The following is a 72,089-nucleotide window of genomic DNA, read 5'->3' as shown; positions in this document are numbered from 1 at the left end:
TCCCTACTGCTCTTTGGTCTTGCATCTGCCCTTAAGAATACAAGATATCAAGGTTTACAAATTATTTTATGAACATAGAATTATTTTACTCTCAACTTCTATTTCAGGTTACTTCAAATGTATCCACCTAAATGATCTAATCTCTTACTGAACCTGTATGCTGTAGTATATTCAAACAGAAGAAGTCAGTACTTTTAGCACACCAGTTTATGTCTATTAAAGTGGCTATAAAAGCTTCAACTGTACAAAACCACAAATTCAAATAACTAATTAAAAAAACTAAATCTGTAATTACCTTTAAAAGTTTTATTGGTCAAAACATTAAAAAGTCTCTTAATCCTGAATAAATGTGCATAGAGAAATAAAAATTGTAAAATGAATTCTTATTGATAACATTATTATTTTAACCTAAACTTTTGAGAATGTACATGTCATATTTAAAAAAAAAAAAACATCATTTATTGGCCCTACCAGCAGCTGACTAAGACAGATGCAGATACTTATATCCAGCCATTAGACTGAAGTTTAGAACCCCTATGGAAGAATTATGAGAAAGAATGAAGGAGCTGAAGGGGATAACAAACCCATAGGAAGACCAAGATTTTCAACTAACTAGGAACCCTAGAAACTAAGCCATCAATTGAAATGCAGACAAGGCCTAGTCAGAGGCCTCCAGTATATACATAACAGAGGACTACCTTGTCCATCATCAGTAGGAAAGGATGTGCCTAATCCTGTAGAAACTTGAGTCATCAGAGAAAGGGGATGCCTGAGGGGATTGGTAGCACCTCCTCAGAGGCAAAGGTGAGGAAAAAATGTGAGAAAATATGGGAGAGGGATTCAAGAGGCCAGGCAGTGTCTGAAATGTAAATAAATAAAATAATTAAAAATTAAAATAAATAAATAAATAGAAATCATTCTCTTCTTGCGTAAATCACGATGTGGATTTGGAATCTTTTGTAATTTAATCACTTGTGCAATCTTTTTTGGATAGTTGTTGATATTCATCATTTAACCCTTTGTATACTCAGTCTTGTAGAGAACCTGGGAGTTTTTATGTTGAAGCCTTTAGTCAATGCTGCTTCCTCTGGGGTCTCTCGACCCTCTTCTTCCACACCATTTCTCATGTCAAATGAACATTCACTAATTTTCTGTGGCCAATTTGTTTAAGTGTCAAGCTCTCCATTCCAACACTCAGCTTCTTAATCATGTCCATGCAGGATCCTTCTGAATTTCACTCTGAGTGTGACTTTTCATGTAGTTGTTGCATTTCAACCTGTGCAAGCCAGTCTCATTTTATGATTCCTTATTTTTACACAATGCAATGAGAATTCATCATTTGGAGACAAGTAATCAGTGCAGCTCCAGAGTCCAGTAAATAATAAGACAATATGCACTGAGCAGTAAGTGATAGACTTTGAAACAAGTAATGTGGATACTTACAAGATACGATTATGTGTCTGCTATTTATAAGATAGAGATGCTGAATGGAATATAGTTAGTTGCAATTAATGTAATTAGCAATAGCTAATATGTAGTGGGAACAAAATATTGGATTTGATAATGAAATTTAATATGATTTCACTATACCATAATTGTGGAAATTCATATACTTAGAAATATGCAAAGTAAGAGATATGCCTATTTATATATTCAAAAAGGTATTGCATACATTTTAAACATGTCAAACCCTGTGATGTTGATTGTACTTGTACTCTAAGCGTTGAGAAGTATTACAAGGTTGAAGCTGTCTAGGCTATATAATAGGCTCGTGGCCAGTATGGGATATATTGTGTAACCCTCTCTTAAAAAACAAACAAATAGCAAGAAAGATACATTTTTTTTCAAAAACAATTGTGTACAAATTATCTCCAAAGTTAGTTTTGGTATTTGAGAAACAAAATCCCAAGATCTCATTGTATAATCCAAGCCTAGTTTTTATGTATTTCTTTGAAAATTATCATAGCATGTATGGGTAAACAGCAATCTTGAAACTTAAAGTATGTGACCAGAGCTACTATTACAGACAAACTTACCAATATCAAATAAAGATATTTTATGTAACCTAGAGCTAAGGAGTCTCTTCTTATTTAAAAAGATAGTAACAACCTTAAAACTTCAAAATCCCACTGGAAATATGATAAAATTTACTTCAGTAATAAAATGGAATTAGTGACCATTCATGCAAAGCCAACATATAATTCCCATTAAAATAATGAAATGCTACTTGTTAACATTAAAGTTTATCTCTCTCATATAGCTAAAGACACAGAAATAACAATTGCTTGATTTTCAGTAACACATTCCCAGCTCTTTCTAATGAATCAAGGAAACTAGAGAGTATTGATGAAAAGTCTGATAGGCTGCCAAAGAGGTCAGAGGACTAACAGTACATAAGTCTGTGATTTTCAACTGCACAGACAGCTCTGCTGTTAGTTCATTTCATTCTTCTATTCTCCTTCACTTCTAGCTCTTAAATATGTCTGGCTTATGGAGAAGTTACATGCCAACTGAGCGTGAGAAATACATACTAATAAAATTATAATATCTGAGCTATATAGTGATGAGATACCATGGGACATGCACATCTGAAATTTTGGAATTTGGAAAATATTGAACTTAGGAAGCAAATCTAATATTTATGGACTTGGCTAAGGGAATTGGGTGAATGGATTATTGATAGTATAATACTGTTGCTCTATGTTTATTCATACAAAGATGAAAACTAACAATAATAATTAAATATTATACCTGTAATGTCAATGAAAGTAGTCTATTGAATAATGTACTTGATAATGAGTAAGATAGATTATTAATAATGGGACACTACCAACAACACATTCAAAATAATATGATTTTAGTACTGATAGTATCCTTTAGTTAAATTCAGGGACAATCATTAAAAAAATAGATGTTATTTTGAAAACTACCAGCTCTGTAGCTCCCTCTAGAAACAATAAGATTTCAGATACTGCTTCCAGTGTCCCTTCCTCTGGAGAATAGATCGGAAGTACTATGAAAATGGCCATGGAGAAAGAGAGACGCTAAATAGACTTTTCACAAGAAAAGCTGATGTGCCCTGGTTCTTTCCCCCTAAAGCTGTGGTCAGTCATAGACTTGAAGGTAGAGAAACTACTAAAGAAAGCAGCAGCTGTCTAGGAGTGGGTGATGGCAACAGTTGCCATCTTCTTGGTGCTGTGAAAGGTGTAAGGCTGAACTAACTTTCGTACAAAATTGATCTGTGAACAATTCAGAAGAATGGTATATTTTGGACTGATTTGGAATACCCACAAGTATGTCAGGGGAGGACCACACATGTACAGTATTTTCCAGTATGGTGGACCTCTGTGGGTAACTTAAACATAAGGTTGAACTCACACACTCACATGGTAGTATTTCACCATTAATCTTATTCATTTTTATTCTTCCTTCTCTGCTTCCACAGAGTATCATGTACACCTTAACAACTGTGGAGCACAAAAAAAATGACTGTGCTTGTCTCTGCTCTTGATTACTGTGTAAGTGTTCTTGTTGCTATTTGGTTTTTATAAGCATTTCATTTTGCCTATTTGTATTGCTTAACTGCTAAAATAATTTTTTCAGACATTGTGACAGACATAACCCCACAATCATGTTTCTGGGATATTACCCATATGAGTTGAAACCTCATGTCCATTCTAATATGTTAGCCCAGATATTTATAGCTTTTTTTATTACATAATTGTCAAAACTGTGAAACAAGAAAACTGTCTGCTATGACCTAAATTTATTTGGTCCTTCCAAAATTTATAATGAAATGTAAGAAAGCAAATAAATGCACAAGTATATTATGAAGCAGAACCCTCATAAATGCTTCTGAAAGGAGTCAAATGACCAGATCTAAAATAAAATAAATAGCATTATACAAACTCAGTAAGTTATATTTAGAAATATATAGTATGTGCATATACGTTTATTCATGTAATAACAAGTAGAAAGCAAAAGAAGCCATGAATTTAAAGGAGAATGATCAGGGGTTTATTTGAAGGTTTGGAAGGAAGAGAGGAGAGGGAGAAATGTAATTGAATTATAATCTCAAAAGCAGAAAAAATTATAAGACCCAAGTAGGACCTAAATGCCTGAAAAGTCATAGCATTCTTCAGTGAGATATATATGAGCTATTACCAATTGCTGGAAAGAGAAGGATCTCTATTGCTCTATTGTAATGGGGCTGCAGTGATGTGGCATTTTGGAGCTACAACTTATATTCCTGTCAGTAACACCAATGGGTAAACTCATTGTGTTTAAATGTAAATATATATATATATATATATATATATATATATATATATATATATATATATATATATATGTGTGTGTGTGTGTGTGTGTGTGTGTGTGTGTGTGTGTGTGTGTGCTTATGTGTGTATGTATATATTGATATAGATATAGATAGAGAGATAATGGACAGAAATAGAGATAGATAGAGATAGATGTGGAGAATATTTTACCCTACAGGATTATATATATATATATATATATATATATATACATGTATATATATATATATATATATGTATATATATATATATATCTTCAGTTCAGTGTTCTTATGAGATTCATGAGAATGTGAATGAGATGTTTCTTTTTCCATGTTTCTCTTTTTTCTTTTCTTTTGCCCTCTCTGTACTTCTGTTTTATGTTTACTTTGTCCAGCACGATGTGTTTTCTTGTTATATTTCATTTTATTCATTTTACTATCATTCTTAAAAAGAAAAATAAAATAATTTCATCTTTATAATGAGAAACTTGCCATCACCAGACACTGACTTGGCCAATAATTTGATGTTTAACTTATTCTCCAAAAGCAAAACACAGCATGCATTCTAGTATACACATTTCAGGATATCATATTTTGAAACAGGAGCTCAAATAAGCCAAGACAATGAGCATTAGTAGGTAACTGAAGTAATTCATACATCATGTGTAGTAAGAAAGTATTCATTGCTACAAAGAAATAAACAAAAGGTATGAAAGGACATGGAGAAAGCAAGTGGGTGTGGCAGAGGGGATGAAGTTTGCTGAATGTGAACCATTAGAGCTTGTCCAAGAATTCGGCTCTAGGACAAGAGCACTGCAATATAAGACAAAAGCATCTTAAAAGGGTTTTATAATACATTTTCTCCTGCAGACATTGTTGTGATCATAAAAAGAGGAATAGGTATAAGAATCTGTTCTATGGCAGTGTGTTTAGGTGTGAGGGAAGAAGGTGCCTCAGTGGGCCTATGGTGAGGCATCCCTTCCCCTCGAGGGACCACAAACACACCCCACACAATGGTACAGTATAGCATAGAGTTTATTCAGGGCATGGAGAGAAGAGTTAAGAGGGTAGTAGAGGCAGAGAAAGGCAGAGAGAGGGAGAGAGTAGAGAAATAGAGACTGGCCATGACCACGAGGAGGAGAGAGGGGGTAGGGAAGGAGGAAGGGAAGAACCCAAGAGGGTAAGAAAGAACAAGAGAACAAGAGGATAAAAGAGAGAAAGAGAGGAGGGGCAAGAATCCCCTTTTATAGTGGGCCAGACCTACCTGGTTGTTGCCAGGGGGAGGGGTATACCTGGCTTAAACAAAATCCTAAGAAACATCAGATGAGGTTGTGATTATTCAACTGTTTATTGGTTATAAAGTTGGCTTCAGGTACTTCCACTTTCCTATGTCTCCTCAACTCCCTAATCTGACTTAATTATTTTATATTATTTTTTAAATTATAATATAATTGCATTATTTCCCTGACCCTTTTCTTCTTCCAACTCTTCTATGTACTCCCCATTCTTTCTCTTGAATTCATGGCTTCTGTTTTCATTAGTTATTATTATATAAAAAAACATACATACATGTTCTTCAAAATACATAAATATGCTTAGTTCACATAATGCAACCTGAATGTACATGATTTCAAGAGGATCACTTCATATTGGATAACCAATTGGGGAGTGATTCACTAGGAAAGACCTTTTCTCATGATCTCAGTCCTCCACGGTAGAGTTGAAGGATAGTATGATTTCTTCTTTCCATGTTAGCATGTCTATCACTATTGTCATTGTTCAGGTCTTTTTTTTTTTTTTAATTTTTTTTATTCGATATAATTTATTTACATTTCAAATGATTTCCCCTTTTCTAGCCCCCCCCACTCCCCGAAAGTCCCGTAAGCCCCCTTCTCTTCCCCTGTCCTCCCACCCACCCCTTCCCACTTCCCCGTTCTGGTTTTGCTGAATACTGTTTCACTGAGTCTTTCCAGAACCAGGAGCCACTCCTCCTTTCTTCTTGTGCCTCATTTGATGTGTGGATTATGTTTTGGGTATTCCAGTTTTCTAGATTAATATCCACTTATTAGTGAGTGCATACCATGATTCACCTTTTGAGTCTGGGTTACCTCACTGAGTATGATATTCTCTAGCTCCATCCATTTGCCTAAGAATTTCATGAATTCGTTGTTTCTAATGGCTGAATAGTACTCCATTGTGTAGATATACCACATTTTTTGCATCCTCTCTTCTGTTGAGGGATACCTGGGTTCTTTCCAACATCTGGCAATTATAAATAGGGCTGCTATGAACATAGTAGAACATGTATCCTTATTACATGGTGGGGAGTCTTCTGGGTATATGCCCAGGAGTGGTATAGCAGGATCTTCTGGAAGTGAGGTGCCCAGTTTTCGGAGGAACCGCCAGACTGATTTCCAGAGTGGTTGTACCAATTTGCAACCCCACCAGCAGTGGAGGAGTGTTCCTCTTTCTCCACACCCTCTCCAACACCTGCTGTCTCCTGAATTTTTAATCTTAGCCATTCTGACTGGTGTAAGATGAAATCTTAGTGTTGTTTTGATTTGCATTTCCCTAATGACTAATGAAGTTGAGCATTTTTTAAGATGCTTCTCCGCCATCCGAAGTTCTTCAGGTGAGAATTCTTTGTTTAACTCTATACCCCATTTTTTAATAGGGTTGTTTGGTTTTCTGGAGTCTAACTTCTTGAGTTCTTTATATATATTGGATATTAGCCCTCTATCTGATGTAGGATTGGTGAAGATCTTTTCCCAATTTGTTGGTTGCCGATCTGTCCTCTTGATGGTGTCCTTTGCCTTACAGAAACTCTGTAACCTTATGAGGTCCCATTTGTCAATTCTTGCTCTTAGAGCATACGCTATTGGTGTTCTGTTCAGAAACTTTCTCCCTGTACCGATGTCCTCAAGGGTCTTCCCCAGTTTCTTTTCTATTAGCTTCAGAGTGTCTGGCTTTATGTGGAGGTCCTTGATCCATTTGGAGTTGAGCTTAGTACAAGGAGACAAGGATGGATCAATTCGCATTCTTCTGCATGCTGACCTCCAGTTGAACCAGCACCATTTGTTGAAAAGGCTATCTTTTTTCCATTGGATGTTTTCAGCCTCTTTGTCGAGGATCAAGTGGCCATAGGTGTGTGGGTTCATTTCTGGATCTTCAATCCTGTTCCATTGATCCTCCTGTCTGTCACTGTACCAATACCATGCAGTTTTTAACACTATTGCTCTGTAGTATTGCTTGAGGTCAGGGATACTGATTCCCCCAGATTTCCTTTTGTTGCTGAGAATAGTTTTAGCTATCCTGGGTTTTTTGTTGTTCCAGATGAATTTGATAATTGCTCTTTCTAACTCTGTGAAGAATTGAGTTGGGATTTTGATGGGTATTGCATTGAATCTGTATAGTGCTTTAGGCAAAATGGCCATTTTAACTATATTGATTCTACCGATCCATGAGCATGGGAGGTTTTCCCATTTTTTGAGGTCTTCTTCCATTTCCTTCTTCATAGTCTTGAAGTTCTTGTCATACAGATCTTTCACATGTTTGGTAAGAGTCACCCCAAGATACTTTATACTGTTTGAGGCTATTGTGAAGGGGGTCATTTCCCTAATTTCTTTCTCAGCCTGCTTATCCTTTGAGTATAGGAAGGCCACTGATTTGCTTGAGTTGATTTTATAACCTGCCACTTTGCTGAAGTTGTTTATCAGCTGTAGGAGCTCTCTAGTGGAGTTCTTTGAGTCACTTAGGTAAACTTTATTAAAACTAAAAGCACACATTGCACCTAACACAATAATTGTGGGTGACTTCAACACTGCACTTTCCTCAATGGACCGATCAGGAAAACAGAAACTAAACAGGGACACAATGAAACTAATTGAAGCTTTGGACCAATTAGATTTAACAGATATATATAGAACATTCTATCCTAAAACAAAAGAATATACCTTTTTCTCAGCACCTCATGGTACCTTCTCCAAAATCGACCATATAATTGGTCACAAGACAGACCTCAACAAATATAAGAAGATAGAACTAATCCCATGCCTCCTATCTGATCACTATGGAGTAAAAGTGGTCTTCAATAGCAACAGAAACAACAGAAAACCCACATACACGTGGAAACTTAACAATACTCTACTCAATGATACCTTGGTCAAGGAAGAAATAAAGAAAGAAATTAAAGACTTTTTAGAACACAATGAAAATGAAAACACAACATACCCAAATCTATGGGAGACAATGAAAGCAGTGCTAAGAGGAAAACTCATAGCCCTGAGTGCCTCCAAAAAGAAAATGGAGAGAGCATACATTACCAGCTTAATGACACACCTGAAAGCCCTAGAACAAAAAGAAGCTACTTCGCCCAGGAGGAGTAGAAGGCAGGAAATCATCAAACTCATGGCCGAAATCAATCAAGTAGAAACAAAGAGAACCATACAAAAAATCAACAAAACCAGGAGCTGGTTCTTTGAGAAAATCAACAAGATAGATAAACCCTTAGCCAGACTGACCAAAGGGCACAGAGAAAGTATCCAAATTAACAAACTTAGAAATGAAAAGGGAGATATAACAACAGAAACTGAGGAAATCCAAAAAATCATCAGATCCTACTACAAGAGCCTGTACTCAACACAACTGGAGTATCTGGAGGAAATGGACAATTTCCTTGACAGATACCAAATACCAAAATTAAATCAGGACCAACTAGACCATCTAAACAGTCCCATAATGCCTAAAGAAATAGAAGGAGTCATAGAAAGTCTTCCAACCAAAAAAAGCACAGGACCAGATGGCTTCAGTGCAGAATTCTACCAGACCTTCAAAGAAGAGTTAACACCAATACTCTTCAAACTATTCCACAAAATAGAAACAGAAGGAACACTACCCAATTCCTTCTATGAAGCCACAATTACGCTGATACCAAAGCCACACAAAGATCCAACAAAGAAAGAGAACTTCAGACCAATTTCCCTTATGAACATCAATGCAAAAATACTCAATAAAATTCTTGCCAACCGAATCCAAGAACACATCAAAACGATCATCCACCATGATCAAGTAGGCTTTATCCCGGGAATGCAGGGTTGGTTCAATATACGGAAATCCATCAATACAATCCACTACATAAACAATCTCAAAGAACAAAACCACATGGTCATTTCATTGGATGCTGAAAAAGCATTTGACAAAATTCAGCATCCCTTCATGCTTAAAGTCTTGGAGAGAACAGGAATTCAAGGCCCATACCTAAACATAGTAAAAGCAATATACAGCAAACCGGTAGCCAGCATCAAACTAAATGGAGAGAAACTTGAAGTAATCCCACTGAAATCAGGGACCAGACAAGGCTGCCCCCTTTCTCCTTATCTTTTCAATATTGTACTTGAGGTACTAGCTCGGGCAATTCGACAACATAAGGAGGTCAAAGGGATACAAATTGGAAAGGAAGAAGTCAAACTATCATTATTTGCAGACGACATGATCGTCTACCTAAGTGACCCATTTTTCAGGTCTTATTTAATAATCAATCCTTATTAGATTCCATGAGCATAACTTCTCTAAAATTTCTAGGAGACACAATCTTACCTCATTCTTCTGGTTCTTCTGGTTTGTTTAGTATTTTCACTTCCTCTTTTACAATGACCTCTGAACATCAGTTATAGGATTCTGTTTTTTTATATATATATAAGTGTATATATATAGTGTATATACATACTTTGCAAGTATCTATATGTATATATATGTGTGTATATGTGTGTGAAAGTGTATGTATGTGATGTATAAGTATATGATGCACATGTATATGATGTGTATGTATATGTATGTTTATCTATGTTACATACATTTACATGTGCACATAAGTACACACATATGCATATATATATATATATATATATATATATATATATATATATATATATAAATTTGGGACTGGAACCCACACAGTTCCTTGTATGTTTACCAGTTGTGACATTGTGATATTTCTTTAATGAGGGAAGATAACTATTCTTATTCATGTATAATACAAAAGTATAAGTGAGAGAGATAGAGGGGGATGGGGAGGGAAAGGAAGAGGGAGCAAGACAGGGAGGGGGAGGAGGGAGGTGGTGGGGAGAGAGGCAAATGGAGAGGGGAGAGGGAGAAAGGGAGTGGGCAGAAGGGGAGAGGGAATGATATAAAATTGTAAAAACTATTAAAGGAAGTCCTTGGACATTTAGGGGAAAAACTTGAGACACACTCACAGCAACCTTGATTTTCAATGTTATTTGCTTTAATTAGACCACATAAAGAATGTGATGAAAGTTTAAATAACACTAAAAACATACTTTTTATGTTTTGTTAAAGGACATACAAATTAAAGCAGCTGAGACATAGTATTCAATCCAAAATTTACCTCTTTTTTCTAAACTCAAAACCAATTTTCTCTATGTTTAGATAGATTTCTTAATTACATTTTTCTCTCTTTTAATCTCAGCAATTTGTAGTCTTTATTTTAAGAGATAAAGGCAGAGATAAAAAAGAAATACGAATGATAGAATAAAAACAAAATTGTAAAGTAAATATGGGATATTTGGCCAGAGGCAAATTTGAGAAAGTTTTAACAGTTACTGGAATATTGAAGGGAACTGGGCAACCCAGAGACAGAAGGAAGACCTACAGAGGGGGTGCTGCTTTCATTTAATGCAGCATAGAAAGTGTACTCTCCAAAGGATTCCATTCACTCCCTTCCCTGCCTTCTCCCCAAACCCTCCCATAGATCATCTCCTGATCTTCAAATTCCACACTTATGTTTGCACTAATTATTATTGCATTTATCTACATACTGTTTTAGACATATGTGTTTCTGAATGTAGCTGACTCAGTCAGTATAATACTCGATGTCTAGAAGATAGAAATTGAAAATTTCCCCCATTCATGGAGGCAAAATTTTGTTTTCATTATTATGCAGCTCTTGTATAGGTGATAATATTTTTGAGATTTTGAGGGTACAGTTTTCTAATCTAAGATAGAAAGCACTGTCTCATAATTGATATCCCAGTCATTTAGATCTTAGAATCTTTCTGCCCCATCTTTTACCATGTTCCTTGAGCCATAGATACAGGATTTATCAACTGGTTTTGGGTACCACATGGTAACTTATTCATTATATTTTAACTTGTATTATATCTGGAATGGCTTCTCTAGATTCAAAAAAAAAAATCTTTGATAATTGGTGAAAACTATACTTACATGTGAGCTGTAACTCCAGAGCTAGGCCTGACTGTATGCTGGAAAGCAAAACAATGAGCTTTCTTCTGTTTATTTACCTACGTTTGGATAAATTCTATGTTCTCAGGATTGGTTCCTGTTTTAGGAGCTGAAGTATTATGGATTATTTAGATAGCAAATCTGATACAGATGATAGATATGGTTTCAATGTTTAAAAAAAAAGCAACCTTTTCATGCAACTTCATTTAACTTTTCTTACATAGTATATTAGAGAGAAAAAATCCTGAAGAATTCTTCCCTCTGGGAATTTTGTTAAATATGTTAGAGGTGCTAAGGGAAGAATTAGCTCTGCTAGGCTCTGCCTCCACTCTGGGCTTCCTCTGTCACCCTGCAGTACAGGCAGACTTTCAGAGCCCAGCCATTTTCTCCATGGGAGGCAGCACTTTCTACAGTCACCCAGGGCACTTTTCTAGCCTTTCTAAATGCTTCGCTTCAAGGAAAGGGGTGACAGAGTTTGGCTTTCCAGAAGACCATCTGAAATAATTAGGTTTGCCCTAGGATGAAGGCCTCTTGGAAGTTCTCCAGGGTTGTTAGAGAAAGTGCAGACAGTTTAGATCACCCCCTACCTGCAGCATAAGTCTCTCTTCTCACTATAGTTTCATTCGTCCTCCAAATGTTGGCATTGGCTCATCTCTAATGTTATTCTGGAGTTTGGGCCTTGACACTTTGGCTTAAATATTTCCTTCCTGAAGTACTTTCTACAATTAAGAACAACTTTTACTCATAAAACAGAGAATGGTGCAAGCACAGTTTAAAGTTATCCCAACCGTGTTTCTGGTTTAATAAAATACGGCAGAAAAATAATCTACTTAATTCAATTTACTGGAATCTTAACTGTTAGGAATGCTAGCGACTGCATATTTATATTGTATGTATCTAGCCCCAGCAATTGTGATCCTGTTGCACTGAATTTTGTTATTGTCCACATTCTCAACACTCCTTTCTCTTTATAAAATTGACAGCCCTCATAGAGAGACAGTGTCTCAGAAACAAAACAATAAATAAATAAATATTTTTTGAAAAATATATTTTTCTAATTCAGTTATTAACTCTTTCTAAACAATTTCAATCGAGTCCTAATTATGAATATAGCCAAATTCAATAATCATATTAACTATGATATTTCAAATGACTCACTTATTTTAATGCCTACACCACTATTTACAAATTTGTGAGCGTTATAGAATGCCATATCCTTATCCATGTTGGTTCTGTGTCTATACTATATTTTTGTCAATTATAAACAGAAGTGACAAATACATACCAGGCATGTATATACTTGTATATATATTCATATAAACATACATATACTACATCTAAGATTCTGGATAAGTTTTTGCTAAATATGTGGTTTGGAAAAGTTAATATTTCTTAGATTCTTTAAATCATCTTGCCATTAAACGTAGCACTTCCCAATTCTTAAGTACAGTCATAGGACAATAATAATTGTTACACACTTAAAAAGGAAAGACTGCAAACAAAAGAAATAAATACTGCTTGGACTCTTGATTTAAACAATTGTTTAATGGTTTCTTTTCTTGGATAATAAAATAATTGAGAACACTATTCTTAGGTGACCTTACCCTGATAGCTCAAAGCTTGCTGTTAATGACTTTTGCAATTGAGTTGCAAATAGCAATGTACATGTGCTATAATAGGGATTTCAAACTTCACTGAATTTATACAATCTACATTAGTCATGAGTTGAAAGAAACCAAATCTATGTCTTCTACTTGTCCAAGTAAAACCTACTTTCACATTAATTTCAACGTTATTGGTTAAGTTTACCACAGACCTCTAAGGTACAGTTCGATTTCAATATTACAGTTTATCAAAATACTGTACATAAATTTCAATGAACATATAAGGAATTAATTGCTGTCCTTAGGTATTTGTAAGGGATTCTGACATGAATAAAAGTAGTGCCACTAAAACCCCTTATGTTGGTTGAATGATATACTACATAGCAGTGCAGGGGTGCAAAACTGATGTTTTCTAATTTACCATATACACAGGGGCTATTTCTGTCTTGGAGAATTAGAACTATTTGAATAGGGTTCCTTTTCCAACTTCTCTGATTATATTCACCTGTTTTATTTTTGTTGCTGATTAAATAGCATTTAAAATTGAGTTAAAAAACCTGCATACTGAGCAGCAGCTGATCCAGCAGAAGGGCTATCAGCAGTGGAATCAAGGTGACAGGGTCCAGGAAGGCCTTGCGCCCTCTACCACTGACCTTCCCTGGCCAGCCAGGCTGCACGTGGTGGAAGATTTACAGCACCTTCACCCCACAGAAGCTACATCAGAACTCTGCCTCCCGCCAGTAAGTTACGAGAGACTCTTCGCCATCTTGGATCTCGGGTGCCAGAGAAATCAGACAAACTGAGGTACGCAAATATAAACCAAAGCCAACATCGCAGGGGTCTAAGCCCAACGGGCATTGGCCTGCACCCAGGCCCAGGGCTGTTCAGGGGGCCATCGGTGTGCAAACCCAGCCAGGAAGTTGTTTACCCGGCCCAGCATGCTCGCCTCCATTTTGACTATGGGACAACAGAGAGTTCTAGCAGGCAAAGTCAGCTAAGAGTCATAGCCCAAAGCTAACATAGCGGGGGGGGGGGGGGGGGGGGGGAAGGGGGGGTCTAAGCCAGACAGGCCTTGGACTGACCCCAGGCCCTGGGCTGCTCAGTGGGCCATCTGTGTGCCAACCCAGCCAGGAGGTTGTTAGCCTAACAGACTCTCCCAGCACTTTCAGGAGCACACACATGCTGCCATCCTGGCCACCTGACAGAACCAATTAACAGTCATAGCCTGAGGAGAACTTTGCTCAGGCCTTAGCCTGCCAGGCTTTTGCCTACACTCAGGGCCTCTGCAGCTAGGCTAGACTTGTGTGCACCTACCAGGTTGGGAGATAGACTGCCCAGCAGAGTGGCCAGCACTCAGAAAAGGTCCTGCAGCAGCACAGAAAATCAGCACTCACTGAAGGAGCAAACGGGCACCGCCTGGTTCACACAGACAACCTGGGGCAAGGCAAACTAGGACTGAAAGTGCACCCAAGAGGAGGGCAGCACATTAGCAATCTGTAACAGGGGAAACTCAGCCATCCAGTGTTGCAGAAATAGCCATATAGCCTCATAGGAGGCACAAAAACCAGCCAAAGACAAGACTAACTAAAGCCAGAAATAACAAGATGGCAAAGGGCAAACTCAGGAACGCTACTAACAGAAACCTAGGCAATATGGCAGCATCTGAACCAAACTCTCCAACATCAGCAAGTCCTGATTACACAAACACACCAGAAAAACAAGATTTGGATTTAAAATCACTGTTCATGATGCTGCTAAAAGAACACAAAAAGGACATAAATGAATCTCTTAAAGAAATACAGGGGAACATGACTAAGCTAGAAACCCGTATAATGGAAACGCAAAAATCACTTAAAGAAATTCAGGAGAATAAGGCTCAAGAGATAGAAGCCAATAAAGGAGAAACACAAAAAAAAAAAAAAATTTAAAGAAATGCAGGAGAAAGTGAGTCAAACAGCAGAAATCATGAAAGAGGAAACACAAAAATCTCTTAAAGAATTACAGGAAAACACAAACAAGCAAGTGAAGGAGCTAAGCAAAACCATCCAGGATCTAAAATCAGAAGCAGAAACAACTAAGAAATCACAAAGGAAGATAACTTTGGAGATAGAAAACCTTGAGAAGAAATCAGGGGCCATAGATGCAAATATCAACAACAGAATACAAGAGATGGAAGAAAGAATCTCAGATGCTGAAGATACCATAGAAACCATTGACTCAAATAGTCAAAGAAAATGCAAAATGCAAAAGCTTGTATCCCAGAACATCCAGGAAATCCAGGACACAATCAGAAGACCAAACCTAAGGATTATAGGTATAGATGAGAGTGAAGATTTACAGCTGAAAGGGCCAGCAAATATCTTCAACAAAATTATGGAAGAAAACTTTCCCAACTTAAAGAGAGAGATACCCGTGAATATGCAAGAAGCCTACAGAACTCCAAACAGACTGGACCTGAGCAGAAATACGTCTCGTCACATAATAATTAAAACCCCAAATGTACTAAACAAAGAAAGAATACTAAAGGCAGCAAGAGAAAAAGGCCAAGTAACATATAAAGAAGACCTATCAGAATTGCACCATACTTCTCACAAGAGACCATGAAAGCTAGAAGATCATGGGCAGATATCATGCAGACTCTAAGAGAACACAAATGTCAGCCAAGGCTACTATACCAAGCAAAATTATCAATCACAACAGATGAAGAAACCAAGATATTCCACGACAAAACCAAATTTACACAATATCTTTCTACAAACCCAGCTCTACAAAGAATAATAGGAGGAAAACTCCAATACAAGGAGGGAAACTTCACCATGGAAAAAGCAAGATAGTTACCTTCTTTCATCAAACCCAAAAGAAGATAACCACTCAAATATAAAAATGACATCGAAAATGACAGGAAGTTATATTGACTATTCCTTAATATCTCTTAATGTCAATGGACTCAAGTACCCAATAAAAAGAAATGGACTAACAGACTGGAGAAGGAAACAGGACCCTACATTTTGCTGCATATACAAAACACACCTCAATGTCAAAGACAAAACCTACCTTAGAGTAAAAGGCTGGAAGACAATGTTACATGCTAATGGTCTCAGGAAACGAGCTGGAGTAGCGATTCTAATATCAGATAAAATTGACTTTCAACCTAAAGTCATCAAAAGAGATACAGAAGGACACTTCTTGCTGGTCAAAGGAAAAATTCACCAAGAAGAACTTTCAATTCTGAACATCTATGTGCCAAATGCAAGGGCACCCTCATTCATAAAAGAAACTTTACTAAAGCTCAAAGCACACATTGCACCTAACACAATAATTGTGGGTGACTTCAACACTCCACTCTCCTCAATGGATCGATCAGGAAAACAGAAACTAAACAGAGACACAATAAAACTAATTGAAGCTTTGGACCAATTGGACTTGACTGATATTTATAGAACATTTCAGCCTAAAACAAAAATAATATACCTTTTTCTCAGCACCTCATGGTACCTTCTCTAAAATCGAGCATATAATTGGTCACAAGAGAGACCTCAACAAATATAAGAGAATCGAACTAATCCCATGCCTCCTTTCGGATCACTATGGCGTAAGAGTGGTCTTCAATGGCAACAAAAACAACAGAAAGCCCACATACACATGGAGGCTGAACAATAATCTACTCAATGACACCTTGGCCAAAGAAGAAATAAAGAAATCAGAGACTTTTTTAGAATTTAATGAAAATGAAGGCACAACAAACCCAAATGTTTGGGAAACAATGAAAGCAGTGCTGAGAGGAAAACTCATAGCCCTGATTGCCTCCAAAAAGGAAATGGAGAGTGCATACACTAGCAGCTTAACAACACACCTGAAAGCCCTGGAACAAAAAGAAGCTGATTCACCCAGGAGGAATAGAAGACAGGAAATCATCAAACTCAGGGCTGAAATCACTGAAGTGGGAAAAAAAGAGAACCATACAAAGAAACAATAAATCCAGGAGCTGTTTTTTTGAGAAAATCAACAAGATAGATAGACCCTTAGCCAGACTGACCAAAGGGCAGAGAGAAAGAATCCAAATTAACAAAATTAGAAATGAAAAGGGAGATATAACAACAGAAACTGAGGAAATTCAAAAAATCATCAGATCCTACTACAAAAGCCTATACTCAACACAATTGGAGAATCTGGAGGAAATGGACAATTTCCTAGACAGATACCAAATACCAAAATTAAATCAGGACCAAATAGATCATCTAAACAGTCCCATAACCCCTAAAGAAATAGAAGGGGTGATAGAAAGCCTTCCAACCAAAGAAAGCACAGGACCAGATTGCTTCAGTGCAGAATTCTATCAGACCTTCAAAGAAGACCTAACACCAATACTCTTCAAACTATTCCACAAAATAGAATCAGAAGGAACACTACCCAATTCCTTCTATGAAGCCACAATTACGCTGATACCAAAACCACACAAAGATCCAACAAAGAGACCAATTTCCCGTATGAACATCGATGCAAGAATACACAATAAAATTCTTTCCAACCGAATCCAAGAACACATAAAAATGATCATGCACCATGATCAAGTAGGCTTTATTCCAGGGATGCAGGGTTGGTTCAATATACGGAAATCCATCAATACAATCCACTACATAAAAAAAACTCAAAGAAAAAACCACATGGTCATTCCATTAGATGCTGAAAAAGCATTCAACAAAATTCAGCATCCTTTCATGCTTAAAGTCTTGGAAAGAACAGGAATTCAAGGCCCATACCTAAACATAGTAAAAGCAATATACAGCAAACCGGTAGCCAGCATCAAACTAAATGGAGAGAAACTTGAAGCAATCCCACTAAAATCAGGGACTAGACAGGGCTGCCCCCTTTCTCCTCATCTTTTCAATATTGTACTTGAGGTACTAGCTAGGGCAATTAGACAACATAAGGAGGTCAAAGGGATACGAATTGTACAGGAAGAAGTCCAACTATTATTATTTGCAGATGATATGGTAGTCTACCTAAGTGACCCAAAAAACTCCACTAGAGAACTCCTACAGCTGATAAACAACTTCAGCTAAGTGGCTGGTTATAAGATCAACTCAAGCAAATCAGTAGCCTTTCTATACTCAAAGGATAATCAGGCTGAGAAAGAAATTAAGGAATTGAAGCCATTCACAATAGCCACAAACAGTATAAAGTACGTTGGCGTGACTCGTACCAAACATGTGAAAGATCTGTATGACAAGAACTTCAAGACTCTGAAGAAGGAAATAGAAGAAGACCTCAAAAAAAAGGAAAAACCTCCCATGCTCATGGATTGGCAGGATTAATATAGCTAAAATGGCCATTTTGCCAAAAGCAATATACAAATTCAATGCAATACCCATCATAATCCCAACTCAATTCTTCATAGAGTTAGAAAGATCAATTCTCAAATTCATCTAGAATAACAAAAAACCCAGGATAGCTAAATCTATTCTCAACAACAAAAGAAATTCTGGGGGAATCAGTATCCCTGACCTCAAGCAATGCTACAGAGCAATAGTGTTAAAAACTGCATGGTATTGGTACAGTGACAGGCAGGTGGATCAATGGAAAAGGATTGAAGATCCAGAAATGAACCCACACACCTATGGCCACTTGATCCTCGCCAAACAGGCAGAAAACATCCAATGTAAAAAAGATAGCCTTTTCAATAAATGGTGCTGGTTCAACTGGAGGTCAGCATGCAGTAGAATGCGAATTGATCTATCCTTGTCTCCTTGTACTAAGCTCAACTCCAAATGGATCAAGGACCTCCACATAAAGCCAGACATTCTGAAGCTAATAGAAAAGAAACTGAGGAAGACCCTTGAGGACATCGGTATAAAGGGAAAGTTCCTGAACAGAACACCAATAGTGTATGCTCTAAGATCAAGAATTGACAAACGGGACCTCATAAGATTACAAAGTTTCTGTAAAGGAAAGGACACCATCAAAAGGACAAATCAGCAACCAACAAATTGGGAAAAGATCTTCCAACCCTACATCAGATAGAGGGCTAATATCCAATATATACAAAGAACTCAAGAAGTTAGACCCCAGAAAACCAAAAAACCCTAGTAACAAATGAGGTACAGAGTTAACCAAAGACTTCTCACCTGAAGAACTTTGGATGGTGAAGAAACATCTTAAAAAATGTTCAACTTCATTAGTCATCAGAGAAATGCAAATCAAAACAATCCTGAGATTTTACCTCATACCAGTCAGAATGGCTAAGATTAAAAATTCAGGAGACAGCAGGTGTTGGCAATTATGTGGAGAAAGAGGAACATTCTTCCACTGCTGGTAGGGTTGCAAATTGGTACAAGCACTCTGGAAATCAGTCTGGCAGTTCCTCAGAAAACTGGGCACCTCACTTCTGAAAGATCCTGTTATACCACTCCTGGGCATATACCCAGAGGATTCCCCAGCATGTAATAAGGATATATGCTCTACTATGTTCATAGCAGCCCTATTTATAATAGCCAGAACCTGAAAGAACCCAGGTATCCCTCAACAGCAGAATGCATGCAAAAAATGTGGTATATATACACAATGGAGTACTATTCAGCCATTAGAAACAATGAATTCATGAAATTCTTAGGCAAATGGATGGAGCTGGAGAACATCATACTAAGTGAGGTAATCCAGTCTCAAAAGATCAATCATGATATGCACTCACTAATAAGTGGATATTAGCCTGGAAAACTGGAATACCCAAAACATAATCCACACATCAAATGAGGTAGAAGAAGAATGGAGGAGTGGCCCCTGGTTCTGGAAAGACTCAGTGTAGCAGTATAAGGCAAAACCAGAACAGGGAAGTGGGAAGGGGTGGGTGGGAGAATAGGGGGAGGCAAGGGGGCTTATGTGACTTTCGGGGAGTGGGGGACCAGAAAAGGGGAAATCATTTGAAATATAAATAAAAAATATATCAAATGAAATAAAAAAACCTGCATATTTCATGGTTATAAAAGCAATTTTATATACACATGGGAGCGATTGGTATATGTCATATTTTTGTGGATGGCTCAGATATGATATCTCTGACTTTTAACCTCAAATATGAAATCTTTTTAGGGATATATTTTATGATATATTATTGATCTGGGCAATGCATTGCCTCATTAATTGTTGTTTCCTTATCCATTACGTATAGTGCTTTTAAACATTAAAGAAGACAGACATTGCACATCAAGGTACATATTTGTAAATCCCAGCACTTGAGAAGCTTGAAACAAAAATATCATGACTGGATTTGAGGTCACTCTGGGCTACACATTGAACATGAGTCAAGGCCAGGGCACAGATCAAATTCTCTAACTACCCAATTAAACAGACACGAACAGAAAAACAAAATCCTACAAATCAGGCATTAAATTGTTTTGATTAGGAATTATCAATCCAGATGTGCTGGGAAAGACTCTTGTCACCTAACCTGAAGGCTTGAATTACATCCTCTAGAACTTCAGGATAGAATGAAAAACCAATTTCTGCAAGCTTGTCTTCCATCTCCTGTATGAATGTAGTGGCATGCCCTTGCACAGGCACAAATAAAAAGACACAACCAAATAAATTTTATAAGTGGGTATTTTATTTCAGATTGTGGTTATCCAGTTACATCATCTTCAATATATGTAAATTAGTTCAGCGATGATCTTTTTGGTTACTTGAATTTTTGTTTGTGTTTTCTTTATTAGAATTTTTTGAAATGAGTTCTTTGAGGGAATGAAGGTGGTCTTATTATGTAGCAATCCTCCTACTTCAGCTTCCTAAGAGCTGGGATTATAGGCACAAAGTGCTACACAAATGCAACATCCATTACAGATTTAGTAATTTCTCTGTCTACATTTATATCACAGCATCAAGGTACTGTTTTGAATAACAGGGTTTCCTTTCACACATATTGGCTCCTCCAAATGCTAAACATTCCCATGCATTATATCTAACTGGCGATTTATACTTATGCTGAGTGCTTCATCCTTTTGTGGCCTATGACAATATGAGAGAAAACCCAAGGCATTGTGCATTTCACCACCAGAATCAATAGTATTCCAAACACTGCAATCACCACCAACAAACATTTTCCACATCCCTTGTATCATGATTTTACTTCCCCTATATGAGTTTGCTTCACCTATTTTTGACATGACATTTTAGCACCCAACTAGGACTATCATAATAGTCTTAGACGCAATAGCCAGGAACACAAAAGAGAAGAACTTGAAAATTCAGTCAGTAAAAGTTGAGAGTTTCTAAAGTCCAAAGAGAAAGAATTGCTGACATGTCTGTTTCCATGCTATACAGTTCATTTCTATCAAGAGATACTTTCTTTTTTATATTACTACTTTGGATTTCCCTGTCATGAATTGATAGTATATGTACATTAGTTTCTTCATTGAATTAAATCTGCTATGAAATGTTTGCTCCACTCAGTTGTACAAGCTCACCGAAAGAACAAGATTTTGTTTTACTCTGACTCAAGTTATTAATGTGACAAGCTTGTCAAAAATAAAACTTCAAGATTATTCATAAAGAAGGAATTGGCCTTCTTAACTTTTATGACTTTAGATGATACAGATATTAAACAGGATGGCCATCTAGACACCTGAATCTATTATTTCATATCATGTCTTTCAGATGTTAATAAGCTGAGTTTGATGTTACCTATACAGGAAATTTAACACACATGTGTGCATTCACATACACACATACACACAGACACAAACACACACACTCATGCATGCATGTAATCACTCACATTATTTTACTTCAAATAAATATTTCCCTCAAATTATGGATGTATCTATTCATCATACAAATCTTCCAAATATAAGATGATGAACATCTATTGAGCAAGAGACTAGCATGCAAGTTTGTAGGGAAAAAACAGCAAATCCAAGAAAGGAATTTTATGTGTGTATCTTTGGAGACCATATACATTTCACAGTGTAAACTGTCTTCACATTTGAGAGACCTCATTATCCTAAGAGCTTCAAACACTGACCAAGACCAAGTTCAAAGTCTCCTATGAAATGAAAATCAATTTTTTAGCTGAGAGAAACTGTAAGAATGAAGGTTGGATTGTATATTTGGATGACAGAATAGTATAATTTCATAAACTTTTATTCAAAAATAAGAAATGGGACCAATGAAAGGTATGACACAAAGCAAGTTCAACCACAGCAAGCCAAATATTAAACATTAAACATTGTGCATATTACCTAGAGTACAAGTTGTGCTGTTCACTTTTATTGCTGGAATAGATACACTTTACTAGTTCTAGACCACAAGACCTCTCTTTTGGGTTGGTTTTGGCCAGCATCTGCAACATCCTTTGGGTTATATGCTTTCCCAGGGATTCCATTGCATTATCAGCTTCCTTGTCATCAATCATATTCTCAGGTGAGCCTTAAAGGGATTCTGAAGTTGCCATGCACTATCCAGTTTTCCATCCATCTTTTAAGTGGAAGATTCAATCATTTTGTAACTGCAAACCTTGAAACCAACACTGTGTGGATGATGCCAAGGTCTACTACAAATATGAACAGTAACAGGGTCATCTGACACCATGGCTGTAGTTGCTCTATTCTGTCTGGGTTTCCTATCTATACATAGTCATACTCATACTGAGCCTGAGTCTTCTGTTTCTTTGTTGACACTTTTAGGGACAAATCCAGAATTGGGCTTTATTAATCTACTAGCCACTTCTCAGTCAAATGAAGTTGAAAAATCAAGATTTATATTATATTATATTATATAGCATTATATTATATTGCATACATACAATTGTGACTGTTGAGTTCCTTGCTTATTATAGCAAAACAATTTTCATACTAATATATTATCTTATTGGGTGCCAAACTGCATTATTGTTTGCTTCTATGATTTTTTTTGCTGTGGTTATCATCACAAAATTTATATAAATAACATTTTTATGACTCTATTTCTCTTAATATAATGCAGATGTTTCCTGAGGAGAGTTTCTATAAGTGCAATTACCCTCTCAATAGGTAGGGCTATGCCCTGAGGCACACAATTATTCTGAGTTCAAACAATGTTTATTCACAAGGAATATATTTGGAAAATATTCCACTGTGTTTTTTACTGTCATAATAAATTTTATGTTAATGTTGCCTTAACAATATAACATTTTACATTATAAACTGGCTGTTTGTTATTCATACTACATAGTATGTGGATCCATGGAGATTGTATCTTGGAGCCCTAGAATATTTCTTATAACTCATTTTCTATGCAATATGGGGAATATGAAGATCCACAGCTTGAAGTAAACTGAATAAATTAAAACCAGTTGGACATGGACTGTCTTCACTCTATTCTTTCATTTTTTTCCCTTTCTTTGCCCCACATTTCCCAAAATGTTCTCTAAAGCCAGAAAGATGGCTGAATTCTTTTTTTTTTCTTTAAGACGGCTGCATTCTTACAGTCATTTGCCATCAGTCTTGATGACCTGCATTTGATCACTAAGACGTGCTTGGTGGAAGAGAAGAAACAATTCATCAAAGTTGTAAATATCCATCATATTGCAAACATAATGAGTATAAATTGGTATTCACATTAATAAATAAGTAAATAAAATGTAAGAAAATATTAAGTATATTTAGCACTGCATTTACATGTTACTTCATTGGAGCTGTATCTAATTATTCTGTGATATGTGTATGGTTAATTATTAATTGAAACAGTCAAGGGAAATCAGACCAAATGCACTTTTAGGAACTGATGACTTTGGACTAGATATTAACACTGAGTTTTACATATCATAAATAGTATCAACATTATATGCTGCACATAGATGTAAACTCTTGGCCTTACAAGAGATTTGAAAAAGTCATAATGATCATTATCTTTAGGTGATTATTGTCTCTGGACAAAAAGGCATTTGTATCTGATGTCATGTCCTAATTTAGGAACTCTAAGATGTAGGAAAACATAATCATATGAAAGATATGAATGGAACATCTTTTAGAGAGATGACAAAGGGTTCTTCATCTGTCAAATGAAACCATGAGCAGCTCCTTGCCTCACTTTTCTGTTGGAGAAAATTGAAGCACATTCTCCTGGAGAATAGCATGCTTATGAATTTCTTTAACTCCAATCCCCTGGGAATCTGCTATTATTTGACTTATCTGAATAAATGCCTCTTGAGGATGCTCAGCACATGCTTTCCAAAAAATCATAATTTAAAAAACCTAACTTACTACAGTCCAGAACATCTTGGTTTTAAAAGAAATTTTCTAATTTCTGACTATTACTAATAACATTGCTATAAACATATTGGAGCATGTGTCCTTAGTGGTTCACTGCTTGGGTATATGTCCAGAAGTAGCATAGCTGGGTCTTCAGGTATAACTATTTCTAATTTTCTGATGAACTGCCAGATTGATATCCAAAGTGGTTGAACCTCTTGTAATCTCACCAGCAATGGAAGAGTGTTCCTCTTTCTCTACATCTTTGCCAGTATCTACTGTCCTTGAGTTTATGATCTTAGCCTTTTGATTGGACCCAGAATTATTCCTAAAAGAAATGTAGGGACAAAAATGGAACAGAGACTGAAGGAAAGGCCATCCCCGACCCAAACTGGGTTCTATCCCATGGGCAGGTTTCATACACTGCTATTACTGATGCCGTGTTGTACTTGCAGATGGGAGCCTAGCATCGCAGTCCTCTGACAGGCCCTAACTGCAGCTGACTGCAACTGATTCAGATACTTACACTCAATCATTGTGCTGAGGTCAGAGACCCATATGGAAGTGTTAGAGGAAGGATGGAAGGAGGCAAAGAGCACGGCAACCCCATAGGAAGGCCAACGATATCAACTAGCTCAGACCCCTGGGAGTTTCAAGAGACTAAACCACCATCCAAAGAGGAAAGGGGGATGAAATGGAGAACTCTCAGAACTGGGACCAAGAAGGGGGGAAATATTTGAAATATAAATAAATAAAATGATTTTTAAGTTTTTTCAAAAGGATTTTTTGTCCTTATGGAGGTAAGTTAAACAGCAATCAAAATAAGGAGTCATTAAAAGCAGGTACTTTTCTTTAAAATATTAAATATAGTTGATGTTTTTTTCTGGTGCTTATTTACTACATATAATTCATCAGCTTCAATACTAGATGCTAGAAATTTAAAATGGAAGAATTCAAGGCCAATATTCTCAAGAGTTCATCTGTAACAGAAATAGACTGTTGAATTGATTGGCTTATTGAAATGTGATAATCACTATAAGAAAATCAAATAGGCAGGATATTATAGGAGAGCAAGAACTCATGTTACTTGTCAAATTATTAAATAAGACTGCCTTTTGCAGGTGCAGTTCTTGTCCATATTTAACAGAAGTTGAAAGATAGCAAAAAGAAGAAAGGATCATATTTCAAGAAAAGGGAAAATGAAAGAAACCACACTATTTGACATACACAGAGATGGAGTTATGGGCACACACTGGACCTCTCAACATGACTGGACGCCATGACTCTCTCCTGGAGAAACTCTAAAGGTAGTTTGGAAAGACTTTTTAATAAAAATTACAGCAAAGTAATTCTCAATATATCAAAGGATTGGTCTTTTCTGTACGTGTTTAGATATGTTTAGATATAGTAATTATGTTTATAACATCATTACATCTAATCAAGCCAGATATTCGTTCCTCATTAGTATGAAACACGTCAGTAGTTGAAACACTTAAGTAACAAATAAACTGTGAAAACAGACAGGATTTATAATAACAACAATATAACCAACCTAGATTTCAATATCAAGGTTGAGATAATAAAATGCAACTAGTTAAATTTGTCATTGCAATGAGGGGTCTCTGAACATAGAGGTGTGGTTTATATGAGAGGAAATCTATTATGGCTTAGCAAACACCCAGTGATTGAATAGTGAACAGTACAATTCCAAGAAACTATGAAGTCAGAAGCACAGAAAACTGAGGATATAAAATGAAAATAACAAAAACTTTAATAGTAATGTTGATGATGATGATGAAAATATATAGTTAAGGAATGAGAGGAAGAGAAAATTTAAGATTGCAAAAATTAAGAGAGGAGCTATAGAAAAACATTTAGAAGAAAAATTAAATGGATAAATGATTTGTATTAAGTTCTCTGTGGGTTGACAGTATTCACTCTAAGTTCTTAGTAATGACATTTTTGACAGAGGAGTATATTAGTGGGTGTCACTGCTAAGGACAAGATGTTATTTTCAGGTATATAGAGTATACATGGATAGTCTGTCCAGCCTTTAGAAATGACTATCAGGAGAATGCATATGGTTGTGAGAGAGAAAGGGGGTGATAGAGGGAGAGAGGGAGAGAGGGAACAGAAGAAGGAGAAAGAGAAACAGAGAGAGACAAAGGTAAAGGCCGAGAGGAAGGGGAGGGAGAGAGGGAGAAGGAGAGCAAACAGGAGACATATGAGAAGCTGGATTCAGGTTTTTCAATTAGTTTATTAACATATGTTGCATGCCTTCATATATGTCTGTGGACCGTGTTTGTGTTTGGTATTTGTGTGTACCAGAAGAGGAAATTAGATCTCCTGGAACTGGAATTACTGAAGGCTGGGGCCTATCATGTGGATGCTGTCATTTAAACTCTAGAATAGTAGCTAGCATTCTGGCACTCTAGCCCTGGATTTATACTTTATGTATTAAGAAGCTTCCAGACAGTGGTTCAGTTGAAACCTCAGGCAGTTTATTGAGGTTGTATTGTCACAAAGCTTTTGACAAGTTTTCTTTTATTGGAAATGCCCACATAGATTATTAGCTGGTATGATGGTGCTTGGTGCTACATTATAAGCCCGTTCTGGTGCAGGCCCAAGCACCTGTGGAGGAAGCCCAGCTGGGCATGGGAGTCCTTGGTCTGGTCTGGCAGCTGTAGACACTGAGAGGTATGTTCCATCACTCCAACATGGTGAGTTTAGATGAGAGAAGACAGTCCATTATTCTAAACTTTATTATAGAAACATACGAGAAAAGAAAAGAGATAGAAAAGTAGAGAGAAAAAGAAGAGATAGAGGGATGAGAGCTGGCCATGACCACGTGGAAAGAGGGGAAATGAATGGAGGGAGAGGGGAACAGGGGGGGAAGAGACAAGGGAGATTGAATGGACAAAAGAGTAGGGCAAGAGAGAGTGAAGAGGGGTCATGCAACCCTTTTTTAGTGGGTTGGGCTACATGGTTGTTGCCAGGTAACTGTGGGGCAGGGCAAACCTGGCTGTAGCCAGGGGGTTGGAGTCCAGCTAGAACACTAAGGGCCTGGGGAGTGGCCCTATGTGACTGATGGCCACAAGGTAATGTCTAACACTACATCACTGCCTTAGTAGATATTCAGTATTTGTTTTAGTGTCTTGGTAAAATGACTATCTTTATGACATGCCTTCCTCTTCCTGTTATGGTTTGTTCATCTGGATTCCAACTTCCATAAAATTTGAATAACTTGCAAAACTATTCACTACAGTTCACATTGTCAAAGCTACAGCATCGTTGGGATAAAACAATAGGACAAAGATGAAGAAGAGTCCTACAAGAAAGTACTATGGTTGCATCTTAAGGGACTTTTAGAATAAAACATTTCACACGTGCTAAAAGAAAACTGTTGCCTAAGTTCAAAGGAAATTAATACTGAAGTCAATTATATGTATCTTACAAATTGTTTCTACTTATAATTTAGGGCCATGTGAGTCAAACAATGCTACTTATTAAGCATTGTGGGGATTTCAAAGGTTTCATCACAGGTACTGTAGCATTAGTCATTTTGTTCACATGGAAGGGACACAGAAATGAAATATTTTCAGAATAAATCATTGCTACAGCATCTTTGTGAAACCCAGTAACACTCAAGTGACTACAGTGATAAACTGCAGCATAGTGGAACATTCATTCTGCATGTAACATCATATCATTTCTAAAGAAAATTATTGCCATATCATCTCTGTTGCTAACATTTACAAGAAAGTATATTTTTATGTAGAAAAAATGCTTTCCTCTATTTAACTGGGAACTTAAGTTAGAGATACCACAGTACTACTCAGCTATTAAAATAAATGTCTTCATGAAATTTACAGGCAAATAGATGGAACTAGAAAATATCATCCTGAGTGAGGTAACCCAGACACAAAAAAGACACACAGTAGGTACTCCATGATAAGAGGATATTCGTCCAAAAGTTCACAATGTCCATAATACAACCCAAAGATAATATGGAATTTAGAAGAAGGAAGGGTGTGGATGCACTGAGTGAGAAACAGGATGATCGCAGGAGGTGGAGAAAGGGAAAGTATGGGAGGAAAGAGGAGGAGCAGGAAATAATGGAGCAGTAGTAACAGGAGCTGGAGGGGATGGGGGAAAGTTATAGTGGGTCAGGAAAATATATGGTACCCCAACAAGGTAAAATATGTTGGGGATGAAGAACTGGGGATAGCCACTGGAGGTCCCAGATGCCAGGCTCTGGCTCCCAGTACTCAGTGGGGATGACTTTAGCTGAAAAGCACAGCAAAAGGGAGATAGAATCTATGGAGACCACCTCTAGTAGATAGGCATGACCCACAGTTGAGATTTGGGGCCACCCACCCATCTCAACGTTTTCAATCCAGAAATGTTCCTGTCAGATGGAAAAACAAAAAATTGGAGAAGACCCTGAAAGAAAGGCCATCCTGTGACCTCACCAACTGGGAATCCATACTGTCTGGAGACACCAAACCCTGACACTGTTGCTATTGCCAAGAGGTGCTTGTTTACAGGAACCTGCTGTGGCTGTTCCATTGGAGGTCCAGCCAGCAACTGACCAATGAAGATGTGGCTGCTTGGAGCCAGACATCAGACTAAGCTCCGGGACCCCAGTTGGGGTGCTGACAGAAATATTGGAGAAGTAGAGGGGGATTTCAATCCCATAGGAAGAACAATGTCAGCTGGCCAGTCCACCCAGTGCTCCTAGGGGCTAGATCACTAACTAAGGAGTGTACAGGGAGTGATCCATGGCACCAAATACATATGTAGCAGAGGATAGCCTGTATCACATCAATGTGAGGGGGTCTTTGGTTCTGTGGAGGTTTAATGCCCCAGCATAGGAGTATGTTGGAGTAGTGGTGCTGGAGAAGGTAGGTGGTTGGGGGATCACCCTCATAGAGGCAAAGAAGAAGGAGGAGAAGGCAGATGTGGGATAGGGTTTTGTAGATGGGTAACCCAGAAGTGGGATATCATTTGAGATGTAAAAGAATGGAATGATTAATAAGAAAAAAGTTGAAATTAAGTCCTTTGTCAATGCTCCTTCATTTTATTATTCTTGCTTACACTTTAAGGCTATATATTAGAAAAAATATTTTAAGAAAGAACAGAAGCTCTCTCATTGATCATGGCTGACATTCTGTTATGTCAATAGTGGGGAGGGTATAAACTTAATACACACTTTTTACATAAAAGAATATTTAGTGTCATAATGTCTTTAAACTCTTAAAGCAATAGAGCTATGCTTCACTTCCTGCTTTGGTTCTAGTGCAGTTCTTTGCATAAAGTAATTACAAGTGCCATTATATATTCATTTTCTTACTAGCTTAGGGTAGATTTCATAAGATTTTATAACTAAGGTGGTAAATTTCCCTTCCAAGAAATGTTCAACAAATAATTCGATAATTTAAGCTGTCTTACCCAACCCCTAAAAAACTCTCACATTTATTAAAGTCAACTTAAATATTCCTTCTTAATCTATCTGCACAAGACATTCTTACAGCTAAATTGTAAACTCTATATTATGCATGTATCCTGATAAAACCTCATCTGTGAAAAAATATATATGGAGAACACACACACACACACACACAATTGTTGATAGATAGCTATTTCTCATATTCATTTTCATTTCAAAACTTAAGCATGTGCATTTAAAGTGATGCAACCAGGAAGTAGAACATAGTTTTGCAAGTCATATTTATTCTGAGCATTATATGATTTTGCATCTGCATTATAGAAACAAAATGCTTACGGCTGAATATAATTGTGAATGTTAAATAATTTAAATAACATATAACTCCTTGCTTGTACATAGGAGTAATTGAATACGTGGTATCATGTCTATTTTCATTTTCTATTATTTTATTATTTTGATTTTTATAGTTCACAAGGATATACATAATTAGGCCAAATACAGTGATGATTAAGAGGAAAATTTATGAAAGCCTGATGTTAGCATCTCATCTCAGACTGTCCTCATTGCATGACTTTGAGGGGAACTGTTTTCATTGCTAAGACACAATTGAGAGTATAAGGCGTGATCTATGTATATGAATGGACATAAAATGTGTCCTTATGTAGTGCCTCTTGGATAAATATGTGAGAAATGCACACTTATGTAGGCTTTCTGCAGAATCATGATTAGCAGTTTCAAAAAGACCTTCATTAAATCACTGCAATGGTTTATTTATCAATCACATATGGTCAGTATACTGTGAAAGGCACTAAAATTAGTTTCAAATAAGCCTAGTAAACAGCATTTTTGTCAATGTAGTGTACAATACAGCCTCTCATGCTGTCAAATTGGTTAATGGTTCTCTTGAAACAATAGCAGATGTCGCTGGTCAAGCCCAACCTGCAATTCATGTACATCTGGATATGCCTGGAAAACTAATGAGGCTGCCCTTCCCAAATCAACTTCCATAACTTATTTTATTTTCTTCTAAAATTCTATCAAGCCACTAGAGAGAGTGATGGGTACAACTAAAGAGTAGCAGCTTCTAGAGAAATGTGTTGTGAGAGGGTACTTGAAGATTAGCTATGACAGCACTTGCAGGGCAAGGTCTGAATGAAGCCCAAGGGAAAAACACTTTTGTATTAAAAAAATAAAACCAGTGTGGGAACAGCAAGGGAAATAAACTGAAGTGAGAATCAGGCCTAATCACTGGGAAAAGCCTGGGTTGGGAAGTGGCAAATCAGCGTTACACAAGGGATAATTTACTGGCTAGTTTGATGTCAACTTAACACAAGCTGATGTCAACAGAATGGAAAAACCAAACTAAGGTAGGTGGGGCCACCCTTGGGCTGGTGGTGCTTAGTTCAATGAGAAAGCAGACTAATAAACCACAGAGAGCAAGCCAGTGAACACCACCCATCTATGGGTACTGCCCTGAGGTTCCTACCCTGGTTTAGTTCCTGCCCTCATTGCTTTTGGTGATGGACTGTCTTATATAATCATAAATGAAATAAACCCTTTCCTCTCTATGTTACTTTTGGTCTTAGTGTTTCATCCCAGTAACCCTAACCAATCCAGATAGTTAGGTCATGTAGTCTGTATTGTTTTCAGTATCACACTCAAATGTTATGGAAAAGCTTTCTTAATAATTTACAGTTGAGTTATTTTTAGCAGCAGCCAAAACAAATGTAATTATCACCGTCAGAGGAAGTATCTGCTTTTAATAATCAAATTCTCACTATTGACTCCTCAAAAGGTGATGTAAACTGATATAAAGTCACTGTAATAAAAATTATGACAAATAAATATTGAATGTATGCATATGTTATCTATAATTTTATAAATAGATGCTTTTTTGGTAAATTATGAAACATAAAATGATGCATAAATGAACACTGTAACAACAATTTCCTCTGTCTGAGGTCCTTCTAGATTATGAGTTGATTATCATTAAACTTTTCTTCAGTCCATATAATGTGTTTATTTTACTCACTCTTGGAATCTCCAGAAATTGGAAGAACATTATTATCACATTGGAACAAAATCCAATTATACTTCAAAGCTATGTCTCACCACTTACAATCCCTTGGAGAACCAAGAAAAGTCTGAACAGAGTGTTTATCCCAATTTTGTTTTTTAAAGAACATATTTGTGGTAGAATTTTTAGAGAATACAGTGGTGGAGGAGAACTAATTGAAAAAGCAAATGGAAACGCTTTCATGCTATTTCCAAAGACCGATAAGATGATTGACACATGACCGTGAACTTTCAGAGGGAAAAGTAGATGGAAATCTCCTGCTATTTGACATTAAAATTCCAATAGAAAATGTCTCTGGCATTCTTCCAAGCTGAAATCTTCAGTCTTCAGCTCTTCTATAGCATAAGATTTTGGAGACTTTATATTTCTTGGTATTCCCTGTTTTTACTGCTTCACTCAGTGAAAGGCAAGGGGTGGGGGAAACACAATGAGGAAAAATTGGAAACAAGGAAGTTGTGTTTTGGAAGGACATATGCATATGTGCAGACAGACTATGTCATACATTTACATACATATAAACATATACATATTAATATACATATGCATACACAAAATTCTACAAAATATTTGCTTTTTCTTTATTTGTTTTTTTTCTTTTATATATATATATATTTTTATTTTCTATATTCTCTGTTTACATTCCAAATGATTTCCCTTTCCCAGTTCCCCGCCTCCCCATATGTCCCATAAACCTTCTTCTCTCCACCTATTCTCCAATCACCTCTGTCCTTTTTCAATGTACTGGTACTCCCCTCCAATGCTAGATCAAGCCTTTCCAAGATCAGGACCCTCTCCTTATGTCTTCATGGGAGTCATTTCTTATGCTAATTGTGCCTTGGGTATTCAGAGCTTCTGGACAAATTAATATCCACTTATCAGAGATTGCATTCCATGTGTATTCTTTTGTGATTGGGTTACCTCACTTAGGATGATACTTTCCAGATCCAACCATTTGCATAAAATTTCATGAATTAATTGATTTTAATTGCTGAGTAGTATTCCATTGTGTAAATATACAATATTTTCTGTATCCATTCGTCCATTGAGGGACATCTTGGTTCTTTCCAGCTTCTGGGTATTATAAATAGGGCTGCTATGAACATAATAGAGCATGTGTCTTTATTGCATGCTGAGAAATCCTTTGGGTATATGCCCAGGAGAAGTATAACAGGGTCCTCTGAAAGTGTCATGTCCAGTTTTCTGAGGAACCGCCAGACTGATTTCCAAAGTGGTTGTACCATCTTACAACCCCACCAACAGTGGAGGAGTGATCCTCTTTCTCCACATCCTTGCCAACACCTGCTGTCTCCTGAGATTTTAACCTTAGCCATTCTGACTGGTGTGAGGTGAAATCTCAGAGTTGTTTTGATTTGCATTTCCCTAGTGACTAATGATGTTGAGCATTTCTTAAGGTGCTTCTCAGCCATCCAACTTTCTTCAGGTGAAAATTCTTTGTTTAGATCTGTACCCCACTTTAATAGGGTTATTTGGTTCCCTGGGGTCTAACTTCTTGAGTTCTGTGCATATATTGGATATTAGCCCTCTATCAGATGTAGGGTTGGTGAAGATTTTTTCCCAATTTGTTGGTTGCCGTTTTGTCCTTTTGACAGTGTCCTTTGCCTTACAGACATTTTGTAGTTTTATGAGGTCTCATTTGTCAATTCTTGATCTTAGAGCATAAGCTATTAGTGTTCTGTTCAGGAACTTTTCCCCTGTGCCCATATCAAGGGACTTCCCCAGTTTCTTTTCTATTAGTTTAAGTGTGTCTGGTTTTATGTAGAAGTCCTTGATCCACTTGGAGTTGAGTTTAGTACAAGGAGATAAGAATGGATCAATTCACATTCTTCTGCATGCTGACCTCCAATTGAGTCAGCACCATTTGTTGAAAAGGCTATCTTTTTTCCACTGGATGATTTCTGCTCCTTTGTTGAATATCAAATGACCATAGGTGTGGGGATTCATTTCTGGGTCTTCAATTCTATTCCATTGGTCCACTTGCCTGTCACTGTGCCAATACCGTGCAGTTTTTAACACTATTCCTCTGTACTATTGCTTGAGGTCTGAAATACTGAATACCCCTGAAGTTCTTTTACTGTTGAGAATAGTTTTGGCTATCCAGGGTTTTTTGTTATTCTAGATGAATTTGAGAATTGTTTTTATTAACTGTGAAGAACTGAGTAGGGATTGTGATGGGGATGGCATTGTATCTGTATATTGCTTTTGGCAAGATGGTCATTTTAATTGTATTAATCCTGCTCATCCCTGAGCATAGAAGATTTTTCCATTTTCTGAGCTATTCTTTGATTTCCTTCTTCAGAGACCTGAAGTTCTTGTCACATAGATCTTTCACTTGTTTGGTTAGAGTCACACCAAGATACTTTATATTGCTTGTGGCTATTGTGAAGGGTGTTATTTCCCTAACTTCTTTCTCAGCCTGCTTATTCATTGAGTATAGAAAGGGAACTGATTTGCGTGAGTTGATTTTATACCCAGACACTGTGCTGAAGTTGTTTATCAGCTGTAGGAGTTCTTTGGTGGAGGTTTTCGGGTAACTTAAGTGGACTATCATATCATCTGCAAATAGTGATAATTTGACTTCCTTCTTTCCAATTTGTATCCCTTTGACTTCCTTATGTTGTCTAATTGCTCTAGCTATAACTTCAAGTACTATATTGAAAAGATATGGAGAGAGAGGGCAGCCTTGTGTAGTCCCTGATTTTAGTGGGATTGATTCAAGTTTCTCTCCATTTAGTTTAATGTTGACTACTGGTTTGCTGTATATTGCTTTAACTATGTTTAGGTATGGCCCTTGAATTCCTCTTCTTTTACAGACTTTTAGCATAAAAGGATGCTGAATATTGTCAATTGCTTTTTCATCATCTAATGAAATAATCATATGGTTTTTTCTTTGAGTTTGTTTATGTAGTGGATTGTATTGATGGATTTCCTTATAATTGAACCATCCCTGCATCCCTGGGATGAAGCCTACTTGATCATGGTGGATGATCGTTTTGATGAGTTCTTGGATTCAGTTGGCAAGAATTTTATTAAGTATTTTTGCATCGATATTTATAAGGGAAATTGGCCTGAAATTCTCTTTCTTTGTTGGATCTTTGTGTGGTTTTGGTATCAGTGTAATTGTGGCTTCATAGAATGAGTTGGGTAGTGTTCCTTCTGTTTCTATTTTGTGGAATAGTTTGAAGAGTATTGGTGTTAGGTCTTATTTGAAGGTCTGATAGAATTCTGCACTGAAGCCATCTGGTCCAGTCCTTTTTTTGGTTGGGAAACTTTCTATGACCCCTTTTATTTCTTTAGGGGTTATGGGACTGTTTAGATGATATATATGATCCTGATTCAATTTTGGTGTTTGATATCTGTCTAGGAAACTGTCCATTTCCTCCAGATTCTCCAGTTGTGTTGAGTATAGGCTTTTGTAGTAGGATCTGATGATTTTTTGAATTTCCTCAGTTTCCTCAGTTGTTATATCTCCCTTTCCATTTCTAATTTTGTTAATCTGGATACTGTCTCTGTGTCCTTTGGTTAGTCTGGCTGGCTAAGGGTTTATCTATCTTGTTGATTTTCTCAAAAAACAGCTCCTGGTTCTGTTGATTCTTTGTATGGTTCACGTTGTTTCTGCTTGATTGATTTCAGCCCTGAGTTTGATGATTTCCTGCCTTCTACTCCTCCTGGGTGAAATTGCTTCTTTTTGTTCCAGGGCTTTCAGGTGTGTCATTAAGCTGCTGGTATATGCTCTCTCCATTTTTTTTTTTTTTGAGGCACTCAGGGCTATGAGTTTTCCTCTTAGCACTGCTTTCATTGTGTCCCATAGATTTGTGTATGTTCTGTCTTCATTTTCATTAAATTCTAAAAAGTCTTTGATTTCTTTCTTTATTTCTTCCTTGACCAAGGTATCATTGAGTAGAATATTGTTTAGTTTCCATGTGTATGTGGGATTTCTGTGGTTTTTGTTCTATTGAAGACCATTTTTACTCCATAGTGATCTGATAGGAGGCATGGGATTATTTCAACCATTTTATATTTGTTGAGGTCTGTCTTGTGACCAATTATATGATCGATTTTGGAGAAGGTACCATGAGGTGCTGAGAAAAATATATATTCTTTTGCTTTAGGATAAAATGTTTATATATATATATATATATATATATATATATATATATATATATATATATATATCTGTTAAATCTAATTGATCCAAAGCTTCAATTAGTTTCACTGTGTCCCTGTTCAGTTTCTGTTTTCCTGATCAGTCCATTGGGGAAAGTGCAGTGTTGATGTCACCCACAATTATTGTGTTAGGTGAAATGTGTGTTTTGAGCATTAGTAAAGTTTCTTTTATGAATAAGGGTGCCCTTGCATTTGGAGCATAGATGTTCAGGATTGAGAGTTCTTCATGGTGTATTTTTCCTTTGACCAGCAAGAAGTGTCCCTCAGAGTCTCTTTTGATGACTTTGGGTTGAAAGTCAATTTTATCTGATATTAGAATGGTTACTCTTGCTTGTTTCCTGAGACCATTTGCTTGTAGAATTGTCTTCCAGCCTTTGACTCTAAGGTAGTGTTTGTCTTTTACACTGAGGTGTGTTTCCTGTATGCAGCAAAATGTAGGGTCCTGTTTATGTATCCAGTCCATTAGCCTATGTCTTTTTATTGGGGAATTGAGCCCATTGATGTTAAGAGATATTAAGGAATAGTGATTATTACTTTCTGTCATTTTTGATGTCATTTTTTAAATTTGATTGGTTATCTTCTTTTGTGTTTGATGAAAGAAGGTTACTATCTTGTTTTTCCAGTGTGAGGTTTCCCTCCTTGTATTGGTGTTTTCCTCCTATTATCCTTTGTAGAGCTAGGTTTGTGGAAAGATATTGGGTAAACTTGGTTTTGTCACGGAATATCTTAGTTTCTCCATCGATGGTGATTGAGAGTTTTGCTGGCCATAGTAGTTTTCGCTGGCATTTGTGTTCACTTATAGTCTGCATGAGATCTGCCCAGGATCTTCTAGCTCTCATAGTCTCTGGTGAGAAGTCTGGTGTGATTGTGATAGGTCTTCCTTTATATGTTACTTGGCCTTTTTCTCTTACTGCCTTTAATATTTTTTCTTTGTTTAGTATATTTGTGGGTTTGATTATTATGTGACGGGAGATATTTCTGTTCTGGTCCCGTCTGTTAGGAGTTCTGTAGGGTTCTTGTATATTCCTGGGCATCTCTTAATTTAGGTTAGGGAAGTTTCTTCCATAATTTTATTGAAGATATTTGCTGGCCCTTTCAGTTGTAAATCTTCATTCTCATCTATGCCTATAATCCTTAGGTTTGGTCTTCTCATTAATGTAATCCTTAGTTTGGGTCCTGGATTGCCTGGATGTTTTGGGTTACAATCTTTTTGCATTTTGCATTTTCTTTGACTGTTGAGACCATGGTTTCTATGGTGTCTTCGGCATTTGAGATTCTTTCTTCTATCTCTTTTATTCTGTTGTTGATATTTGCATCTATGTCCCCTGATTTCTTCCCAAGGTTTTCTATATCCAATGTTGTCTCCCTTTGAGATTTCTTAGTTGTTTCTACTTCTGATTTTAGATCCTGGATGGTTTTGCTTAGCTCCTTCACTTGCTTGTTTGTGTTTTCCTGTAATTCTTTAAGAGATTTTTGTGTTTCCTCTTTCATGACCTCAGTCTGTTGACCAACGTTCTCCTGTATTTCTTTAAGTGATTTTTGTGTTTCCTCCTTATTGGCTTCTGTATTCTCCTGAATTTCTTTCAATGATTTTTGTGTTTCCCTTGTAAGGGCTTCTAACTTTTGATCCATTTTCTCCTGAATTTCTTTAAGAGATTTATTTCTGTCCTTCATGTGATCCTGTAACAACATCATGACCAGTGATTTTAAATCAAAATCTTGTTTTTCTGGTGTGTTGGGGTATCCAGGACATGCTATTAATGGAGAATTGTGTTCAGATGCTGCCATATTGTCTTGATTTCCATTAGTAATGTTCCTACGTTTGCCTTTTGCCATCTAGTTCTCACTGGTGTTAGTTGGTCTTGTTGTCAATGCTGGACTCACCAGTGCAAGCTGCCTCTTCCCAGCTGGCCTCTGGGTGCCCATCTGGCCTCTTGCACTGCCTGAAGACAGGGTGCTGTGGCCCAGGCTGTTCCCTATCCCGAAGTAGAGAATGAAAGCTCCTGCCAGAGGCCTCAGGACTGGATCCTCTGCTCTGCATGCCCGGACTCCTAGTTGGCTTTTTATGTGAGTGATTAAGAGAGTGAAGGGTGAGGGAGACAGAGAATAAATCAGGAACATCGAGTTCATACATAAACCTAAGAGAAGGACAAACAGTATTCTCATTTATTGCTCCATACCCCATTTCTTTAAGAGAGACACTCACTGAAGCTGAAACTCATTCACATATGCAGTTTGCAGAACCAGTCTGTCTCTACCTTTTCTCTTGGTACTGCCATTACAGGCATATGCAACCACGCCTAGCTTTGTGCCTTCACAAGCCCAAGATCTAAACATAATCTTTATTTTTAATTGATATATTCATTATTTACATTTCAAATGATTTCCCCTTTCTGGGATTCCTTCCTTCCCCAAAGTCCCATAAGCCCTCTTCCCTCCCCCTGATCCCCAATCCACCCCTTCCTGCTTCACTGTCCATATATTGCCCTAACTGCTGCATTGAGCCTTTCCAGGAGCAGGGGCCTCTCCTTCCTTATTCTTGGGCATCATTTGATATGTGAATTGTGTCTTGGGTATTCCAAGCTTCTAGGCTAATATCCACTTATCAGTGCATACCCTGAGTGTTCTTTTGTGATTGGGTTACCTCACTTAGGATGAAATTCTCTAGTTCCATCCATTTGTCTAAGAATTTCATAAATTCATTGCTTTTAATTGCTGAATAGTACTCCATTGTGAATATATACCACATTTTCTGTATCCATTCCTCCATTGAGGGACATCTGGGTTCTTTCCAGCTTCTGGCTATTAAAAATAGGGCTGTTATGAACATAGTGGAGCATGTATCTTATTACATGCTGGGGAATCCTCTGGGTATATGCCCAGGAGTAGAAAAGTGGTGTTCTCCGGTGGTATCATGCTCAGATTTCCGAGGAACCACCAGACTGATTTCCAGAGTTGTTGTACCAGCTTGCAACCCCACCAGCAGTGGAGAAGTGTTCCTCTTTATCCACATCCTTGCTAGTGCAGACTGTCTCCTGAGTTTGTGATCTTAGCCATTTTGACCGATAAATCTCAGGGTTGTTTTGATTTGCATTTCCCTGATGACTAAGGATGTTGAACATTTCTTTAGGTGTTTCTCCGCCATTCAATATTACTCAGGTGAAAATTCTTCATTTAGCTTTGTACCCCATTTTTAATATGGTTATTTGGCTCGCTGGAGTCTACCTTCTTGAGTTCTCTGTAGGTCTTGGATATAAGCCCTCTGTCGGATGTAGGGTTGGTAAAAATCTTTTCCCAATTTGTTAGTTGCCAATTTCTCCTTTTGAAAATGTCTTTTGCCTTACAGAAACTTAGTAATTTTATGAGGTCCCATTTTCAATTCTTGATCTTAGGGTATAATTTATTAGTGTTCTGTTCAGGAAATTTTCCCTTGTGCCCATGTGCTCAAAGGTCTTCCCCAGTTTTTTTTCTATTAGTTTCAGTGTGTCTGGTTTTATGTGAATGTCCTTGATCCACTTGGACTTCTTGAGCTTAGTACAAGGAGATAAGAATGGATCAATTTGAATTCTTCTGCATGCTGACCTCCAGTTGAACTAGCACCATTTGTTAAAAAGGCTATCTTTTTTCCACTGGATGGTTTTAGCTCCTTTGTCAAAGATCAAGTGACCATAAGTGTGTGGGTTCATTTGTGAGTCTTCAATTCTATTCCACTGATCTACTTGCCTGTCACTGTACCAATGCCATGCAGTTTTTGACACAATTGCTCTGTAGTACTGCTTGAGGTAGGGGATACTGATTACCCCTGAAGTTCTTCTATAGTTAAGGATAATTTTAGCTATCCTGGGATTTTTTTTTGTTGTTGTTATTCCAGATGAATTTGAGTATTGCTCTTTCTAACTCTATGAAGAATTGAGTTGGGATTTTGCTGGGGATTGCATTGAATCTCTTTATTGCTTTTGGCAAGATGGCCATTTTTATTATATTAATCTTGCCAATCCAACAGCATGGAAGATTTTTCCACCTTCTGAGGTCTTCGATTTCTTTCTTCAAAGACTTGAAGTTCCTGTCAAACACATCTTTTACTTGTTTGGTTAGAGTCACACCAAGATACTCCATTTTGTTTGTGGCTATTGTGAAGAAATTCCCTAATTTCTTTCTCAGCCTGTTTATATTTTGAGTATAGGAAGGCTACTGATTTGCTTGAGCTAATTTTATATCCAGCCACTTTGCTGAAGTTGTTTATCAGCTATACTTCTCTGGTAGAGTTTTTCAGGTCACTTAAGTATACTATCATATCATCTGCAAATAGTGATAATTTGGCTTCTTCCTTTCTGATCTAAACATACTTAAGAGAAAAAAAAGGTCAAGACAGAAAACAATCAAAAAACTCCTTCACTATGAATTTTGTTTCTGTGTGTGCATGATATTCATTCTGTATTTCAAAATAGTTTGGTGAGTGTCAGAATCTATTGCAATGCAAAGTACTGGGCTAGGAGGAGATTAGGCACAAGTCAAGGTGGATAAAGTCCTGTCATGCAAGCCTGGTTACCTGAGTCCAGTCCTCAGAACCCAAAAGAAAGATGGAAGGAGAACCTATTTCACAACTCTGCCCTCTTACCACGACATACTACACACACACACACAACTAGTTAAACTTAAGTAGAAGACAAGTCTGTAGCCAGAAAGCATCATTTTGTTTTAGCTAGCTTGCTGACTTAGGATCCTCAGAGTGTGATTTAACTGTTTTGAACCACACTACCAATTATAGCATGCCACTTTCTTTGAGTGCATAGTGCTGATTAACACTATTCAGTGTGGAATCTAAGATAAATAGCTTCTGAACAAGGACATGAAAATGAACTGGAGATGTAATGCATGAGCCCAATGTCTTGGACTGTGAGTCAATTAAAAAACAATGACCATATAGGCCATAGTTGAGCATGGTCTAATCCTACCACCTGAGAGGCAGAGGCAGGTAAATCTTTGTGAGTTTGATGCCAGCCTGGTCTAAAGAGTAAGTTCCAGAATATCCAGGGCTAACCAGAGAAACCTGTCTCAGAGAGGCAGGGGGTGGGGGTGGGGGAGGAGGAGTAGGAAGAGAAAGGAAGGGGAAAGAGGAGAAAGGGAGAGAGCAGGAGAAAGGGAGAGAGGGAGCAAGGGAGGGGGAGAGAGCCAGGGAGGGGAGAGAGGGAGAGAGGTGTGTGTGTGTGTGTGTGAGAGAGAGAGAGAGAGAGAGAGAGAGAGAGAGAGAGAGAGAGAGAGAAGGCTCTTTCTATTTAACATAAAGTCCTCTTAATCACTCAGGGCAGTTTGTCTTATGACAGAAAAGAAGGAAAAATGAAATGAAAACAAGCTTAGTAACTGCTCTAATAAAAACGAAATACCATTAAAAATCAAGTTAAATTAAAGCAAGATCTTTTAATTAAAGTATATTTTATCCATTTATTTGGTGAGCATATACAAGTCATGATATGAGTATAAGAGGACATGCTTCAGAAATGAATCCTGTCCTTTTACCATGTATCACTGGAATTGAATTTAAAGGGTCAAGCATATTAGCAGCCTCCCACTGAGCCATTTCACAACCTTAAAGTAACAGTTTGAAAAACAAAACAGTCTTACTGCAATGTTTTTCAATTTTTATGGCATGATTGCATGTTATAACATTTTACAAAATATGTTACCACATATGACCTTGAGATTTACCACTCATTATATTGTTTATAGATAAATTTAACCAAATAGTAATTGAGATATTTTATCCATTTTAGTAGATATGAAAACAGTGCTAACAGCAATACACAGACCTTCTGCATGGAGACCTGTAGTACTGTTTGTGGATGTTGAGTGTCTAAGTACATGGGAGTACTATGCACCATGTTTAAAACTGCTCACAGCCGTGTGTTGCCAGAAATATTAAAAAATCAAACTGGCTCATTCCTATGCTAGTGCCCTCACCAGTGTGTTCTTGCTGAGTTACTCTCCAGCTAGCCCCGTTTGCACTGGATCGCTGTATTCCTAGCTCTGGTTTACTTGCCCATGGAGCCACTAGCTCTTCCCCAACTATACACCTCTATAGTCAGAGATCCCACATTGAAGTAACTAAATGGAACTGCCAACCTTGCAGTTGCATATCACAATACCCAGTAACTGGGTAAAATCAAGACTTAAAATTAACCAATCAGTTTTATGTATCAATAAATTCTCAGTTTACAAGAAGCCGATACAATAATTTCAGAACCAATTGATAATGACAAATGCTTTATTCCAATTATTCTAGCCATACAATATCACAACTACTTGTGGCTGGAAAACGCCAAGCAGATTCGTGTTTGCTGGCTTCTTCCTCCTCCTGCTATCCAGAGAAGCTCCCTGTCTCTGCAACTCTTAACTCCACCTCCCTTTTCCCTGTCCAATCACAGGTCTCCTCTGCACATTAAAGAGAAAATCCAGTGACTCCAGTGCAGTTCAGTGGAATATCTACTTCCCCAGTATGTTTCCTTCTGAAAATAAACTGTGTTATGCAAATGAAAAGTTAGAAGTGCTAGTAAAATATTATTTATAGTACAATGAGATGTTTTCATTTGATTGACATATCAGATCTGCAAGACTATTATGGATAGATAGGTATCCTGTTCCACTTAAAAGCAAGAACATGACTGTTTTCTCCCAACAAGTGAGCCAAGATATCCTCATTAGATTTAAGTCACCTCTGGAATGGGTGATTTTAATGAAGGATAAATAGAATAAAATGATGAGTCACACTGAAGGAAGATAGATTCGACTTTGTCCTGGCTGCTTTATCTCTAGCAACATTTTGAAACCTCCCAACAACCTTATAAAGAAGAAACGTGGTGTTCCACTTCTATAGATGATTAAGCTAAGTCAATGAGAATGGAATAACTTTTTAAATGCCCCATGACAGGTCAGAGGCTGGGATAAGTTTTGCCTCTAGGTACATCTGGAGGACAGGTATTAACCAAGGAGAATACACTACCCGTAAGAGAGGAGGTTTACATAATGGATAACTAGTCACTGAGAACCAGTTGTGTTGCTGGTTAAAACTTTTCTATCCTATTCAGATCATGTTTATCTCATCTATGGCATAGTTTTTACTCCTATGAGATGGAAGTCCTGAAAAAGGCTCTTCTCTCAGCATCATTAGAAGATCAGGTGTTGGAGTAGGAGGACAGATCTGCTAGTAAGTTTTTTGCCACCAATCCTGTCAACCTAGGTTTGATACTGGGGACTCAGAGGGTGGAAGAAGATTGACTCTTGAAAGTAGTCCTCTAACCTCCACACTCACTCTGTAGAACATACTAACTTAATCATAACACCATATACACCACCTGTAATATTTTATTTAGTAGATAAATATATTTTTATTTATCTACCAAGTATTACTTTATTATCTATTAAATAAAATATTTTGTAGATAAATACAAAAGTCAAGTGTGATGACACAAGTACAAAATGCACCCAAATGGTCATGTCTACATGTTGGTTGTAGAAGATTGTCAATTATATCTTTATTTTTTTATTTGATAGATTTTTAATTTATATTTCAAATGACTTCCTCTTTCCTGGCTCCCCACTCCCTGAAAGTCCCTTAAGCCCTTTTCCCTCCCCCTGTTCCCCAATCCACCCCTTCCTACTTTCCTTTTCTGGTATTGCCATATATTGCTGCACTGAGCCTTTCCAGAAACTGGGGCCACAGCTTCTCGAACTTTATTTCTTAAAAACAAAGAAACTAAAGACCCAAAATATGAAAGTAATTTTTATTTTGTCATCTAAAACAAATTCAAGATTCACTCAGATCCACACCTTGAAAATTGTGAACACCAAATGAATGAAGGATAGCATTATTTTTGAATTTTTCCCAATTAAACTTTTAATGAAATATTTCAAATTAGCTTCCTCTGTTTTCATAGTTTTCCCTTTTGAGTGTAATAGAAATCATCTGTGATTGAAATAACCTTTTAGACATTTTGATATGTAACAGTTATTTCCAATAAGACTGTAAATGTATTTCTCCTTTCAAAGGTAGCTAATAAGTAATTACTGAAAAAATAAAATAGTATCAAACATATTTCAAATTCAGCATTCTCAAACCAATAAAATCACAAAGGAATCATTTGTCTTGCTTCTTAGAGCTAGAATGTCTGTGTGATTATGTAGCTGACAGCAGCTGTGGCTTAAAGTAAACACAATAGCTAAGAGGTTAGAAGATCTGAACATATTATAAAGAATAAATTTAAGCTCAGGCACATACAAAGCAAACTCTGAAAACAAGAGAAACTTCAATCCCTGCTCCCCTGTGTATCAGCAAAATCCATGAGCCAATCACATGTATGATTTACCAACACAATGACCAGGTTGTCAAATAGATCTTTCTATTGTAGTCAGTGGATTTTAAAGAGCACAACCCCTAATATCCATAGTGGTACCAGTAGGACAATGATGGAATAAACTCTTCTGTACTTCTGTAGCTTTTGCATAAATAAAATGGAGAACAGATGATAATTTCATCTAAGGACAGTGGTCTTTACATTTTTTTTATTCCTAACATAGACCTTAATACAGAATTATAAAAGAAAAAAGAAACAGTTTAATTGCAATCTAAAACACAAGCATGTTAGATGCAAATATACGTAAATATATTTGTTAGAGGGAAACTGTAGGTTACTACCATGCTAGAGTAAAATACAGACTAAGGAAATGTACAAAGAAAAGGAATGAAATTTTAAGAGAATTTTATGTGAAATAATAGACACATTTCTGATATTCAGGACTGGATGGCTGTGCACTGTGCTATCAATTTTTCCATTTTTATTTGAATAATAGATGTCAGCTGAAAGTGTTCCTTGACTTTCTATTGAATCTTGGTCAAGCTGACTCAGCTGCAAAGTGATAATGGTGAAAATCCACTCAGCCTGTAAAGAAAAGAATGCAATTGGCACTAAGGCTCAGTACTGTTTTGGTTTCCCTTAAGAGTATATTATTAGAGATTCATCATTTTAAAAATTACACAAGAACTAAGACAGCCAGAGGGGATATTTGTTGACTTTATTTGGACAAATATAAAATTAATTTTTAGACAGCAAACAAAATAATGGGGTTGACTATATTTTCAGGATACTGATATATTTGTCATAAATAATTATACTTCTAACAGTGCTTGTCATATATGTAGGATGATACAGAATATAAAATTAACAAGTACAGGAAAAAACAAAGGCTAGAGAAAAATGCAAGTCTCTTCATGCACAAATAACTATCAAAACATTCCTAATTTTGTCACTATTTTCTTTCCTTTAATTCCACTTTTGTCAATTCATTTAAATGAACCATGTGTCCTCCCTGGAATACAACATTCAAAGTAAATAGGGAGGGAGAGGGAGAGAGAAGAGAGAAAGAGAGAGAGAGAGAGAGAGAGAGAGAGAGAGAGAGAGCTGAAACATATAATCAAAAGACAAATGTAATGGAAGTGCATTGCTCTGTGTTGATGAATCTGAAAGTAAATTTAATATCCATTAGAATCTATTTGTAATGCATTTATCAATCTACATGACCATACAGCTGCATGGATATATTATAAGTATATAATAACTCAAAAAATGACCATAATTTGAGCATCTCTATAAAAACACCAGTATGCAGAACACTCTACTTACCTCTAAGAAGCTTCCTGAAATTTCTATCAGCTTTTACCTCAGCAACATCACCAGCTAATCTGACTTCTGTTGCATTGAGGCTGTCTCTCTCTGTGTTAGTCAAGTTGTCCTTAACCATGAGACCTTTGTGCTTTAGCCTTCCCAATGTTGGATTGCAGGATTGAACCATCACTGATTATTCTTGCTGCCAGGACTTCCAAGATGTAAATCAAGTTGGCCTGTTCTTGCACATTTCATAAATGGAATCATAACATATGTGTTCCCTGTAGCTTCTTCTGTTCAAATTTATGTTTGTATAATTATACTTCCTTTTTATGTGAGCTATGAAAATCAAAAATTCCTCGGATAATTCACTACTTGGTATATTACAAAATTTTACTTTTATATTTCTTTATATACTTTAGACACAATTTCAATGCAAGACATATTTTGTAAATATTTATATTCCATTTTATGGATTGTACTTTATATTTCTTGATTGTATTTTTTAAGCCATTCATTTAAAATTATTAATTAAATTGATGTACTTCAATTCAAATAGTATTGCTCCTTGGGTAAATATTTTTATCATATCTATGAATCTCTGCCACGCACAACATTAAACATATTATTTATTTTATTCTCACACATTTTAGTTTACTACTTGCATTTTTTGTATTTGTTCTGATTTCAGTCTGCCTGTGGAAAAGTTCAGTGATGATCTAATATCATTCTATCTGTTCCTGACCATTTGTTTTGGTGTTATTTGTTTAAAACAATGTTCAATTAATTCATATGAATTTTCCCATTTGCATGGATGAGTAATCTTTAACCAGACATTTGTCTCCCAGTACATGTACATACAGTTATTAAAATAAAATCAATGAATTTAGATAATATGATTAAACTAGGGACGTTACATTTTCTATATTAAGCAAAAATAATTCTCAGAGTCAGTGGTGCAGGCCACTCATTGCTGTTGTGTAGATCTAGGAATCTACTATTTCCTAATATCCATGAGATCCTACACATGTGTAAAGATATATACACACTGAGGCACACACAATCTTTTATAAAGCAATTCTCCTATAGCATTGTTCTTTTTCCTGTTTTTTAAGGTTAAAGATACTTAACAAATCTAGAAAGAGAGATTAAGATGAAAATATATAACATTATGAGAAGATCTCATATTTGAACTATCTATGCAACCATCATTGTGGTGTAATGATCACAACCCTGCATTGCATATCGTCTGTCTCTAAGCAATAGCTTTCTAATAAAGTCACAAGTATTATTTCCAAATTTCAAAGTCAGCAGTAAAGTTTGAGGGCTGCTCTTATATTGCAATTTCTCACCAGGTTCTATATTGACAATTTACCAAGTTTCATGTTAACTTTGGAGTGAATCCACTGCTTATATTTCAGCAAAGTGACTTTAACTTAAATGCAGACCACTTTTTACATGGCCAACATGTGATATTTTTTATTTTCCATACCACATCCAAAAATTATTTATAATATGTTATTATTTTCATTCATATTATATTAAGAAAATATTCTGGTTTTAGTATTCCAATAGATTAAAATTTATTAAACCCATTGAGACAATGTATTCTTTAAAACTTTTAAATCAATGGATATTTATTAATTTCTTATATTGTTTCAAATTACAAAAATGAACTTTGTATTTATTATTTGATTTTAAAATGCATTTTAGCATATATTAAATGTACAAAATTGTGGGTTTCATTATAACCTTTTAATATATGCATACAATACAACCTATATTAGTTACTCTTTTAGACCTATTCCGCATACAAAATTATGTGGTACATTATGTGACTTAAACTAAGCCAAAAACTTTTCTTGTATCATTTAGAAAGCATGGATCGAGCTTAAGAAGATGAGTTAACATTGGTTGACATAACAGCTGCATTAGACAGGATATTAGTATTTTTGTACTGGTTCTTTGTGCTAGATTTCCAGGGGAAGAAATTCTATGATACATAAGGTCCATATAAGGTCTATGTGATGTCTGCACATGCAGTGTTTGTGAGGGGGGAGGGGAGTTGAGGAATGTACATAGGAAGAATCCTGAACATAGAAAAATATCCCTTTATAATAGAATATAAACGAGATTTCGTACTCTGATACTAATAGCCCATGTAAACTAGAATCCTGAATAAGGTTAGTCCTTTTCTCCACACACAAGTGAGTCAGTTTTTACAGATAGTGAAATGACATTGACATTTTTGAATGAATATTGTGTTCTGGCCACTCATAAAATGCTTAATTAATAACTCATCAGTTATAAAATTTGTATATTTTTCTTCTAATTCTGTATTTATTTATTTATTTGATTGCTTGATTATTGATTTGAGTATTTATTTGAGTATTCATATATTGAGTATTTATTTTTTATTTGAGTATTGATTATTTGATTGTTCATTTTCCCTTTCTATTATACAGGACTTAATATATATACTTTATTCTAAAATTGTATTAAAAATTTTTATCAAGCATAGCATGGTATTTTCTATTGCTTTTATTTATAATTTATATCATTAAAGAAACAACTCTGTCTCTTAATATATTAAGAACTTTTTCCATTAACTGAGATAACCAATAAATTTCTCTCCAATAGATTAATGACAATTGACAGATATTTCTAATATTGAATAATCCTTATCCTCAAATTAAATAATGGTATAACTGATGCCTTTTATCGCATTTGGGTTATAACAAACTAAGGAAAAAAATATTGTGCCAGTAAAGTGTAGAGCTTGGGATTAGGTTGGGTTTACATTAGTTTAAAGTTCTGTTATAAAACACATACTACCAATTAAATTAAATGTCCTTGCATTTGAAAAAAACTGTAGGTGAAATAAATAGTATAATTAGGCTTTAAGTTTACATTGTGAGATTTTCAGCAAAGGTTCTTGGAATATCTTGAATCTGTACTGAAATGTGCAGGGAACTAAAGATAAATCTGCATTATGCCCCTTTCATGTGAATGTAAGAGTGCATGTAGAATCAATATAAGCGAAGATGAAATTTAATCCAAGAATGTGGCTGCTCTGGGAAGGGATCACATCCAAAGTCTGGATGATCTGTCTAGAATATAACATGCTCTTAGTACACACCTTTAAGGGAAAATTAGCTTGTAGAAGGAAGGAGCCATGTTTGAAAGTGATATCTATTTGAGGGGCACACAAAGTGAAAAATCAGAGAAAGATTTGACAAAATCAGTAAGAGATAGAATAAGACCAACTCTCACTACAACAGCACTGGGAAAAATGCTATTTAAGAGTGGTACAGGGAGGAACATTCAGTTCTGTCCAGTCAGTTGAGTTCAGGGAGTTGGCAGTCAGCTCAAGGGGCAGTGCAGTAAAGTTTAGTTCAATTACATTCAGTTAGTGCAGTGGAAGCCAGAGAATAAGGAGCCAGAAGCTTAGAACAAATGTGAGAGTTAGTTTGAGACAAGTGAGAAGCTGAGAGAATCCATCTTGAATCAGCAAGCTTAGAGAGGAGTTTGAGCCAAAACAAGCAAGTTGAAGGAGCCAGCAAACATTCCTAGAGAACTAGAAAGAGTAAGCCTATTAATCAGTAGACTCTGAGATGATAATTACATCAGGTGAATAAAATTTAACTTTACAACCAGGAAGTCATTATTTCAGGATTCGAAAGGGTATCCTAGTAGCCCTGCAATTTAATATCCAGCAAAGAAAAATGAGTAAGTACAGGCTCAGGATATCACTTTCCTGTCTTATTGGGGTATGAGTAACAAATATTTCAAACTGAAGTTTTATCCAATAACATCATTCTTCCTTGGTAGTCTCAACTCTGATAATTTATTATCTGTATGACTTTGATGTCATTCTTAGTGTGAAGAAAACATATGGAGGTGATGCATGATGTAAGGCAAGAAAAATGGCAAAAAAAGAATATTTTCCTCTCACTTCTCTAGGAACTTAACAACACCTCTCTATCTGCAACAGTTCATATGGATTCATCCTTTTATATAGAAGCAAACTGATAGACTCAACAAAAGTTATCAGAACCAAGTTTTCTCTACAATGTCTCTCTTTGTGTGCCTGTGCACTCAGAATTTTAAAATATTCAAGGCAGATTTGGTGAGCTGGCTGAAGGTAGCTATCAGATTTATAATTCAGTGCTGCATGTGGCTGTTTGAAGAAAACATGCTTGTAATGAGAAAAAGAGAGCAGTAACTAACCGGCAAGGTAAGGGTTAATGCCTGAAGTAGATCACTTGAGGAAGGCCTTATGGATTAAGTTTGGAGACAACTGGAGATCATGGCCATTCCTCTGATGGCATTCAGCGTTACTCTAGAACGGCATACATAGAAGAAGATGGATTCTTCTTCATTTATCCAGTAACAATCTTCTAGAAGAGATCTCTAATAAGAATGAAAATCTATTCCTTGTTTTTCCTCCATTAAAAGCCTATAAAAAATCTCAGGATGCTCTAATGCTGTAATGTGTTTGGAGTCTGTAACATATTCCTCTTTGTTCTCTGAAGCAATAATGTTAGTACTGGAATTACGGTCAGGAGAGAGCTATTGCAGATGATCATGTTAAGATCATCATCCTGCCCTGGATAATCAAAGAGTTTGAGGTTAAAACTGTAGTATTGACATATTGGGCTGGCTTACAGTGCTGAAGGTGAACAAAGCAGGACAATATGGCTACAAATTATAGTGTATATAATAAGCAGATACAGAAAATGCCTACAAAGGAACTTCAGAAAGCTATACCAACAGCACAGAGATGGAACAGATGAGCATCCAGACTTTGGTTTCTGTTTTTAAAATATTTTCTTTAATGCAATAAGTATTTCAGTTAAATATTATATAAAATCTTACTAAATAGAGAACATTTTGGATGACTTTTCATGTTTTAAAACATGATAGTGAAAATAGTTTGTTCGATAGGGGGAAATGATCAGTTCAGATTGACAAAGAATTGTGCTTAGTGGTTACTTTAAAAATTGCACTGTAAGTAAGAAAACAGCAGAAAAGAGATAAAGGGTTTCCCACAATTAAATTTCTTTCTCACTTGATTTAGATTTTCATAATTTAAATATGTGATTTTTTTTTATCTTTTCATGATATACTCTATTGCCTTCCTCTTGGTTCCCCTTTCAGAATTCTTCACCCCATCTCTTTCCCCTTCATCTATGAGAGGGTGCACCTTGCCCCTCTGTGAATCCCTGTCCCCTATGAGAGGATTCACACTCACCTCTCTGTGGATCCCCCTTCCTTGGAGCATTAAGGCTCTACAGCACTTGGCTCATCCTTTCCGACTGAGGCCAGACAGAGCAGTCCTCTGCTACATTTGTGCTGGGAGGACTCGGACCAACCCATGTATATTCTTTCTTTGCACACTTAGTCTCTGGACGCATCTCAGGTCCAAGTTATTTGACCCTGTTGGTCTTCCTATTTCATTGTCATCCCCTATGATTCCTTCATTCCTCCCCCCTTACTCTTGCATAGGTGTCCCTGACCTCATTCCAATGGTTGGCTTTAAGTATCTGCATCTGTCTCAGTCAGCTCCTGGAAGAACCTTTCCAAGGACAACTATGCTGGACTCCTTTTTGCAAGCAAAGCATAGCATCAGTAATAATGTCAGGGTGAAGTGAAAACTTAAAGGTTCTTTGAAAAGTTGGTTGGATGGTGTTTTGTCTGGGCAAATATGTGAAGGCAAATATGTGACCTTTAACTGAAGTGATCACAAATGAAAGACTAAAGCAGACTCGTGAAGGCAAGTTTAGCTGAAGTGGGCACAGATGAAAGGATGTTCTGCTGCAGCAAACACATGAAAGGACGTGTGATGAAGGATTCTTTGTTAATGACAGGCATTGATCTGTCTTACATTGTGTAGATGGGCTGCATGTTTCAGGGCTCCATAGAGAGAAACACACCAAAACCCCTTTGGAGTTGTTTTGCAGTTACTTGCTACTTCTGCAATGCTTGTGGGTCCTAAATTTTCCCGATCTTCGCTTCTCTAAGAGGCTTTCATACTTCCATTCCTACTGGCTTCCTCCTAGTCCCTCCTGCTGACTGGAGCCAAGGCTTAGGCCTGGCTATCTGCTAGGTAGTGCTAACCATGCTGATTCCTATTTGCTATCCTGACTCTATCTAAATGGACTGCTAGTATATTCATGAAATGTTTGAGAGTGGATCAGCTGCCACTGCAGACTTGTGAAGTGAACTGTTGATTTCTAGACAACACAGACCAGAGTTGCTGAAAATATCCTCTCTAACTAGGTCTACTTCCCCTGACACTTTAGTTTCTAGTACTTGTAATGGGTGGTGGGTTAAAGATCCTTTGGCGGCTCAGAGTAGGGTAATGCCTGGGCACTAAGGAAGGAGTAGGTGGGTGGGTAGGGGTATGCCCCTCATAGAAGCAGGAGGAGTGGAGGAGATAGGGGGCCTGTGGAGGCAAAACTTGGAAGGGAAATAACATTTGAAATGTAAATAAATAAAATAACCAATGAAAAATGGGGGTGGGAGGTTAAGGCCTTTAAGAACAATTATTAAAAATAAGATTTTAAAAAAGTAAAAGTTACATCATGGTTTGGTGCGGACCTATGAGATGGATCCCAAGTTGGGCCAGACAATGCTTGGCCATTCCTTCAATCAATGCTCCATTTTTATCCCTGTATTTTCTTTTTAGATGGAACAAATCTGACTCAAATTTTTTTTATTCCATATATTTTTTATTTACATTTCAAATGATTTCCCCTTTTCTGGCTTCCAACTCCCCGAAAGTCCCATAAGCCCTATCCCCTCCCCCTGTTCCCCCATCCACCCCTTTCCACTTCCCTGTTCTGGAATTGCCCTATACTGCTACACTGAGTCTTTCCATAACCAGGGGCCACTGCTCCGTTCTTCTTGGACATCAATTGATATGTGGATTAGGTTTTGGGTATTCCAAATTTTCTAGGCTAATATCTGCCTATTAGTGAGTGTATACCATGATTGATCTTTTGAGACTGGGTTACCTCACTTAGTATGATGTTCTCCAGCTCCATCCATTTGTCTAAGAATTTCATGAATTCATTGTTTCTAATGGCTGAATAGTACTCCATTGTGTGTGTGTGTGTGTGTGTGTGTGTGTATACATACTGCATTTTTTGTATCCATTTCTCTGTTGAGGGATACCTGGGTTCTTTTCAGCTTGTAGCTATTATAAATAGGGCTGCTATTAACATAGTGGAGCACCTATCCTTATTACATGCTGGTGAATCCTCTGGGTATATGCCCAGGAGTGGTATAGCAGGATCCTCCGGAAGTGATGTGCCCAGTTTTCTGAGGAACCGCCAGACTGATTTCCAGAGTAGTTGTACCTATTTGCAACCCCACCAGCTGTCCATACCTAAACATAGTAAAAGCAATATACAGCAAACCGTTAGCCAGCATCAAACTAAATGGAGAGAAACTTGAAGCAATCCTACTAAAATCAGGGACTAGACAAGGCTGTCCCCTCTCTCCTTATCTTTTTAATACTGTACTTGAGGTACTAGCTAGGGCAATTACACAACATAAGAAGATCAAAGGGATACAAATTGGAAAGGAAGAACTCAAACTATCACTATTTGCAGATGATATGATGGTCTACCTAAGTGACCCCCCCCAAAAAAAAGCTCCACCAAAGAACTCCTACAGCTGATAAACAACTTCAACAAGGTGGCAGGTTATAAAATCAACTAAAGCAAATCAGTAGCCTTCCTATACTCAAAGGATAATAAGGCTGAGAAAGAAATTAGGGAAACTACACCCTTCATATTAACCACAAACAATATAAAGTACCTTGGTGTGAATCTGCCCAAACAAGTGAAAGATCTGTATGACAAGAACTTCAAGACTCTGAAGAAGGAAATGGAAGAAGACATCAGAAAATGGAAAAAATCTTCCATGCTCATGGACTGGCAGGATTAATATAGTTAAAATGGCCATTTTGCCAAAAGCAATATACAGATCCAATGAAATCCCCAATCAAAATCCTAACTCAGTTCTTCATAGTTAGAAAGAGCAATTCTAAAATTCATCTGAAATAACAAAAAACACAAGATAGCTAAAACTATTCTCAACAACAAAAGAAATTTTGGGGGAATCAATATCCCTGACCTCAAGCAATACTACAGAGCAATAGTGTTAAAAACTTCATGGTTTTGGTACAGTGACAGGCAGGCAGATCAATGGAATAGGCTTGAAGATCCAGAAATGAACCACACACCTATGGCCACTTGATCCTCAACAAAGGGGTTGAAAACATCCAGTGGAAAAAACCTTTTCAACAAATGGTGCTGGTTCAACTGGAGGTCAGCATGCAGAATTTGAATTGATCCATTCTTATCTCCTCATACTAAGCTCAACTCCAAATGGATCAAGGACCTCCACATCAAGCCAGACACTCTGAAGCTAATAGAAAAGAACCTGGGAAGACCCTTGAGGACATCTGTACAGGGGGAAAGTTCCTGAACAGAACACCAATAGCTTATTCTCTAAGATCAAGAATTAACAAATGGTACCTCATTAAATTACAAAGTGTCTGTAAGGCAAAGGACACCATCAAAAGGACAAATTGGCAACCAACAAATTGGGAAAAGATCTTCACCAACCCTACATCCTACAAAGGGCTAATATCCAATATATACAAAGAACTCAAGAAATTAGACCCCAGAAAACCAAATAACCCTATTAAAAATGTGGTACAGAGCTAAACAAAGAATTTTCACCCGAAGAACTTCGGATAGCTGAGAAGCATCTTAAAAAATGCTTAATATCATTAGTCATTATGGAAATGGAAATCAAAACAACCCTGATATTTCACCTTACACCAGTCAGAATGGCTAAGATTACAAACTCAGGAAACAGCAGGTGTTGGCGAGGATGCTGAGTCAGAATTTTGAAGGTGGGTTAGTGTCCCCATTCCTCCAATGGGCACCATGTCCAACTACTGGAGGTATTCTCTTTATGTTACATCTTTTCACTGTTGGACATTTCAGCTAAGGCCATCCTCATTGAGTCCTGGAAGTCCCTTACATCTCAGATCTCTGGGACTTTCTAGAGATCTTTCCTTGACTTCCCAGCTTGAAAGCCACACATTCCATTCATTTCCCTGGACCTCTCTCCTATCTCCCCACACACCTGATCCTGCATCCATTTGCTCCCCCCTCCCTTCTCCTACCCAGGTTCCTCCCACTCTCTGACTCCTGTGATGATTTTGTTCTGCCTTCTAAGTGGGATTGAAGAAACCTAACTTGGGCCATCTATCTTGTTTAACTTCTTAGGGTCAGTAGATTTTTACGATGGGTATTCTGTACTTTTTGTCTAATATCCACTTATCAGTGGTTAAATCATGTCTGTGCTTTTGGGTTTGGGTTTCCACACTCAGTATAATATTTTCTAGTTCCATCCATTTGTCTGCAAAATTCATCATTTTTAGTAGCTGAATAGTATTCTATTCTGTAAAAAAAAATTCATTTCATCTAGATTTTCCTGTTGTTTTGAGATAAGCTTTTATAGTAAAATTTGATGATTTTTTTTTGAGTATCTTCATTTTCTCTTGTTATATCTTCCTTTTCATTATTGATTTTGTTAATTTGGATACTGTCTCTAAAACGTTTAGTTAGTTGCCTAAGGGTCTGTCTATCTTGTTGTCTCAAAGAACCAGCTCTTCCTTTTGTTGATTCTTTGTATTGTTCTTTTTGTTTCTAATTGGTTGATTTCAGCCGTGAGTTTAACTATTTCCTGCCATGCCATCTGTTCTGCTTGAGTGTGTTTGCTTACTTTCATTCTAGAGCTTTCTGGTATGCTGTTAAGCTGTTAGTATAGGGTCTTTCCAGTTTCTTTATGAAAGCACTTAGTGCTATAAATGTTTCTCTTATCACTGCTTTCATTGTATCCAACAAGTTTGGGTATGCTGTGCCATCATTTTTATTGAATTTCAGGAAGTCTTTATTTTATTTATTTTTTCCTGACTAAGTTATCATTTAGTAGAGAGTTGTTCGGTTTCCCTGAATATGTAAACTTTCTGTTGCTTACATTTTTATTCAAGCACAGCCTTAGTCAGTGGTGATCTGATAAAATGTATGGAATTATTTTGAACTTCTTGTATCTGTTGAGGGTTGTTTTGTGCCTAATTATATGGCCACTATTGAAGAAGGTTCCATGTAGTGCACGGAAGAAGTTATATTCTTTTGTTTTGGTATGAGGTGTCTTGCAGATACCTAAATCCATTTGGTTCATTACTTCTGTTAGTTTCACATGATCTCTGCTCAATTCCTGCTTTAAGGATCTGTCCACTGGTGAAAGTGGGTTGTTGAGTTCTCCCACTATTACAATGTGAGGTTCAATAAGTATTTTTAGCTTTAGTAAAGCTTGTTTTGAATGTGGGGACCTTTGCATTTGGGGTATAGACGTTCAGAATTGAGAATACATTTTGGTGTATTTTTCATTTATCAAATGAGTATGAAGTGTCCTTCCCTATCTCTTTTGATTACTTTTGGTTGAATGTCTACTTTGATTACTTTTGGTTGGATATTAGAATGGTTACTCCACGTTTTTTCATGGGACCTTTTGCTTGGAAAACTTTTTCCAGCCCTTTATTCTTAAGTAAGATCTGTCTTTGTTGCTGAGTTGCATTTCTTTTATAAGGCTGAAAGTTGGGTCCATTTTATTTATCCAGTCTTTAAGAACTGAGTTCTTTCTTCTTTATTGGCTTCTATTTCTTGGGCCTTATTCTCCTGCATTTCTTTAAGTGATTTTTCCTGGGCATATACCAAGAAGATTCCCCAGCATGTAATAAGGATACATGCTCCACTATGTTCATAGCAGCCCTATTTATAATTGCCAAAAGCTGGAAAGAACCCAGGTATCCCTCAACAGAGAGTGGATGCAAAAAAAAATGTGGTATATATACACAATGGAGTACTATTCAGCCATTAGAAACAATGAATTCATGAAATTCTTAGGCAAATGGATAGAGCTAGAGAACATTATACTAAGTGAGGTAACCCAGACTCAAAAGATGAATCATGGTATGCACTCACTAATAAGTGGATATTAACCTAGAAAACTGGCATACCCAAAACATAATCCACACATCAAATGAGGTACAAGAAGAACAGAGGAGTGCCCCCTTGTTCTGGAAAGAATCAGTGAAGCAGTATAGGGCAAAACCAGAACAGGGAAGTGGGAAGGGGTGGGTGGGAGGACAGGGGGAGAGAAGGGGGCTTATGGGACTTTCAGGGAGTGGGGGGCTAGAAAAGGGGAAATCATTTGAAATAAAAATATATCGAATAAAAAAATAAATAAAATTAAAAAAGAAGCTTTATGGAGAAAATAAAAAAAAAGAACTAAGTTTATTGATACTGAGAGATATTAAGAACCCAGATTGTTGGTTTCTAATATTTTGTTGTTGGGTGTGGTGTAGGTTTATGTGCATGTGTGTGTGTCTATGTGTTTGTGTGTGTGTGTGTGTGTGTGTTTGTGTGATTCTCTCCCTTTTTATTGTGAGAAGATTATTCCTTGTGTTTTCTTGGGTGTGGTTATGTTCCTTGTGTTGGAGTTTTCCTTCTGGTATCCTTCATAGGACTGGATTAGTAGAAAGTTATTGTTTAAATTTGATTTTGTCATAGGATACCTTGTTTTTTACATTTATGATGATTGAGAGTTTTCCTGGGTATAGTATTCTGGGATAGCAATTGTATTCTCTTTGGGTCTTTATGACATCTGCCAATTATCTTCTTGCTTTTTGAGTCTCTGTTGTAATTCTTATAGGTCTGCCTTTTATCTTACTTGGCATTTTTCTCTTACAGCTTTTAATATTCATTATTGGTTATATGCATTTAGTGTTTTGGTTACTATATGGCAGGAGGATTTTCAACCTGGTCTAATCTATTTGGATTTCTGTATGGTTCATATACATCTATTACCATCTTTTTCTTTAGATTAGGTATGTTTTCTTGTCTGATTTTGTCGAAGATGTTTTCTGGCACTTTGATCTGGGAATCTTACACTTTTCTATTCCTATTATTCTTAGATTTGGACTTTTCATTGTGTCCTGAATTTTCTGTATGTTTTGAGATAGGACCTTCCTCTCTTTGCAGTTTCTTTGATCATCTATGGTATCTTCTATACCTGAGATTCTCTCTTCAATCTGTCATATTCTGTTGAAGATACTTTTATCTGTAATTCTTGTTCCCTTTCCTAGGTTTTCCGTCTCTGGGTTTCTCTCCATTGTTGATTATTGTTTCTATTTCTGGTTTTGGTCTTAGACCATTTTGTTTCATTCTTTCACCCATGTGCATTTTCAATATTTCTTTAAGGGAGTTATGAATATGCTTAGAGGCCTCTATTGCATTCATGAGGAAGCATTTTAGATCAGAATCTTGCTATTCTGCTAGGTTTCAGTATCCAGGTCTTGCTGAGGTAGAGCTGGATTCTGATGGTGCCAAATTTCATTGGATTCTGTTACTTACATTCTTGCACTTGCATTTCACCATCTGGTGAAAAATGACCTGGTGTAAAATGACCTGAATATATCAGATTCAAGTAGGCCTTCTTGGCGATAGGCAGAGCTGTATGAACTAGGTTAGAGCAGGTCTCAAAAGGGGCAGGCAGTGCTGTCTCTGGTTAGAGCAGGTCTCCTGTGTCCCTGATTAAAGCAGTCTTCCTGTCTGCCTGGTTAGGGAAAACTTCCTGGGAGACTGGCAGGTTGTGGAATCTGGGGGCATGCACATTGATCTTCCCACACATATGATTTTTTTCATTTTAATTAATTGGGTATTTTCTTTATTTACATTTCAAATGTAATCCCTTTCCCAGTTTCTCTCCCAGAAACTCCCTATCACACCCCCACCCCTTGCTTCTAGGAGAGTGTTTCTCCACCCACCCACCCCACTTCCACCACCATACCCTCACATTCACCTACACCAGGGCATCAAGCATTCACAGAACCAAGACCCTCTTCTCCCATTGATTCCCTACAAGGCCATCTGCTACATATGCAGCTGGAGCTATGGATCCCTCCATTTGTACTCCTTGGCTAGTGGTTTAGTCCCTGGGAGATCTGGGGGGTTCTGGTTGGTTGGTATTGTTGTTCTTTCTATGGGGTTGCAAACCTCTTCAGCTCCTTCAATCCTATCTCTAACTTCTCCATTGGAGACTCTGTACTCAGTCCAATGGTTGGCTACGAGGATCTCCAGGGTTGTCTCCTTTTGTGATTTCTGTATTGTTTCTATTTCCATTTTCAAATCCTGGAGTTTTCTTTTTTTTTCAATTTCTTCACCTGTTTGGTCCTGTTTTCCTGTAATTCTTTTTTTTATGAATTGTTCTTTTTTATTATATCTTTTTCTTTTTTATTGGATATTTTCTATTTTTTCTATATTCTTTGTTTACATTTCAATGCTTTTTCCTTTCCTGCTTCCCCCTCCCCATAAGTCCCATAAGCCCTTTTCCCCAATCAACCCCCTCCTCCAAAAAATTGTGTAGCCCAGGCTGGCCTGGAACTCATGATCCTCCTGCCTCTGCCTCCTTCAGCAAATCTTACTGGCATGTGCCACCACTACCACCTTCCTGTAATTCTTTAAGGGATTTTTGTGTTTCCTCCTTAAGAGCTCCTGTTTACCTGTGTTCTCCTGTATTTCTTTAAGAGTGTTAAATATGTCCTTTTTTCTTCTTTTTTTATTTTAACATATTTTTTATTCAATATATTTTTTTATATACATTTCAAATGATTTCCCCTTTCCTAGCCCCCCCCCAACTCCCAGAAAGTCCCGTAAGCCCCCTTCTCTCCCCCTGTCCTCCCACCCACCCCTTCCCACTTCCCCGTTCTGGTTTTGCTGAATACTGCTACATTGAGTCTTTCCAGAACAAGGGGCCACTCTTCCTTTCTTCTTGTACCTCATTTGATGTGTAGATTATGTTTTGGGTATTCCAGGTTTCTAGCTTAATATCCACTTATTAGTGAGTGTGTACCATGATTCACCTTTTGAGTCTGGGTTACCTCACTTAGTATGATGTTCTCTAGCTCCATCCATTTGCCTAAGAATTTCATGAATTCATTGTTTCTAATGGCTGAATAGTACTCCATTGTGTATATATACCACATTTTTTTTGCATCCACTCTCTGTTGAGGGATACCTGGGTTCTTTCCAGCATCTGGCAATTATAAATAGGGCTGCTATGAACATAGTAGAGCATGTATTCTTATGACATGGTGGGGAATCCTCTGGGTATATGCCCAGGAGTGGTATAGCAGGATCTTCTGGAAGTGAGGTGCCCAGTTTTTGGAGGAACCGCCAGACTGATTTCCAGAGTGGTTGTACCAATTTGCAACCCCACCAGCAGTGGAGGAGTGTTCCTCTTTCTCCACACCCTCTCTAACACCTGCTATCTCCTGAATTTTTAATCTTAGCCATTCTGACTGGTGTAAGGTGAAATCTCAGGGTTGTTTTGATTTATCTCTTAAATAATTACAGGAAAGCACAAACAAGCAAGTGAAGGAGCTAAGCAAAACCATCCAGGATCTAAAATCAGAAGTAGAAACAACTAAGAAAACTCAAAGGGAGACAACTTTGGAGATAGAAAGCCTTGGGAAGAAATCAGGGGACAGAGATGCAAATATCAACAACAGAATACAAGAAATAGAAGAAAGAATCTCAGATGCTGAAGATTCCATAGAAACCATGGACTCAACAGTTAAAGAAAATGCAAAATGCAAAAAGCTTGTAACCCAAAATATCCAGGAAATCCAGGACACAATGAGAAGACCAAACCTAAGGATTATAGGCATAGATGAGAGTGAAGATTTACAACTTAAAGGGCCAGCAAATATCTTCAATAAAATTATGGAAGAAAACTTCCCTAACCTAAAGAGAGAGATGCCCATGAATATACAAGAAGCCTACAGAACTCCAAACAGACTGGACCAGAACAGAAATACTTCCTGTCACATAATAATCAAAACACCAAATGTACTAAACAAAGAAAGAATATTAAAGGCAGTAAGAGAAAAAGGCCAAGTAATATATAAAGGAAGACCTATCAGAAACACAGCAGACTTTTCACCCGAGACTATGAAGGCTAGAAGGTCCTGGGCAGATCTCATGCAGACTCTAAGAGAACACAAATGCCAACCAAAACTACTATATCCAGCAAAACTCTCAATCACCATAGAGGGAGAAACTAAGATATTTCACGACAAAACCAAGTTTACCCAATATCTATCCACAAACCCAGCCCTAAAAAGGATAATAGGAGGACAACACCAATACAAGGAGGGAAACTTCACCCTGGAAAAAGCAAGATAGTAACCTTTCCTCAAACCCAAAAGAAGTTAAGCAATCAAATTTAAAAAATAACGTCAAAAATGATAGGAAGTAACAATCACTATTCCTTAATATCTCTTAACATCAATGGACTTAATGCCCCAATAAGTTCAACTGGAGGTCAGCATGCAGAAGAATGCGAATTGACCCATCCTTGTCTCCTTGTACTAAGCTCAAATCCAAATGGATCAAGGACCTCCACATAAAGCCAGACACTCTGAAGCTAATAGAAAAAAAACTGGGGAAGACCCTTGAGGACATCGGTACAGGGAGAAAGTTTCTGAACAGAACACCAATAGCGTATGCTCTAAGAGCAAGAATTGACAAATGGGACCTCATAAAATTACAAAGTTTCTGTAAGGCAAAGGACACCATCAAGAGGACAAATCGGCAACCAACAAATTGGGAAAAGATCTTCACCAATCCTACATCAGATAGAGGGCTAATATCCAATATATATAAAGAACTCAAGAAGTTAGATTCCAGAAAACCAAACAACCCTATTAAAAAATGGGGGTACAGAGTTAAACAAAGAATTCTCACCTGAAGAACTTCGGATGGCGGAGAAGCATCTTAAAAAATGCTCAACTTCATTAGTCATTAGGGAAATGCAAATCAAAACAACCCTAAGATTTCATCTTACACCAGTCAGAATGGCTAAGATTAAAAATTCAGGAGACAGCAGGTGTTGGAGAGGGTGTGGAGAAAGAGGAACACTCCTCCACTGCTGGTGGGGTTGCAAATTGGTACAACCACTCTGGAAATCAGTCTGGCGGTTCCTCCGAAAACTGGGCACCTTACTTCCAGAAGATCCTGCTATACCACTCCTGGGCATATACCCAGAAGACTCCCCACCATGTAATAAGGATACATGTTCTACTATGTTCATAGCAGCCCTATTTGTAATTGCCAGATGCTGGAAAGAACCCAGGTATCCCTCAACAGAAGAGTGGATGCAAAAAATGTGGTATATCTACACAATGGAGTACTATTCAGCCATTAGAAACAATGAATTCATGAAATTCTTAGGCAAATGGATGGAGCTAGAGAATATCATACTAAGTGAGGTAACCCAGACTCAAAAGGTGAATCATGGTATGCACTCACTAATAAGTGGATATTAACCTAGAAAACTGGAATACCCAAAACATAATCCACACATCAAATGAGGTACAAGAAGAAAGGAGGAGTGGCCCCTGGTTCTGGAAAGACTCAGTGAAACAGTATTCAGCAAAACCAGAACGGGGAAGTGGGAAGGGGTGGGTGGGAGGACAGGGGAAGAGAAGGGGGCTTGCGGGACTTTCGGGGAGTGGGGGGGCTAGAAAAGGGGAAATCATTTGAAATGTAAATAAATTATATCGAATAATAAAAAAAAAAAAAGAAAAAAAAAAAAAGACACAGACTAACTGACTGGATACGTAAACAGGACCCTACATTTTGCTGCATTTCCCTAATGACTAATGAAGTTGAGCATTTTTAAGGTGCTTCTCCGCCATCCGAAGTTCTTCAGGTGAGAATTCTTTGTTTAACTCTGTACCCCATTTTTTAACAGGGTTGTTTGGTTTTCTGGAGTCTAACTTCTTGAGTTCTTTATATATATTGGATATTAGCCCTCTATCTGATGTAGGATTGGTGAAGATCTTTTCCCAATTTGTTGGTTGCCGATTTGTCCTCTTGATGGTGTCCTTTGCCTTACAGAAACTTTGTAATTTTGTGAAGTCCCATTTGTCAATTCTTGCTCTTAGAGCATACGCTATTGGTGTTCTGTTCAGAAACTTTCTCCCTGTACCGATGTCCTCAAGGGTCTTCCCCAGTTTCTTTTCTATTAGCTTCAGAGTGTCTGGCTTTATGTGGAGGTCCTTGATCCATTTGGATTTGAGCTTAGTACAAGGAGACAAGGATGGATCAATTCGCATTCTCCTGCATGGTGACCTCCAATTGAACCAGCACCATTTGTTGAAAAGGCTATCTTTTTTCCATTGGATGTTTTCAGCCTCTTTGTCGAGGATCAAGTGGCCATAGGTGTGTGGGTTCATTTCTGGATCTTCAATCCTGTTCCATTTATCCTCCTGCCTGTCACTGTACCAATACCATGCAGTTTTTAACACTATTGCTCTGTAGTATTGCTTGAGGTCAGGGATATTGATTCCCCCAGACTTTCTTTTTTAATATTGAGAAAATTCTTAAAATGTTTGTTATTGTAAGTTGGGGTGCTTGTTCACACTTGTACCTCTAGTACTCGTGAGGCTTAAACAGGGGAATATTGAATTCAAAGCCAGGCTAGGCTACTTGTAACAAAGAAGGTTAGTCATAGTTTTCTGGACCATCAACTTCTGCTGTGCATTCACTTTTTACAGTTCATCAGAGTTACCTCTGAACCATTAACTGATTACTTACTACATGCCAGATGTTAATATTTATCCTATATTTTGTGTACTTTATGTAACTTAATATTGCATAAAGCTTACAAAGCATTATTACATTCATTTCAATGAAAAGAAAAGAAACAAGTAGTTTATAAATTACTTCTTTATGAGTTTGGATAATTCGTTAGTTTGTAATGAGCTTTCCCTACAAGCACAATAACATGAACTTGGATCCTAGTACCGAAATAAAAGTTTTGCATGGTGCCTGTTATTTAGTATTGGAGAAGATGTGACTAGAAGATTCTAGGAGTTTAGCACTCTCCAGTTTAGTTGATTAGGTAATATCTATGTTCCATAAGAGTCCTTGTCAAGACGAAGATATGGAGATCCTTCATGGAAGACACCCAACATCAAAATTGACCCTCATTTATATGGTCATACATCTTTCTTCTGTACATGTAACCACATACTTCATAACTCAGTTTTTCAATAGACAATTAAGTGGTTATCAGTAGAAAGTAAAAGACTTTTCATGATTGAATTTGCAGAGCATCTATTTCTGGTTACGTTTGATTCTTCAGTCACTATGACTAGAAACCTTCAAGCTTGGAAAGCATTATAAGGTTATTCAAGTACTCCCTCCTCTAGAAATAGAATAATATGAAATTAGTAATATAAATTAAAAAGCCTTATGTGAAATAATTGAAATAAAACCTGTAAACCTGTGTGGACAATTTTCCCATTTTATTATACCAGTGTATGATAGTCTGTGGTTTTGAGGAAACTTGACAGCAATGAGGCCAATTAGCCAAACAATACTCTGATAGAGAAGCAGTGTATGGAGAATCTGTGACAGTGTAGAACTAGGAAATGCCTCAGATTTCATTTTCTGAGCACACTATTCAGATATTGTTGCCAAATACTCTATACCTCTCTGAATTCCAAAAGTTGAAATGAGCTTTCAAAGTCTTTTCGAAACTAGATTTCATGTTTGTTCCCCTTAACATAAAAACACTCACCTTTTTATTCCAAGTCTAGCTTTTCACAAGCTCCATTTTTATTTGAACATTCTGTCTTCCTAAATTCTGTATTGATTCTGGGAGCAAATTTTCTTTGAAATATTTTGCTAGTTTCCTTCCCTTGGCAAAAATCTCATTCATTAAGTATGTTCTAACCTGAAAAATATTTTCCAAAAGTTAGTGAAGATAATTTGTATGTGGATAAAATAGTTAAATAAAGAAAACAAAAGGCCATTCTTATTGTATCTTTAATGGGAATATTATGATCTCCTTAGTTGTAAACCTGCTTACAAACCAGTCATATACCAACTGCAATAAAACAAAACCCAGACAAAGAATATTCTGTAACCTTTCCAACTAAAACCATCCCATATTCAGTTATGTTTGTGCCATGGATTCAAATTAAAAGTAATATTATATTTACTTCCATTTTCTAAAAGCTTAGCTATGTGTCCTACAAATGTTCTAGTCTGAATTTTCATTTAATTGAAAAGGCTTAGAATATGTACATCACTGTTGACTCTGTTTGAGGATTGAGAAAAAGGAGATGGAAAATGGAGATGATTTTTCAAATTGCAGAAAAGGAACATGTTAATATTTAATCATCACAAATACATGCAAAATTTTGCAGAGAGATGGAGTATTCTCTCAAGCACTATGAGACATTAGTAACATAATACCTAGCTGCCCACATATTTGTTTTCAGCTAAAGTAATGCAAAGCAATATATTTGATTTGTCAGTTTAGAAAAAAGACACTAATTTTTACTAACACAATTTTCAGCCACTTATTTCTTAATTATTCATATGATAAATAGGATTTATCATATCAAATATTATTTTAGAAAGCATCTCCTTATAATTTCAAATGAAATTTCACATTTCTCTTTTTTATTATGCCTTTTATTGATTGTGTTTTACTTCTGAAATTATATTTTGTCAAAATTTTAAAAAAATCATGTTTTGAAAATACAGTCATTCACCTAACTTGTCTTTGGCCTGCAAGCACTTTGGATTTATAATATTATGTGGTCAATATCTGAATCTGTGTGACTTGATAACTTTTATTTTAAAAATTCAATCATACTTTAGACAGTATTTTAAGATATAAAATAACTCTAGTAAGTCTTATTTCTCAGACATAGAAATTGCTGTGACAGCTCTCTTTAAAATGCTTCCCTTCTAGAGAAAGATAAGATTCTTATCCCTGGATTTTCTTCTCTAAGACAGCAGCTTTAAAATAATGTGTGCATTTACAGTGGCGACTGCCATCATCAGAAGGTATATTGTTGGCATGATGCATTTTTCAAGGGAGCCATACAATTCATTTGTGGATTAAAATCTATAAAAGAATAAAATAAATGAGCATGGCAACCTATTCTATTTTCTGATTTCTGTGTTGTGATCTGGGATACTTCAATGGGCTGGTAATTGAAAAGTCTTTCACTTCTCTCTGGCTACACATACATCTCCTTCACACACTCATAAACACACTTGTGCAAACACATATAAAGGCAATGATGTCACTTCAAAGACTATAATCTCTTACTCCATATGTGCATGTGTGAATAAGGCATATACAATATATGTAAGTAAGTAAAACAAAGGTTCTCAGATCATATACATCCAGTGGTATTTAGTAGGTTAAATAATTTGCCATTTTTAAAATATCATATGCTATCTACAATCATATAGCCTGCTAAGTCAGTGGATTTCAACCTTCAAATGCTGCAACCCTTTAATACAGTTCTACAAGTTGGGGTGACCCGCACCAATAAAATTATTTCATTGTTACTGCATCACTATAATTTTGATACTATTATGAATTGTAACATAAATCATTTATATGGAAGATATCTGATATGTGATCCCCAAGAGGTTGAGACTCATAGGTTAATAGCCACTGTCTTAAGTAGATATTGCATTGTGACTTCATTTTTCTCTTTCTCCAATCTATAGAACCTTCAATTTAAGTATATATTGATACTTTATCTAAAGACAATGGCTATAAGGCTGCTTTCCTCTTTCCAGAAAGAACTGAATGCTAAATCTAGACTTTGTAGTATGTCAGGGATTGGAGTTTTATAATTTTATCTTTCTTGATTTCATTTCCTAAGAACACAATTAATATAACACACTATATGTCACTAGGTGATAAAGAAAAAGACCTAATTGAAACCTTAAAGAGCAATTACAGAAGAAAAATGGAAAGTATAGCAGTTCTTTTCTTCTAATCCCACCTTTAAATAGTCACATATCATTAATGTTTCATGAAAACACTGCAAATCTCTGCATGGAAACACCACAATTTGTGAATTTAGACCAGTGATTACAATTGAATGTTTAATTGCTAATGTTTAATAAAGTTTTTCACTAGAATCAGAAACAATGGATCCTGAAACAAATGCCTCAACAATTAACAATTTGCATTTGTTTAATTCTCAAGAATGTTTGTAATAGCATAGAAAAAGTCTTGTAATTTTAAAAAGTGAAAAGTAATGTTTCATGAAAACACTGCAAATCTCTGCATGGAAACACCACAATTTGTGAATTTAGACCAGTGATTACAATTGAATGTTTAATTGCTAATGTTTAATAAAGTTTTTCACTAGAATCAGAAACAATGGATCCTGAAACAAATGCCTCAACAATTAACAATTTGCATTTGTTTAATTCTCAAGAATGTTTGTAATAGCATAGAAAAAGTCTTGTAATTTTAAAAAGTGAAAAGATCACCCAAAAAACATACATAGCAGGGATTCTTAGCTAAAGTATTAACCTATCCACCCTCTCCCACAGTAATGTAACTATTTGAATAATATGAATACTGCAGGTAAGTGTTTCTGTTTTGATGTGAATGCCTATACATTGTTTTCCCTTCTGATAATTTTCTTCATTCTTCCTTTTTCTCTCTCCATCTATGCTTTCAAAAATAGGATAATTTGAATTTTGACTTTAGTACGTGTTGTCAAATTGATAAATTATTGTCTATTAATGTCTGACTAATTACTCTAATTTAAATATCTCAAATCCACTGGAGGATATCATTAAAGAAACTCCATGAAGTTTCTCTGAAATACATTTATTCATCAAATATTTGCTGAACATCTGTATACCAATCCTTATATGCTTGATGAAAGATATTGCTATTTAAGATAGACCCACTCCTTCTCAGTAAAGACCTCACAATTCATAGTTTAAACAATATTTTTATGGAGGGGTGGTAGACTGGTAATAATTTGGCTGCTAATCCATAGCTTTCAACTATTCTGATGATAGGAAAAGTCGCAGAAATATCAGTACCTTAAAATATGTTTCAAAGCAGCCTTACTTTTTTGAAAATTTGATGTTGACAGCATTATTCTTGAAACAGAAACAACATAATATAGAAAATGTTACTGCTGTCTTACATCTTCTCTGGTTCACTAATTCAGTATATTTTTGCAGAATCCCAAGGACATTTGAAGCTGTTTAGCTATGGTACCCTGGATATGGAGGTTTAAAGACCCTTTGTCCACAATAGACTGGATGTCACAGAGAACTAATTGCTTAGGCAAGCAACCCTTTAAAATAAAACATATGAGATGATATATAAGTATTACTACTCCTTCAGTACTTATGGAGAATGGCTGGCATTCTCCAAGTAGAGGAAGCCCTATTACCTATGAAAGTAAGTCTGCTTGATAACACACTTGGATGCCTTTGTCCTCATTGACTCTTATCTCAATATTCTTCTGACTCACTTGAATTTTACTAACTACTTCATAAATGAATTGATTCCATGTGAATAATTTTCTTAGTGTCAGTTCATATGAGTATCTAATTTAAGAACTTTTTCTTGTATGTTTCCTTTTTACCTGCAGATTTTTGATTTTTTGAAGAAGTCACTGTTCTTGTTGTCTGGAATAAAAGTCCATTTTTTTTTCTAGAATTGGATGACATAGTTTCTAAGTGACTATAAGACATCATTGTGGTATTCAAATGGTAATAATAGCTACTGACTACTATAGCATCATAATAACTAATATTTTGCTTGAAGAGAATTAGTGAATTAATAAAATGGCTTTTAGAATTAATAGAATTAACATTGCTGCCTTTAGAATATCTTTAAGAAGGTAGAGATAAATAACTTTAAAAGAGGCAAAGAATTGTTTCATTTTGAATCTATAAAGCAAAATGTACCAAAGGGGGTCTCCACTTTGGATGTCACTTCAAGTAGCAAGACTCTGATTTGTTCATTTCCTGATATTGGAAATTATAACTTAATAATTTTACCTGAATATGATAATGAGTTATAAAGAAGACTGTTTTCATATACTGACAAGACTTCAATGTGTTAAAGTAAGAATCCTTAAGATAAATAGTAAGATTTTAAAATCTTAAATGAGATAATATTTTACAGCCATGAACACCTGTGTTATTTCCTAGCAACCTCTGAGCTAGTGGAGGGATCCATCCATGCCAGGGAATAAGCGACCCTTCTCTGGAAACCATGAAAAGAATTTATCTGCAATAGAAGTCTTATATAATCTTATTCAAAGAGATTTTTGTCTTTGCTTATTCCCAGCATGTTTGCTGACTTTGTAATTGTAAACTAGCATGATCATACTCTTCATTGTCTTAGTCTAGAGTTGAATTAGTTTGGGTTTTCTGTTTTGCTAAGTTACCAAGCTACTATTGACAGATAAGCAATTCCATTTCATCTCAGGCTTCTCCAGGGTAAAATATTTTTAAAGCTTTTAAACATTGTGATAGTAATTAAATTGTGTAATCTTTGGACTGTTTTCCTAAGAATATCACCTGATCTATAAAATAAAAGCAATAATAACATGCAAACACAAGTTACAAAACCCGAAAGTGTAGGTGTATATCATAAAATTGTGTATATGTGTACATGTATGCATGTGTGCATGTTTGTTTCTAATTTTAGGGTTCCTGTTACAGAGGAGGCATTATCCTCTTGAGCAATTATATGTAGAAAGGAAAGTACAATACACACAGTAGGAATTATTATAGACTCTCCTGCCTTAAAGCAACTTTGAGGCTTTTGTAGACACTATGCCAATAATTGAAAGCTCATAGAACCAAGGTCTAAACTGATATTATTTATGTGGAACCCAAAATGTAATCAAAGATCCCAGTAAGAAATAAAGTTCACAGAAGCCAGACAATATACAGCCCATTGGCCTCTATGACCTCATTGTGAGTCTTTCTATAAAAACAGCGAGACCAAAATTAAAATAGAGTGTGACAAATGACAACAAGTTGCATAAACTTAACCAGGTGTTACTTGCAATTGCAGATGCTGTGCCAGATGTGTAACTTTTCTAGAACAGATCAATATAGGCGTGAGTAAATGAAATGCAGTTATCGATCTGGAAAATGTGCTTTTTATTCTCTCCCATGCTATTCAGGAAAGAGGATTAGAAGCAGTTTAAATTTGCCTGAAATGCATGAACTATACACACATAGTCCTGTCTCCAAGATTTTTACGTCTTTCTTTCCTAACTCAATTTTCTCAGAAATGACTCAGATCACTAGAAAATAATGTAGAATCTATCCTTGATTCTCCAAACAATGTCGTTCATTGCACTACTGAATGGAAGATACTATGCACACTGGATGTCACGTGCACCAGGGATTATCAGGGGAAATAAGATGTTGTGAAACCCATATTGAAAAAATGTTTCAAGCTAGACATGTATTTAACTACTGATGCTGCTAAACTTTACTAGAGATTGCTGCACAAGCACACGAGAATTCCATGACAGGACACAATTGATACATTCATCACCATGTCTGATGACCTACAGAGGCTATAAGTAAGTTTTACAACAAACCAATCCTAAATCTAAGAGGTCCTAAATCTATCCTAACATCTATTCCTAAGTAAAGAATCCCAACTCAGTATTGTATTCTCTGTGTCCAGGTTGTTGAAACAAGCCTGGTCCAGCTTCATGGAGACATTGTTTGTTTTAAGACTATAACTCAGTGTTAGCTAAAAGGAGAGGCACCTCCAAAAAAGAATTATTAAGAGACCTTGTGAAGGTATGGAACTTGGAACAAAGCTCAGGCCTTCAGCTTAATGTAAAAAAAATACATAATGGAGAAGCACTAATAAATTACCAAATCAGCGGCAGCAGCGTCTGAAGCAGCAGCAGCGGCAGCTGGTCCAGCGGAAGGGCTATCAGCAGTGGAACCAAGGTGACAGGGTCCAGGCAGGCCTTGCATCTGCTACCACTGACCTTTTCTGGCCAGCCAGGCTGCAAGCGGTGGCAGATTTACAGCACCTTTCACCCCACAGAAGCTATATCAGAACTCTGCCTCCCACCAGTCTCTCCACCATCTTGGATCTCAGGTGCCAGAGAAATCATACAGACTGAGGTATGCAAATATAACCCAAGGCCAACATCGCGGGGGTCTAAGCCTGATGGGCTTTGGCATGCACCCAGGCCCAGGGCTGTTCAGGGGGCCATCGGTGTGCAAACCCAGCCAGGAAGGTGTTTACCCAGCCCAGCATGCTCACCTCCATTTTGACTATGGGATAACAGAGAGTTCTAGCAGGCAAAGTCAGCTAAGAGTCATAGCCCAAGGCTAACATAGTGGGGGTCTAAGACAGACAGGCCTTGGATTGCCCCCAGGCCCTGGGCTGCCCGGTGTGCTAACCCAGCCAGGAAGTTGTTAGCCTAGCAGACTCTCCTGCACTCTCAGGGAGCACCTACACACTCAGCCACCCTGGCCACCTGACAAAACCAATTAACAGTCATAGCCCGAGGGGAATTTTGCTCAGGCCTAAGCCTGCCAGGCTTTTGCCTAGACTCAGGGCCTCAGCAGCTAGGATAGCCTTGTGTGCAGCAACCCAGTTGGGAGATAGGCTACCCAGCAGAGTGACCAGCACTCAGGAAAGGTCCCACAGAATAGACCATCAGCACACACTGAAGGAGAAAACAGGCACCACCTGGTTAATACAGACAACCTGGGGCAAGGCATGCTATGGCTGCAAGGGCACCCAAGAGGAGGGCAGCACATTAGCAATCTGTAACAGGGGAAACCCAGCCATCCAGTGTTGCAAAAATAGCCCTACAGCCTCACAGGAGGCACAAATACCAGCCAGAGACAAGACCAACTAATGCCAGAAATAAAAAGATGGCAAATGGCAAAAGCAGGAAGGCTACTAAAGGAAATCTAGGCAATATGACAGCGTCTGAACCAAACTCTCCAAAATCAGCAAGCCCTGATTACACAAACATACCAGAAAAACATGATTTGGATTTAAAATCACTGTTCATGATGCTGCTAGAAGAACAGAAAAAGGACATAAATGAATCTCTTAAGGAAATACAGGGGAACATGAATAAGCTAGAAACCCATATAATGGAAACACAAAAATCACTTAAAGAAATTCAGAAGAATAAGGCTTAAGAGATAGAAGCCAATAAAGAAGAAACACAAAAAAACTTAAAGAAATGCAGGAGAAAGTGAGTCAAACAGCAGAAGTCATGAAAGAGGAAACACAAAAATCTCTTAAAGAATTACAGGAAAACACAAACAAGCAAGTGAAGGAGCTAAGCAAAACCATCCAGGATCTAAAATCAGAAGTAGAAA

Source organism: Apodemus sylvaticus, chromosome 6, assembly GCF_947179515.1.
Source record: "Apodemus sylvaticus chromosome 6, mApoSyl1.1, whole genome shotgun sequence".
Taxonomy (NCBI): Eukaryota; Metazoa; Chordata; class Mammalia; order Rodentia; family Muridae; genus Apodemus; species Apodemus sylvaticus.
This window is presented reverse-complemented; position numbering follows the sequence as displayed.